Here is a 72,089-nt window from a genome sequence, read left to right as displayed (position 1 = left end):
TGTGTGACCCTCAGGCCTTGAGGCTTTTCTCAGATTTCATCCAGTTTCCGAGCTCCCCTAATTCACAAGCTGCCTCCAGCACATCTTTTAAAGGATTACCTGTCTTATTGATTAATATGGTAATTATCACATGTTTGTAAGCTGGAATAGCAAAGTGAATTATCTTATTTTGCACTGACACAGAGAGTGGCCTGTCTAGCAGACAGTGAGCATCACCCAGAAAAATAGCAGTTTTAATTTCTTCCTCCATAATTCTCTGCATTGCATCTCTTAAGCTATACCAGGGCTTATCATTTTTCTGATTCAGTGGGATACTTATGGTTTACCCCAGGACTGCTAGCTGCAACAGGGTAATCTGCTGGTTTGCCTGATAGCCCCTAAAATGCTCCTGTACAGTGGGATCAGTGCTAAGTTTGAACAACCTAGGAACATCTCCTACATCTAGTATTACTCCAGAGGCTTGTGTGTCAAATAATTACACCATCCATGTAAGTAATGCTTCTCCAGATCTCTGCCTAAATCTTTCTATTATGTCATCAACTTCCTATTGTGTATAATATTCCTCTAAAGAATCCATAGCTACACCCCTGACAGGAAATTGGGGGTCCCTGCTGTAACTTTTGTCTGTGTATGGGCTGCGCTTGAATTATTTTCTGTTTATCTGCCTTGCCTTGAATAACATTACTTATACAAAGCTCCTCACTGGAATCTGAAAAATTGTGGAATCCAAAATATTGCCATCCCAAAATTGAGGATTCCTGTCTAGCCCTGCTTTAGCAATGGTTAAATGAACCTTCCTTTATTTATATTGTGCAACGCGAACGGCTGCCTTCTCTGTGACAGACTCATAAGTATCAACTTTATGATGCAATAATTTACTCTGATAGGACAGCATGGTTACGTTATTTTTTGCTTCAATTAGCTCCCTCTCCAACTGCTGATTTTCTTTTTCTTACTGATCACATTTCACTTGCATTTTTTTATAAGCAGATAACAGGATCCAGCCCAGCCTGCCTAAAATAGATAAATCACGTCCCCTCTCTACTGGTACTTTTTTAAGCAAATGAATACCTTTTGTGGTTCAGCATCAACAAGACATTCACAAAAATTCTCACACAACCCTGCTCTATATGCCCATTCATTCGCATGAACATCACAGGGTAATTTTTCCAACCCTGGTATGTCATTTGGCACCTGGGAAACTGCCTTTGACTTTTGGCCAAACATTTTCACTTTTAAACCTTTTACTTCCTATCCTGAAATGACTACGTCAAATTGTTCTGATTTGCTTCAAACTAAGAGGGAACAAAGCCAAAGAGTGCAGCACTCTTAGTCTGAGAAGCAAATTTATTAAGGCACTTCCCAAGTATAAAATAAAAGCACATGAAAACATGAACATGAGCATTTAACTTGAATGCAGTAAAACATGTGTGAATACCAAACTATTCACAGCAGTTAAACAATGATAGGCAAAAAAAAGTGCAAAACATCAACAATGAATATGTGCAGTGATTATGTATATATGCATAGTCAAGCTAGATAATTAAGAATAAAAATGCATCATCATGGGGAGCAAATCCAACATCATCCTTGCTAACATTAAGCTGAGGAACCCTGAACAGCTGAGACAGGATAAAATTCCCCGATGGGACTTTGTTCTGTCAGTGCATCCACCCCAAAAATGAGTTCCTTTTGCGTCACCATCAAGCCTCCCCACCTTATATACCTTAAACAAATGTAAGAGGAAGGCTCTGGCAACCTAACCCCTGCCTTTGAGTAAGTGATGAAAATTCAAGCGCTGGCTGTACTTGGTCTTTGTTGAAAACATGCAAAGAACTGGCCAAGCCTCAATGCACATTCCCGAGACAGAGCTATACCTTTCTCTGCTGTAAACATTCCTATCCTTGTATATTCTTATCACTTTCGCATCCCCCACAATATGTTCCCTGCTCTGGTGAAAAGAGCAAAAACACGTTCAGTGTAGAAAACAAGCTTGGTGTGGAAAAATACCTGCACCACCGATGTGACGACATCTGAAGCTAAGCACAAAATGGAGTCGGTCAAGATGGAGTCAGTGTTCAAGTACAGATAGCATTACAGGGTGGCAGTGGTTTTGTGGTTCTATGGGTGAATGTGTGAGTGGATGTATGGGTGTGTAATTGGTTGTGTGGGTGCTGGAGTAAGTGTGTGAATGGGTCTGTGGTGGGTGTATGCTTTTTTAATTGTGGTTTAGATCTATGGATCCACAGCAGATTCACACTGGGCAGCACTGAGTGCCATGGAGGATCCATGGATCCTTGTGCATCCCCCAATCAAGTTTTTGCTCATGAGGGGTTCCTCAGAGACCCCTCCATCAGTCCCATAGGCTGGATCCTCTACCCTGACCCCTTCTATCATTTTCACATTTTGTTTTTGCCCCTAGACCGAGTCGGGATACACAAAATGGAAGCCACAAATTTCTTGTCAGGTTGTGGCGAGTCAATCACGGCATTGCTATTGGCGCTCCAAAACTAATTAATAGATTTACATCAAATTACAAAAATTAGATCTCTCTGGACAAGGATCTAGTTTTCTGCCAAATGTAGTGTAATTTTATTCTGTGGTTTGGACTGTAGTTGTGTCTAAAATCTCTATGGAAAATTACATGGGACAAATGCTTTTAGGGCCCCCATCTTTTTCTTGGTCTCCACTTTACGAATCATTCCAAAACTCTTCAGACAGCAGACCTTATTTTAAAAAATCTCACGAAGATTTGTCAAATGGTGCCAAACTTATTGGCAAAACAAGAACCACTTTTCTTATGGAAACTAGCTCCTAATTATAACTACCCCGACTGGTGGCTGCTGTAGGTAACATATATATATATATATATATATATATATATATATATATATATATATATATATATATGTGTGTGTATATGTAGGTAACATATATATATATATATATATATATATATATATATTTTTTTTTTTTGTGTGTGTATATGTGTGTGTGTGTGTGTGTATACATACATATACATATACATATAAATGTGTAGTTATATATATATATATATTTATATATATATATATAGAGAGAGAGAGAGAGAGAGAGAGAGAGAGAGAGAGTGGTTAACAGTTTTTGGTCAAGAAGGTGTAAAGTAAAGGGGGTCGCAAAACAGGCTTCAAATCCAATGCATTTTACATAGATTTTTGTATTTCAAGTAGCGGCAAAATGACAGAACGGATTGTAGTTGAATTTCACAGAAATTTACATTAGGTTATGTAGATTAATATGTTTGCTGTTGCAAGTGATGTTATAAAGTGTCTATGAAGTTATATGGGCCAACAACTTAGGCCCATATTTATACATCTTTAGTGCTGCATTTGTGTCATTTTTTGACGCAAAAGCGTTGCAAACTTACAAAATACTACTATATTTTGTAAGTTTGTGCCGCTTTTGCATCAAAAAATGACGCAAATGGGGTGCTAAAAAAGTATAAATATGGGCCATAGTGTTATATTTTAGCACTACATAAACAACTGAGAGATCCATCTATATTCACATGCTAATGGAAACCTATAAAACCGTACAAAGAAATAGATAATGATTAGAATATATCTTAATCTACATACGTTTTCGTTGCTTGCTCTCTGGCTTACAAAATAAAAATGGCCCAACAATCCAAATGAAAAAACATCTTTTTATGCATCCCTCTGCAAAAAAATGAAAAATTGACCTAGCAGTGAGACATACAAACTAGTATTTGGACAACATGATAAATAGGCACTAGGAAAAAAAAAAAACTCTGTTCCTTCCTATGTAGCACAGTACTACTAAAAGTAGCGAACCAAAAGAATAAACTACATTGCGTATTTAAAGTTTCATATTTACTAAATAAACAACTAAAATATGCATTTATGGTCCATTTATGGTCCATTTATGGTCAGATGCAAGCCTATAAGCAAATACATAACATATAGAATACATAGAGAATACATCTTAATAAACATAACTTTTCTATGCATGTTCTCTGGCTCACGACATTAAAGTGTGCCTAACAAGCCCACCAAAAACCATTGTAACTGTGTACTCCTGTGCAACATAATGGAAAAATAGCCTTGCAGTAAGCAGCACAACCTACTATATTGAGGACATGATAATTTCCTGTTTGGAAAGAAAATAATAATCTTAATTTTTATCACAATGACTGGCTTTCATTCAGCTTGTGCTTCATATGTAACACAAAACTACTTAAAGTAGCAGGAAAATCAAAAACAAAGTAAACTGCATATGTAAAGTTTTGGAATTACTACATGAACAACTAAAAGACACATTCATGGTCACATAATTATGTAAACCAATAAACAAATGTGTAACAAAGCAATAGATGAAAATAAATAAATCACAATATATCTGACTGCCACTCTGTAGGAATAGTTAGTATTCCCAAAGATAGACTTTCTTTGGATATTAGCCCCACAACACATTCCAGGCTTATACAATTTTTACATTTTGAGATGATGTTATTTTTTGGGTGAATCATTAATGGGGTGCAAAGAAAATACACAAAAGGAGTTCTTAAAACACATTTTTCCACCAATGCATTTTCCATAAACTATTTTATTTGAACAAAATGACCTAAGTGGGTTTGCCTGAAACTGGGCAGGATTATACAATATGCTTCTTGCACAGAGATGATGCTTTTTAGGTACTGCAGTCAAGTAAGTATCAAATGGTAGTAGTAGTCAAATATCTTGTTATTTATAAAATGGACATTTTGGACCTTCCACTCATTATTGTGCCAAATCCAACTAGTATCTGTGTGTACTTGAGGAATAGACGTTTGTAGAGTAATATTTGTCCTATCAGTCATTCCCTGCGAGGGTGTATATTGTCTCCAGGGAAAATCTTCAAACCTTAGATATTTTTGTAAACTAGACACACAGGGGAGTACAGGGTGGTATGTGTCTTGTGGATCCTATCAAGTTTTCTTACCCACAATGCATGCAATCCTCAAAGTTTGACTAAAAACACATATTTTCCTTGCATTTGTGTGCACTATTGTTCCAGAATCAGAAGGAAACCAAACAATTCCTACCAATCACCATTTTCCCACTAGACTGAATAAAAATGCTACCCCACTTGTGTGACTGGGCCTAGTGGCTGCGGCAAGAAAAGATCAAACTTACATCAATTGCAGTTTTTGCAGAAGGACCCTCATTAACCTTGGTTTGATTTGTTTTGTTGATAGCATTAGGGCCAGCAACACAAGTGGGATTCCATTTTTATCAGAAGACTTGGGGAAATGCTGGGTGGAAGGAAGTTTATGGCTTCCCACAGATTCCATTACAGAAATATCGAGGAAATGTGTTTTTTAGTCAAAGTTTGAGGTTCGCAAGGGACTCTGGGTAACACAACCTGCTGCGAGCCACACAAGTCACCCCATCCTGGATTTCCATAGGTGTACAGTTTCCCACAATATACAGTTGTTTTAGGTTCCCAAGGTGCTGCCTGACCTAGGCCCCAAAATCCACAGCTAGGCAATTGCAAATAAGAGTCAGTTTTCAGTGGAACAATTTGATATGTTGTGTTTAGGCTGTTTCCTGTCATGGGCACTTGGCCTACCTACAAAAGTAATGTGCCATTTTATCAGAATACTTGGAGGAATGCTGGGTGAAAAGAAGTCTGTGGCTCCCTGCAGATTCCAGAATGTTCCATCAGGGAAATATAAGGCAAATATATTTTGTAGTCAAAGTTTGAGGTTTGCAAGAGATTCTGGGTAATACAACCTGAGGAGCGCAACACAAATCACCCCATCCTCATTTCCTCTAGGTGTCTAATTTTTTAAAATGTACAGGCTTCTAGGTTTTCCTAGGTGGCAGCTAAGCTAGGGTCCAAAATCCAGAGCTAGGCACATTGTAAGAAAAGGGTCAGTTTTCAGTGGAAAAATGTGACATGCCCATGTTGCATTTTGGTCGCTTCCTGTTGCGAGCACTAGACCTACCCACACAAGTGAGGCACCATTTTTATCGAAAATACTTGGGGAGTGCTGGGTGGAAGGACGTTTATCGCTCCCTGTAGATTCCAGAACATTTCATCACAGAAATGTGAGTAAATTATATTTTTAGTAAAATTTTGAGGTTTGCAATGGAATTCTGGGTTACACAATCTGATGAAAGCCATGCAAGTCACCCCATCCTGATTTTCCCTAGGTGCCTAGTTTTAAAAAATGCACAGGTTTGTAGGTTTCCCTAGGTGCCAACTGACCTGGGCCCCCCAAAATCCACAGCTAGACACAATGGAAAAAATGGGAATGCTTTCAGTGGAAAAACGTGATATGTTCATGTCATGTTTTTGGTCGCTAGGTCTACCTACAAAAGTGAGGTACCATTTTTATCAGAAGACTTGGAGGAATGCTGGGTGAAAGGAAATTTGTGCCTCCCAGCAGATTTCAGAACATTCCATCACAGAAACATGAGGGAAATGTGTTTTTAGTCAAATGTTGAGATTGCAAGGGATTCTGGGAAACATAATCTGGTGAAAGCCACACAAATCACCACATCCTGGATGCCTGTAGGTGTCTAGATTTTTTTTTAAATGTACAGGTTTGTAGGTTTCCATTGGTGCCAGCTGAACTAGTCCCCAAAATCCACAGCTATGGACATTGCAAAAAAAGGGTCAGTTTTCAGTGGCAAAATGTGATATGTCCATGTTGCGTTTTGGTCATTTCCTGTCAGGGGCACTAGTCCAACCCACAAACGTGAAGTATCATTTTTATCAGGAGACTTGTGGAGTCATGGAATAGTAGTACATTTGTTATTACCTACTGAATTTCACTTCATTTGTGCATTTCAAATGTAAGCCAGTGTGTAAGAAAGATGCCATTTTAAAAAAATACCCTCCAAATCACACACTACATACACCCATAAATTCAGAGATGTGCAAATAAGCATTGCTTCTAAACTCCATATCTTGTACACATTTCAGAAATCCATTGGTTTCCTTGATACCTTTTTTTCTATTTATATTTGATCATACGAATTTCTGTATACTCGGTACACAATGAAAACCATTACAAGGCGCAGCACAGTTATTGGCTTTGGGTACCTCAAGTTCTTGGAAAACCCACAAACCTTATATATCCCCACAAACAGAAGTGTCTGACAGGTATAATGATATATTGCTTTTGTAAATCGGCCATCGTGATGAGGAGGTACAAATGAAAATATTGTCACAAATGCCTATCTTTTCCTACAAATTTACATTTTTTTTTAAATTTCAACTCTTAAAGGCTTATTTACAAGCATTGGGTGCTGCCAGTGCATCACTTTTTATGACACACTGACGGTGCAGGCCCATATCTACAAGGCCCCACAATGCCACTTTGAGTGGCTTTTCATGGCCTTGTAGATTAGTGTAAGGCAACGCAGTGCAAGTCACTGCGTTGATTTACACTGCATCGGGGAAGCTTTCCAGGGGCCATTCTGTGGGTTTTCCCATGCAACACCCATGGGTATAATGCATTCCCAGATTTTTAAGCATCTGTAAACCTGGTACTGAGTGAAAATCTTACGCCTCCACAGGGAAGCTCAACGAGAAGAAATATCTTTATTTCTTCTTGTTTTTCCTCTTTTCATGTGTGCTGCATTTTGCAGCACACATAGAAAGAGGAAAAAGCCTCCATAGATTGTTTTTGTGCAAAAGGTGTCCCTTCTTGGTGCAAGGATGCCTGCATTGGAGCTAGGCAGCCCACTGTGTGCCAGCTCAGAAATGTGCTGCATCTTGTAGATACAGTGCATTTCTGACCTTTCTCTGTGACGCAGTGCAGTGCATGGAGGTCACTTTCTGAGCTGTCCTGTGCATTAGGGCTAGTAAATAAGCTGCCTAGTTTCTTTGGGAAAACCTTGGATAATCTACACTAGTGTCCCCTTGCTGATTTCAGAATGTTGTCTAGTTTTTAGAAATGTATACCTTTCTGGGATCCACAGTGGGTTTCACACCCATTTTAACCACAAACCGAAAGCACAAAAAATAGAAAAAAATGAGCTATCTCCCAGTAAAATGCCAAAACTGTGGTAAAAAAATTGGTTTTCTTAATCAAGTCTGCCTGTTTCTGGTAGCTGGAATGATGGTTACTTTACAACTCTAAACCTTTCAATAATGTAATTTGCAATAAAAAACAAACTCCTTTTTATGCAGCACTTTTTCCCCAATTTTATCAGAAAAAAGGTTGCTATATAGTAACTAATTTCTTGGTCACCTCCAGGGGAATCCATAAACCCTGGTTACCTTTAGAATCCCCAGATCTTGGAAAAAAAAGTACACTGATTTGACATGGATAGCTTGTGTGGACACAAATATATGAAGGCTTAAGCGCAAATTAACCAAACAGCCAAAAAAGAGGCTTAGCACTGAGGGGATATGGCTTAGCAGTCAAAAAGTAAATCAGACCCCCCCCCCCCAGGATATTACAAAAATGGAAATTTTGCAGCGTTTTTGCTGCACTTTATTTTGACATTCTTTCAGCACCAAATAAAACGATCTAGGGGGTTATTCACAACAATGAACGTTTATGCCAAGGCACTGTGAACAGTACAGTACAGGTCTCTATACTTTAAGTGTCATGTAGTATTTATGTTCACATTACACTGTTCAAAATTACTTATTGACTTGTATATACTTTTTGGAGAATACAATTGTAATTCTTTCCAATGGGAAGGCCTATGTGTATTTTGTTTATTTACAATAGAAACAATGGCCCTCATTACAACCCTGGCAGTCAGAGATAAAGCAGCAGTAATACCGTCAACAGGCCGGCTGTAAAAGAAATTGAATTATGACCTTGGCGGAAACCGCCAACACAGACAGCCACTTTAACACACTGACCGCCACAGCAGTAGCAACAAGCACTGTGGCGGTAACCGCCAACAGCCAGGCGGAAGACAAGGTTCCGCCCACTGCATTATGAGACACAAATCCGCCACCTTTTCCGGGACAGTACCAATGCCATCAAAAGCACGTCGGAAACAGTACACAGAAGGCAAAGGACTCACCTCTGGAGACTCAAGGAAGAACCACGACGCCATGAAGCCTGAACTGCAGGTGTTCCCCATGCTGGTCTACATCCTCCTACACCAGTAATACCAACGCCGGTGATGAGGACCACGGTGAGTACTGGTGCCTAGCATACAGGGGAGGGGGAGGAAAAAGAGAGTGACACACACACACAACATGCAACACCCCCACCCCCAACACAATACTTACAAGCAGATGCAATAACATCACATATTCACTTCCCACCGCTCAGGAATAATGCAAGGACAAAATGTTTTGAAGAAAGTGAATGTAGTAATATAAAAAACTAGAAATACATCTTAAAATCCCAAAAAGTATTTACATATATACAAATTAAGGGAAACTGCCCAGTCCATAATGTCCATGGGCCACATGGCCATATCACATAGGCCAAAGCCCCATCTTACTCCTGCCTCAATACAGGCAATATTGAGCCTCAATACTGCCTCGGAGAGAACACTGCTGGGGCATCAGGTCAAAAATACACAGGCACCCCGGGGGGAAGGGGAAGGGCGGCATCTCAGCCGGAAGATGGTACAACGTCACTGCTCCTGGATGGGGCTACATACCCTCTGCAATGTCCTGGGGAGTGCAAGGCCACAGTCTCTTAAGTGGGTGGTTTGCCCACTGGTTGGTCTTGGGGAGTGCAATGCCATAGTCTCTCTAGTGGGTGGTTTGCCTACTGCTTGGTCCTGGGGAGTGCAAACCCACAATCTCTCTAGTGGGTGGTTTGCCCACTGCTTGGTCCCGGTGAGTGCAAGGCCACAGTCTCTCAAGTGGGTGGTTTTCCCACTGCTTGGTCTCGGGGAGTGCAAAGCTACAGTCTCTTTAGTGGGTGGTTTGCCCACTGCTTGGTCCCAGGGAGTGCAAGGCCACAGTCTCTCAAGTGGGTGGTTTGCTCACTGCTTAGTCCTGGGGAGTGCAAAGCCACAGTCTCTCTAGTGGGTGGTTTGTCCACTGCTTAGTCCTGGGGAGTGCAAAGCCACAGCCTCTCTAGTGGGTAGTTTGCCCACTGCTTGGTCCTGGGGAGAGCAATGCCACAGTCTCTCAAGTGGGTGGTTTGCCACTGCTTGGTCCTGGGGAGTGCAAAGCCACAGTCTCTAAAGTGGGTGGTTTGCCCACATGCTCTGGAGGGGGCAACATGCCCTGTGCTTGTTGCCACTGCTGGTTTGCCACTGCTTGGTCCTGGGGAGTGCAAAGCCACCGGGTCTCTAGTGGATGGCTTCTCCACTGGTTCTGGATGGGGCCTTATGCCCAGTGTGCTTCATCCTGGCAAGGAGGGGGTGAGTGGATGCCTTCTTCCACTGGTTCTGGAGGGGGCCTTCTACCCTTTGTGCTTCATCCCGGCAAGGAGCGGGTGAGTGGATGCCTTCTTCCACTGGTTCTGGAGGGGGCCTTGTGCCCAGTGTGCTTCAACCCGGCAAGAAGGGGGTGAGGAGATGCCTTCTTCCACTGGTTCAGGAGGATGCATTGTGCCCAGTGTGCTTCATTCTGGCAAGGAGGGGGTGAGTGGATGCCTTCTTCCACTGGTTCTGGAGGTGGCCTTGTGCCCAGTGTGCTTCATCCTGGCAAGGAGGGGGTGCGTGGATGCCTTCTTCCACTGGTTCTGGAGGGGGCCTTGTGCCCAGTGTGCTTCATCCTGGCAAGGAGGGGGTGAGTGGATGCCTTCTTCCACTGGTTCTGCAGGGGGCTTTGTGCCAGTGTGCTTCATCCTGGCAAGGAGGGAGTGAGTGGATGCTTTCTTCCACTGGTCCTGGAGGGGGCCTTGTGCCCTGTGATGCAGGGCATGGGAAGTGCAAGGTCACAGTCCCTCACCTGGGTGTCAGATCTATGAGATTTGCTGCGGGCAGGATGCATGACACTACATGCAGACAGGACTATAGTCCATCCGCCGGCAGTGACAGCTGCTCAGTGGTGGCGGTGCCGATGCTGGTGTCAGTGCTGGCAGTGGTGGAGGGAGGCTCCTGCCCTTCCCCTGCAGCCTCGGGTTGCTGCCCACTGGGGCTGCTGCTGCTGGCAGTGGTGCTGGTTGCGGTTCCAGTGTCGCTGCTGCTGGCGGTGCTGCTGGCAGTGCTGCCAGTGGTGGGGGGAGGCTCCAGCCCTTCCCCCACAGCCTTAGATGTCTGCCTACTGGGGCTGCTGCTGCTGGCAGTGGTGCTGGTGGCGGTGCTGGTGGTGGTGCTGCTGGTGGTGCTGCTGGCGGTGCCCAGTGGTGGGTGGAGGCTCCAGCCCTTCCCCTGCAGCCTTGGACGGTTGAAGAGCCAGGGTTGGTGGTTGGGGCTCAGATCCTGTCACAGCACCAGGCCTCCTGTCCTTCCTGCCTGCAGGGGCAGGCCCTTTGCCCTTGGCAGCTGGTGGTGCATCCTTGGCCTTGCCAGCTGGTGGTGCCTTCTTGCCATTGGCAGCTGGTGGTGCCTTCTTGCCTTTGGCAGCTGGTGGTGCCTTCTTGCCCTTGGCAGCTGGTAGTGCATCCTTGGCTTTGGCAGCTGTTGGTTGGTCCTTGACCTTGCCCTTGGCAGCTGGTGGAGGCATACTGCCAGTGTTGATGGGTGTCTCCTTCGAACCGCTCACACCTGCATTAGCAGCCAAAACTACAGTGGCCGTGGACTGGGTGGCTGAGGTGCTGGCCTGGGTTCTGCCCACCCTGGCCTGAAGTGAAGGACAGGGGCAGTGTGGGGTAGGGAAGAGGTCAAGGGTGTAGAGGAAAAGCTTCTTAGGGACACCGGGGCAGAAAGAGTGTGAAGGTTTGGGAGTGGAGGAAGAGGGAGTGGTTGTAGGAGGTGTCTCTCTGCTGTGTTTGGGTGCAGGTGCATGGGCTGAATGCTGTTTTGCGGTGGATGGCTGTTGGGTGTCTGCGTGCCTGCATTTGTGTATTTTGGGAGGTGGGGGCATAGACAAAGTGGGAGAGGACACAGGGAACGTGTGCATGGATGTGGGGGTGGTGACTGCAGTGAGGGGTGTGTAGTGATAGGTGTGATGGTGATAGATGTAGTGGATGAGGATGTAGTGCATGCAGGTATGAGTGGAGACGCAACTGGGAGGGAGGTGGCCGACGAGGAAGAGTGGGACACAGTGGAGGCAGTGGATGTTGGTGTGTCTGCTTCTGGATGGTATTTGTGTGAGTGCCTGTGGGATGATGTGTACTGCTTATGTTTGCCTGAGCACTCCTGTGTGTTTGTCTTGGGTGCATGCTGGTCTGATTGTGTGCTTGGAATAGGTTGGGGTTCAGGGGAATGGGAGTGGGTAGAGGAAGTTGGAGGGGGTAGGCTAGAGACAGGGGTAATGGCTGCCAGTAGGGAGGAGGCCAGAGCCTGGAATGATCTATGTTGGGCCACCACGCCAGAGTGAATGCCCTCCAGGAATGCATTTGTATGTTGCAAATTGCCTGCCAGCCCCTGGATGGAATTCACTATGGTTGACTGCCCAACAGAGATGGATCGCAGGAGGCCAATAGCCTCCTCACTCAGGGCAGCAGGGCTAACTGGGGCAGGGCCTGAGATGCCTGAAGAAAAGGAGATGCCCACCCTCCTGGGTGAGCGAGCACGGGAAACTCGCCGAGGGGCTGCTGGAAGGGCGCTGATACGGGGGTTGGCGGCTGTACCTATACTTGAGATGGCCACAGAGCTGTCCACCACCAGCAGGGAGCTTCCATCGGAGGAGGTATCACTGTCAGAACTGTCCCCTCCTGTCTCCACTGTGGTAATCCCCTTGCCCTCCATCCCACTGGTGCCCTCACGGTCGGTGGTTTCTGCCTCCATAGCCATGTGGAATGCGGCTCCCTCCATCGCCGGTGTCTCTGCTCCTCAACCATATAATGCTAATGCACAGAAGGACAGGATGAAAAACCAAAAGGGGGGGGGAGAGACAGAGGATACACTTGGTCAATGCCAGCAACAACACCACCATTGGTGTACACAACACACAGGGGACAGCCCTACACACTATGCGATGCCCTACCACTCACAATGCTAGTCACCAGGCCATGAACAGTAATACCTAAAGACAACAGCAGCATACCTGAGACCCAAAGATCTCTGCCCAGTAGTAGATGCCCACTAGCATGTTTGGGGGTGGAGTGCATCAGCCCCTGCCCAACATGGAACCTACCCTGCAATGTCCGGCCTGGCCTAAGGGCAACAACAGGCCCACAACCTTGACCCTGAGACCACCCCTCCAGGTGCAAGTAGTATGTTGGGAACTGTACTCACCCCCTTGTGGCTGCTGTGATGCCCTCAAGTGCACATCCAGCTCCGGACAGGCCACTGCCAGTATGTGGAACATAGGGGGGGTCAGGGTTCGACGGGTACCCCTTCCTCGTTGGGAGGCCATCCCCAGCTGGGCTTCCGCTGTCTTCCTTGCCCAGCGTCTCAGGTCCTCCCACCATTGGCAACAGTGGGTGCTCCGCCTTCCATAGACCACCAGCGTCCGCACGTCCTTGGCGATGACATGCCATATACCCTTTTTCTGATCGGTGTTGACCTGCAGAAAAATTAAAGTGGAAAAAGGGATCAGTCATACCGTTCGGCCTGTTATAGTAATGGACCACCATATCCCTCCCATCCCCTTTTGCACATACATTGCCCACCATACATGCTGCACGCTGCCCAGGACCCTTCCACCTCCCCCCTTTACACAAGGCCCTCACACACATCACACCATGCATTCATGCCCCATGCATCGTGCCTATAGTGTACTCACCTGTTGGTCTGGAGGCCCATAAAACAATCGGTACTGGGGTAGTGCCCCATCAACAAGTTTCTCCAGCTCTGCAGCGGTGAAGGCAGGGGCCCTTTCCTCAGTGACCCGAGCCATGGTCGCTTCTAGACACAGGTCACAGCAGCACTTGCAGTATAGGTCCTCTCCTGTTGAGGGTCAGGTATCAAGTGAGTGAACAGATAGAAAATGGCTGTCACGTCTGCAGTGGTGCATACCGTTACCGCCAGCGTACATCACCATTGGCCACTGTAACCCAGAGGGCCCAATGATAACCAAGGAGGAGTTGCACTGCGGTACTCGACCACCTCCCGACACAGCACACAACGTCAGCGGCATTACCTCATTTCCACCTCTCCCTCCACACAGGACAGGTGTCCGCCATTTCTTGGAGGGCAGGCCATGGCACCTAACTGCATCACAGTCAACATAAGCACATTTAGGGAATAAACATAAAGATACTGTTTCTGTCACAACATTCAATGCATTGTACATTCAGGAAATGTTAAGAACTGACCAGATGCTCATCGTTTTCCCCCCTAGAGTACAGCCGCTGAGGATGAATAGGAGATGGAGACATCCCACCATGTACAGGCCCCTGGTGGACGTGGCAACTTTGGAGGACAGGCATATTATCCTCACCTACAGACTTGATAGGGCCACAATCCAAGAGCTGTGTGCCCAGTTGGAGCCAGACCTGATCTCAGCTATCCGTCAGCCTACTAGGATCCCCCCTCTTGAGCAAGTCCTATCTGTGCTCCATTGCTTGGCAAGTGATTCCTTCCAAGTGACAGTGGCCATGGCAGCATGAATGACCCAGACAATGTTTTCAAATGTGCTGACCAGAGTATTGTATGCCCTGATGAAACACGTGCACAGCTACATTGTTTTCCCCTACATGGAGGATTTGACCACAGTGAAAGCTGGGACATATCCCCAACATTGTTGGGGCAATTGATGGTACACATATTGCCTTTGTCCCCCCCCCCCCGGAGAAATGAGCAGGTGTTCAGGAATCGAAAGAGCTTTCACTCTATGAATGTGCAGATAGTGTGCCTGGCGGACCAGTACATATCCCATGTGAAAGCAAAGTATCCTGGGTCTGTGCATGATGCCTATATCCTGAGGAATAGCAGCATCCCATATGTGATGGCTCAATTCCAGAGGCACTGGGTGTGGCTAATAGGTGAGCCGATGGTCCCCACGCAGTGTATGTTGGTATATGGGTGTGGGGTTGGCCCTAAGGGTGAGTGTCTGGCTAACAGGTATCTCTCGATATTTACAGGTGACTCTGGTTACCCCAATCGCTCATGGCTACTGACCCCAGTAAGGAATCCCAGGCCATGGGCAGAGGAACATTACAATGAGGCACATGGGCGAACAAGACGAATTATAGAGCGAACCTTTGGCCTACTGAAGGCCAGGTTTCGGTGCCTCCATCTAACAGGTGGATCCCTGTGCTACTCACCCAAGAAGGTGTGCCAGATCATCGTGGCATGTTGCATGTTGCATGTTGCATGTTGCACAACCTTGCCTTACGTCGCCAGGAGCCTTTTCTGCAGTAGGATCAGGATATGGGCAACAGAACATCTGTCATTCGACAGTACTTCCAATGACACACATGTAAGATACTGTAACTTCATCTTGCATTGCAGTTTTGTGTTGTACATTTTCACTGGCAGGGTGCTGTTCCCAGTACTATGGCCACTTCTTGTACCCTTTGACATATCTATTCACAGATATCTGTGCCCTACTCTGCCTCCTGGTGTATTGAATGCATCAAAATACAGCTAATACCTATGTATACATTACTGTACAGTCTACTTGCAAAGTCTACAGATTGTTAAAGGAATACATACTTAAATCTTTTGACCTACTACATACTTGTATTTTTTAAAGTGGTGTTTATTTACATGCTGAAAATATAATTGGGATGTGCAACGGGGTGGGGTTATGGTGAGGAATGTCCAGGATGGAGTCCATTCTATGTGGATCACAGGTGCATTGTCCAAGGGTGCATAGGAAGTGGAGCAATGGCAGTTCAAGTGACAGGGTGACAGAGTGGGACACAAGGGTGAAATTCAGGAGAGTCTTATTTCCTGGCGGCGGTCTTGGCAATGTTCTCTGGCTTTTGCCTGGATCGCAGGGATCATTTGCATGGTGGTTCTCCTTCTGCAGGGGGAGGGGTGCTGGTGGCCTGTTGTTCCTGTGGCGGGGCCTCCAGTCCACTAGTGTCAGAGGAGGTGGAGGGTTCTTCATCGGTGAGGCTAGTGTCAGGGGCCCGTTGGTGTGCCACTGCCTCCCTCATGGTGTTGCCCATGTCTGCCTGCACCCATGCAATGGTGACCAGGGTGTTGTGGATGTCCCTCAGGTCCTCCCTGATCCCCAGGTATTGTCCCTCCTACAGCCACTGTGTCTCCTGCAACTTGGCTAGTGTCTGGCCCATCATCTCCTGGGAATGGTGGTATGCTCCCAGGATGTTGGTGAGTGCCTCGTGGAGGGTCGGTTCTCTGGGTCTGTCCTCTCCCTGTCGCACAGCAGTCCGCCCAGCTTCCCTGTTGTCCTGTGTCTCTGTCCCCTGAACCGTGTGCCCACTGCCACTGACCCCAGGTCCCTGATCATCCTGTGTTTGTGGGGTTGCCTGGGGTCCCTGTAGTGGTGGACACACTGCAGATTGACGTGTCCTGGAGACAGAGGGATAGGCCCGCTGGGTGGGTGCTGTGCTGGTGTTTCCTGAGGGGGAGGTTCTGTGGTGGTATGGGACTGTGGCTGGGTAACCGACTGTCCGGAGGTCCCTGATGGGCCAGGTTGATCATCCAGATCCAAGCGAGCAGAGCTGCTGTCATAACTGTGGGCCTCTTCTGGGGGGGAGCTGGATGTTGCTGGCACTTCCTCTCTGGTGACATTGGGTGTGGGACCTGTGGGGATGTAAATGCAGTGCTATTGTTTCTGTGTGTGACATTTTGTGCATGGGTGTGTTGCCCTGTATGGTTGTGAGTGCCCTTTGAGCTTTGCCTTGTGTGAGTAGGTATTTTGTGGGCTAGGTGACTCTCTCTAGTGTGCATGCTGTTGTGATGGGTGTCTGTGCAGGGCTGTGAGTGGTGTCCATGCATTCGTATGGCATGCAGGGCTTAGCATTGGGTTGAGTGGGTTGTGATGGTGGGGTGTGTGGGAGCTGGTGGAGTGAGGGTATGGGTGGGGGTATGTGATTGCATGCAGGTGGGGGGTGATAGTAATAGAGAGCTGACTTACCAGAGTCCAGTCCTCCTACTACTCCTGCCAGGCCCTCAGGATGCAGTATTGCCAAGACTTGCTTCTCCCATGTTGTTAGTTGTAGGGGAGAAGGTGGTGGTCCACCGCCAGTCCTCTGTACAGCTATCTGGTGTCTTGCAACCATGGAACGCACCTTCCCCAGTAGGTCATTCCACCTCCTCCTGATGTCATCCCTTTTTCTGCGGTGCTGTCCCACGGCGTTGACCCTGTCCATGATTCTCCACCATAGCTCCATCTTCCTTGCAATGGATGTCTGCTGCACCTGTGATCTGTATAGCTGTGGCTCTAATCTGATGATTTCCTCCATCATGACTCTTAGCTCCTCATCTGAGAACTTACGGTGTCTTTGTGGTGCCATGGGTGTAGTGTGTGTGGTGTGTGTGAGGGTGTGTGAGGTGACGTGTTAGGGTGTGTGCTGTGAGGTGCATGGATGGTGTATGGGTGATGGTGGTCTGTGGCTCTGGTTCTGTGGGTGCTCTTCGTGTGTCTCTCTCTCAGTTGTCAATTTCTTTGAGTCGTAAAGGGATGTGGGTGTGTTTTATAGTGGTGTGGGTGTGGTGAGTGTATGAGTGTCAGGTGTGTGTATTTTGAATTGTCCAATGTGGTGTTGTTTTGTATGTGTATTTTGAGATGCAGCAGTATGTACCGCCAATGGTTTACCACGGTTGAATGTCCACCGCAGTGATTCGTGGGTCTTAATGCTGTGGCCGTAGTTCTGTTGGCATAACGGTGTGGGTTTTGCTACCGCCAGTTTATCAGACCTTTGGGCTGTCAGACTTGTGTTTGTGTCCGTATAGTGATGGATTGCTATGTGTGGGTCATTATATGAGTAGCGGTATACCGCTGCGGTCGCAGTATGTTGGCAGCAGTTGGCATGGCGGTAAGCGGGACTTACCACCAAGGTTATAATGAGGGACAATGTGTTTTTGGTCAAGGTCTACATATATGACATAAAAATGAATAACACCCATGGAACCTGTATGCCTGTTTCTTTAGGTTTTAATCTTGCCCACATATATGCAATTTTTCTGAGCAGCCCAAATCTAGCCCAATATTGGGCTGCTGATTATAATGTCAAAATAGCAATGCCCGGTTGGATTGTTCTGAGAGGGACCAATGTCTGTCTGACAGAATTATTTTGTATATGTTGTCGCTCCTTTCAGCATCTGCAGAACTAGTCACTTAGTCCTTGTACACAGCTGCCAGCTGTGAAAGGACTGGAATTCGGTCAGCGATCCCATGTCAAAAGAGGTTAGTGCCAATCACCCTGAAACTGATGCATGTAGTGTTTATGAGCCCACATGTTCAAAGAAGGGGAGAAGCTCCTGTTCAGGAACTTCACTCAAACCAGGGATAGCTCAATATGCACTCTTGCCCTTGTGTAGGATGAAGAGTCCTGCTGGATTGAAAAGGTGTTCTTGTTTCAAGAATCCAATGCCTAGTCGGGCATCCCCCATGTACTTGCCCACCTTTTCAAGGGAATTTTCAAATGTTTCATTAAGCTGGGCTGTCTTCTGTGCCAGAGTCAATTGAGCTTCTTCAGTAGTCTCTAGGAATGGGCACAGTGACTCAACGGAAAGGACTGAATTGTTTGTGAGGTTCGTTTGGAGGTCCTCTAGATAAACATACACCTTCATTGTCACTGGTGTCTGACTCTGGAGTAAATGCATCCGGCTTATAATATTTGAACATTTTCTTGCCAAAATGTCCAATTGAACTTTAATTACGTTTTTCGGGTCACTGTACAGAATCCTCTGTAGATTTTTGAGGGAATCTGGGGGAGGCTTGCTGAGTTGCATCTCAGACTCTACAAACCCAGCATAGTAATCAAAGTAGCATTGGACAGCAGCAAACCAAGAAGTCCATCGGGTACTGGAAGGATCAGGTGCCACCCATGGTTTCACCGCATGGTTTTCAGCAAGGTGCTGCAGGCAGCTTCGCTTTCTGATACTCGCCATGTAAAAGATTTGGAAGAATTATAAAAAGAAAGAATTTATCTCCACAAAAGGCTGCCAGAAAGACTCTCCAACAAGGTTCATGATGTTTGCCAAGCAAGTGATATATATGGAGTTTGTGTAAAGATTTCCCAGCACAGCGTTGTATGCCTTGAGCATGTATACCGCATTTTCTGTAGTAAAAGAAATTACTTTCTGAAAGGTAATTTATAATCTGTGAGCACCCTCACAACTGCTTGTTCTACAGTGCCATGGTTGCACTGTGAGAGGAACACAGTGTCTGCTAGGTGGGTGTGGATGTGATGGCCACCCTGTGAAGAGACCACTACAAATAAAACATTCAACACACATCGTCCTTTGGCATCAGATGTTTTATCAAATATAACACTGATATTGCAATTTTTTTTCATATCATCCTTAGCTCCTATATATCTCTCTGGGAGAAAATGATCTTGAAGCTGATGACTTCCAAGTATCGCTCTACCATTCCGTACTCGCTCATGGAGAAATTTGAGCAACACAGGGCGATCAGTTTTGCCCAGTGGACTGTTCAGTGCTGTACAGACATTGAAACGCTCACTTTTCATTTTCAGGTTTAAGGCACTGGCAGCTGTACTCTTTGTGAAAAGTGAGTTCACAATCATCTACAGGCATGTGTGTGAGGAGTGAGGGCCTGAAGCTTCTGCACAGTGATTTAAGTGTTTTTGGTATCACACATACATATCCATTGTATGTTTTTGGACATAATCTGCTGCCACATTACACACACAGTAAACACGCACTCTACTGTCAGCATGCATCCTGTCACTATACCTAATGGCCAAATATGCTGCTGTTATCTAGGTAGCCAGATGTGAATGATGCATCACAACCTTCACAGACTGCATAAAGTTCTCCATCCTGCTTTTGGAGGTGGCTTATTGCTCCCTAGGAAGCCAAAATATCATACAGAGAAGTGGTACACTTGTCAGCCTACTAGGCAAGTATAAGTCATCTTTTAGGATTGTGGTGCAGTCACTTGACTCACCTGCAAATCTATTTGGTGTTATTTCATGTAGTCCAAAGGAAAAAAGGCAGCACAGTTGTTGAACAGAAAGTAAGTTAAGAAAGCTTAGGGAAGCAATGATTTAAAAAAGTACTAGAATCTGCTCTGAAGCACTTGCAAATAAAACGAAAACATAAAGGAGAATAAAGAAAAACCCTTTGAAGCTGAAGCACAATGGAAAGTTTCAGTCCTCAAAAGGAGTTGAGCAAACATAGTCCCTCATTTCAACATTGGTAGTAAATGCTGCTTACCGGTGTGTACAAGACCGCCAACACACCGCCACGGCAGCGGAATACCGCCACAGCTATTAAGACACACAGCTCGGAATCTGCCAAAATCCAGACACCCACACAAGTCTGCCACACCAAAGGTCAGTGATAAACTCGCAATAACAAAACCGGCACCATCACGCCAACAGGAATACACCCACACTATCACGACCCACGAATCCACGTGGCGGTCTTTCAACCATGGTATTCCATTGGCGGTACACACCGCTGCGCTCAAAATACACACACACACTTACAAAACAGTACCACATTGGACAACTCGAAATACACACACCTGATACACATACACATACCACTCCCACACACCCAATCCAATATAAAACACACACCCACATCACCCACAAATCCCTACGACCACAATTGCGACAGAAGGCCAGAGAGAGACACCACCATCAAAAAACTAGCATGTACAGGCACTCAACACCCTCACTCACACAACATCCATGCACTTCACACAACACACACAAACACATCCCCTCACACATCACAACACACACAACCTCACACATCACCCACACCACCCCATGGCACCCCAAAGACACCCCAGGTTTTCTGAGGAGGAGCTCAGGGTCATGTTGGAGGAAATAATCCAGGTAGAGCCACAGCTATTCGGATCACAGGTGCAGCACACCACCATAGCTAGGAAGATGGAGCTATTGTGCAGAATCGTGGACAGGGTCAACGCAATGGGACAGCACCCAAGAACTAGGGCTGACATCAGAAAGAGGTAGAACAACCTACAGGGGAAGGTACGTTCCGTGGTCTCAAGACACCACATTGCAGTGCAGAGGACTTGCGGCGGACCCCACCTCCTCCCCCACAACTAACAACATGGGAGGAGCAGGTCTTGGCTATACTGCATCCTGAGGGCCTCGCAGGAGTACCAGGAGGAATGGACTCTGGTAAGGCAAATCTTTCACTACTTCATCCCCCACCCTACCTGCATGCTATCACATACCGCCACCATCGCCCTCACCCCCATCACTCCAACTCCTCACATATGTCCCACTATCACAACCCACCCATCCTAACACAAGCCCTGCATGCAGCAACAAAGCATGGACACCCATCACCAATGCATGGCCACTACGCACACCCACACAGACCGCAAACCAATTATCACACAAGGTCCTACACAAGAATGCAAGCTCTGGGGTACAGGGTCACCCACCCATTGCACAGCATGGCACACACAAATGCAATAATTATGCCTTTACACCCCTGCAGGACCCCTACCCAACGTCACCGGACAGGAGGTTCCAGAAATGTCCACTCCACCCACAGAAGAGGCCCACAGTGATGACAGCAGCTCTGTCCAACTGGATCTAGATGACCAGCCCGGCCCATCTGGGACCTCGGGACAGTCGGTTCCCCTCACACTGGCACAAGCCAAAACAGAGCCTCCCACCAGCACAGCACCTACCCAGCGGGCCCATACCTCTGTCCCCAGGACACGTCAAGCAGCAGTGTGTCCACCACTACAGGGAACCCAGGCTAACCCACCACCCCAACAACAGCAGGTACCTGGGGGCAGTGGGCACATGGTTCAGGGGACAGAGTCCCAGAAACACAGGGGAACTGGGAGGGCTGCTGTGCGACAGGGGGAGGACAGGCCCAGGGAACCCACTCTCCACGAGGCCCTCTCCAACATCATGGGAGCCTACCACCATTCCCAGGAGACGATGGCAACGGTACTGGCCAAGTTTCAGGAGAGCCAGCGGCTGTAGGAGGAACAGTATTTCGGGTTCAAGGAGGAACTCAAAGCCATCAATTCTACACTTGGCACCATTGTAGGGGTGCTGAAGGAACTCGTCAACATTAGGAGGGACATGTAAGCGTCATGCACTGAGCCAGGAAACTTGGTGTTCACATGGGAGATGTACTGGTCTGCCAAACACACCATTTGCACATTAATTGAATGGTAACTCTTCCGGTTTCTGTACACCTGTTCACTCCTGCGGGGGGTACCAAGGCCACATGTGTCCCATCAATGGCACCCATGACGTTGGGGATATGTCCCTGGGCATAGAAGTCACCTTTCACTGTAGGCAAATCCTCCACCTGAGGGAACACGATGTAGCTGCGCATGTGTTTCAGCAGGGCAGACAACACTCTGGACAACACGTTGGAGAACATAGGCTGGGACATCCCTGATGCAATGGCCACTGTTGTTTGAAAAGACCTACTTGCAAGGAAATGGAGTGCTGACAGCACCTGTACTAGAGGGGGGATTCCTGTGGGATGGCGGATAGCTGACATCATGTCAGGATCCAACTGGGCACAGAGTTCCAGGATTGTGGCATGGTCCAGTCTGTAGGTGACAATTACATGTCGCTCTTCCATTATCGACAGGTCCACCAGTGGTCTGTACACTGGAGGATGCCGCCATCTCCTCACCTGCCCCAGCGGACGTGCCCTATGGACAAGAACAGCGAGCAGAGGGTCAGCCAACACTGAGGTACGAAAACACAACTTTATTGCATACATTGTTCAATCCGCTATGTCCCTGTGGTAATGTGTATGCAAGGCCTAGATATGTGTGACACATTTAAAATGAATGCCATGTGGCCCCCTGAAATGGCAGCTGCCTGACCTGTAAGGAGGGACAAGGGGATATGAGATAACTGCGCTGGCGTTGTAAACCGTTGCGGTAGGCGGTCGAAGACCGCAGTATAATCCTGCATTGGTTAACATTGGACCCTATGGGTCCCAGGAGGCAATGACGATGTACGCCTGCGGTGACGGTACACACCGCCACGGACGTGACTGCCATTTTCTGTCTGTTCACTCACTTGATACCTGATCTTCGACAGGAGAGGACCTACACTGCAAGTGCTGCTGTGACCTCAGTCTGGAAGAGACAATGGCTCATGTGTCTGGGGGAAGGGCCCCTGCCTCCACCACAGAGGAGTTGGAGAAACTTGTGGATGGGGTCCTCCCCTAGTACACGCTACTCTACGGTCCTCAAGACAAACAGGTAAGTACACTGTGAGCATGCTGTATGGGCAATGCCTGTGTGGAGTGGTGTGGATGGAAGATAGGGGGGGGATGAGGCGTGCATGAAACGAGGGCGAGTGCATGTGCGTCAGGGCAAGGGTGGGAACGTGGGCTAATGACTGTGGCGGTCTGGACAGTTATATCTCCTCCTTATCCCCTCTACCATTCCTGTAGGTCAGTGCCCACCAGAAGAAGGATATTTGGCGTGCCATCGGGAAGGAAGTCCGGACCCTGGGGGTCCACCACAGACAGTGCACCCACTGCCGTAAAAGATGGGAAGACATTCGCCGCTGGAGCAAGAAGACGGCGGAGGACCAGCTGGGGATGGCCTCCCAAAGTGGGAGGGGTGCCTGTCGCACCATAACCCCCCTGATGTTCCAGATCCTGGCGGTGGCATATCCGGAGTTGGATGGGCGCTTGAGAGCATCACAGCAGCCACAAGGGTGTGAGTACACTCTCATTCAGCTGAATCTGTGCGCATTACGAGGTGTCTGGGTGGGGGAGGTGAGCTGTGGGTTCCCCTAGGCCAGGGCGAGTTTAGTAGGCAAGGTCCCTTCGTAAGGCAGGCCATGTGGCACCCCACTCCACCAGTGTTCAGAGGCAACTGCACCTAGTGAGGCTCGTGTGACATCCATGTGTGCATCAATCGGGCATAGGCCTTGTACCCCATGTCCCTGTGAATAATTAGGGAACTCTAAGTGCACAGCATAGTGCAGAGGTCTGAAGTGTCTGAAGTGTCCGCCAACGGTAGTGGTATTGCATGAACTAAACATGTCTTTGTTCTGTCTTCCCCCCCTTTTTTTGGTCTCTTTGTGCAATAGCATCATCAGGCGGAGGAACAGTGGCACCAAAGCAGGAGGTAGCTGCATCCCACATGGCCCTGGAGGGCAAGACAACGGAGTCTGAAGCCACCAGTCGGACGGAGGGCGAGGGGAGCTCCACGGCGGGGACAGGAACTGAGACCAGCAACACGGACTCCTCCTCTGATGTGAGCTCCCTTGCGGTGACGGGCCCCTCTGTGCCCCCCACATTTACAGGTACAGCCGCCACCCCCCCTACCAGCACCGCCCTCCCAGCAGCCCCTTAGCATGTGCCCCGTGGCCGCTCACCCAGGAGGGTGGGCACCTCCTTCACCCCAGGCACCTCAGCCCCTGACCCTGTCAGCCCTGCTGCCCTCAGTGAGGAGGACATTGACCTCCTCAGATCCCTCACCGTTGGGCAGTCTACCATTCTGAATGCCATCCAGGGTGTAGAGAAGCAGTTGCAACAGACCAATGCAAACCTGGAGGGCATTCATTCTGGTCAGGCAGCCCAACAGCAAGCTTTTCAGACTCTGGCCTCAGCACTGATGGAAGCCATTGTCCCTGTGTCCAGCCCCCCCTCCAACTTCCTCCACCCAGACCCAAACCCTTGTACCTCAGCCTATCCCAAGCACACAATCAGACCAGCATGCACACACCTCAACACACAAGGGAAGCTCTGGAAAACATAAGCACCACACATCCCACAGGCACTCACACAAGAATCATACCAATGCAGACATACCAACAGCCACTGCCTCCACTGTGTCCCCCTCCTCCACGTCCACCTCCTCTCTCCCTGTCTCGCCTCCACTCACACCTGCATGCACTACATCCTCAGCTACTGCCTCCATCACCAGCAGGCCCATCACCACACCCGCTCACATGCACTCACCACCCCCACTACCATTCACACATCCCCTGTGTCCTCTCCCAGTGTGTCTGTGAGCCTACCTCCTAAGGTACACAAATGCAGCCTCACAACCACCCAACAGCCATCCACCTCACGACAGCCTCCAGCCCATGCACCTTCACCCAAAGTCAGCAAACGTACACCTCCTACAACCACTACCTCTTCCTCCACTCCCAAACCCCCTCCATCTACCCGTACCAGTGTGTGTAAAAAACTTTTCCTATCCAACCTTGACCTCTTCCCCTCACCTCCCCCACCCCTTCAGTCACCTAGGGCACACCTTTCCAGGTCCCAACCCAGCACCTCAGCCACCACATCAGCAGGAACAGTGGTGCCAGCAGTAACCGGCTTCTGGAGTTTGCCAAGCAGCAGGGCAGCCAGTGTGCCAAGGAGCCAGACCACGGACAGTCCCCCACCTCAGAAGCATAAGAAGTTGTCCGCTGCCTGGAGGGAGAAGGGTAAAACACCTGCAACCAAGGGCCCTCCCAGGGCTACAGTTAGGAGTGGGAAGAAAGCAGTGCCACCATCCAAGGTGGGGAAGGGGCACAGAAAGAAAGGCAAGTCGCCGCCAACCTGCATGGCGGACAAGACCGCTACCAGCACCGCTGCCCAGGACACCGCCGCCACCAGCACCGCTGCCAAGGACACCACTGCCACCAGCACGGCTGGCAAGGACACCACTGCCACCAGCACCGCTGCCAAGGACACCTCCGCCAGCAGCACCGCTGCCAAGGACACCGCCACCACCGCCGCCAGCAGCACTGCTGCCAAGGACCCCGCCACCAGCAGCACCGCTGCCAAGGACACCGCCACCACCAGCACCGCTGCCCAGGACACCGCCGCCACCAGCACCACTGCCAAGGACACCACCGCCACCAGCACCGCTGCCCAGGACACCGCCGCCACCAGCACCGCTGCCCAGGACACCGCCGCCACCAGCACTGCTGCCAAGGACACCACCGCCAGCAGCACGCTCACTGAGCCACCCACCAGCACCGCAGGCCCATGAGCATCGCAAGCACCGCTGCTACTGAGGCCGCCACGAGCAGGATGAAGCACTCTGAGCACAAAGTCCCCTCCAGAACCAGTGGAGAAAGACATCCACTACCTCTGTCCTTGGCAGGATGAAGCACTCTGGGCACAAAGCCCCCTCCAGAACCAGTGGAGATTCCCATCCACTACCTCTGTCCTTGGCAGGATGAAGCACTCTGGGCACAAAGCCCACTCTAGAACCAGTGGAGATTCACATCCACTACCTCTGTCCTTGGCAGGATGAAGCTCTCTGGGCACAAAGCCCCCTCCAGAACCAGTGGAGAAAGACATCCATTTGAGAGACTGTGGCTTTACACTCCCCAGGAAAAAGCAGTGGGCAACCCACCCACTGGAAAGACTTGAGAGACTGTGGCTTTGCACCCCCCAGGATAAATCAGTGGGCAACCCACCCACTGGAAAGACTTGAGAGATTGTGGCTTTGCACTCACCAGGATAAAGCAGTGGGCAAACCACCCACTGGAAAGACTTGAGAGACTGTGGCTTTGCACTCCCCAGGATACAGCAGTGGGATGGAGCTCCCTCGTGGATCTGGCGTTGTGCACTCATCCTGCTGAGGTGCCCCCCCTTCCCTTCTCCCTGAGGTGCCTGTTGTATTTCTATCTGATGCCCCTGCAGTGTTCTTTCCGTTTTGATCGGATATCTTGTGTGGGCCTCGCCCATGCATTTTGGGCCCAGTGGTCCATGGACTTTTATGGTGCAATACCTTGGACTTGTATTCTTGCTGTATATATTTGTTTATAGTGTATATATATTATTGAGTACTGGATTTAATAGATTACAATGGTTTCAATCATTTCCTTTTGTCTTTGCATTCTTCTGGGGGGATTGGAGGGTGTAACTGTAATGTATCAACATGTATTAGTATGTGTGTTGTGGTGGGTGAGGGTGGGGGTAGGGTGGGGGGGTTCCGTGTGTGTGTCATTCTCTTTTCCCTCCCCCCTCCCCTGTGTCGTAGGTGCAGTACTCACCATGGTCTTCGCCGCCGGCGTTCGTGCTCCTGGTAGAGGAGCATGAAGACAAAGGCAGGGAGAATATGGAGTTCCGGCTCCATAGCGTCCTGGTTCCTCTTGGGGTGTGTAGAGGTGAGCGTTTTCCCTTCCAAGTCCTGTTTCCGCCGTGTTTTTGTTCGCGGTGAATCCGCCCCGGAAAAGGTGGCGGATTTGCCTGTTGTAATACTGTGGGCGGTACATTGTCTTCCGCCTGTCTGTTGGCGGTTACCGCCATGGTGTTTGTTTCTACCGCCATGGCAGTCGGAGTGTTAAAGTGGCTGTCTTTGTTGGCGGTTTCCGCCATGGTCGTGATTCCATTTTTTTTCCCGCAGGTCTGTTGGCGGTTTTACCGCCGCTTTAACACCGACCGCCAGGGTTGTAATGACCACCATAGTGTTAAAACAGCATGGTCAGTTGCAAAGAAAGGAAAGCTTTTTGAAGCAAAGTTGCATACATTGTGTTTAAATACATAAAGGAATGTTAAAGTCCTAGAACCTTTCAAAACTAATTTGTATGATCAGAGTTTAAACATAGGAGCACATAAGCCTGGAATTTGCAGTCAGGTGGAAAAAGGAATAAGATAGGGCAACAGTGCTTAAGGGGAGAATGCAATGCTATGGAGATTAGGGAAAAGTCAGAGTAAAGGTGTGTATGGAAAATCCAAAAGATGCTCCAAACCATCATCAACAAACAAATATAACCACTGAAACCCAGATGCTATGCAATGCCTGTGACTCCAAGGAATGAAAAACATGAAACAGTTTGGAATAGAACCACCAATGAAGATTAAAACAGAACAATCCACTGAGAAGAAAAAAACAAAGCCATGTCAATTCCGGTTATTAAATAAAAAGTTGTAAAAAAATTAGAAACACAGTTTAAATGCAGTAGATGCGTCAGAATTTAAGATGTAAAAAGGATAAAACTTGAATGCATCAGAATTTACGATGTAAAAAGGATGAAACTTGAATCACAACCACCCTCGAAAAAAATAAAATAAATACATAAATAAATTGTATATGGAATGCCTTTTGGCCAAATGCTATAGATCGTATGTACTCAAAAATCCCAAAGTGTGTTAATTTAAAGAAAATAAATTAATTAACAAGCAAATAAATAATTAAAAAATCACGCACAAGAATACACAGAATGCAACAGTACAACTATGAGTTGTCGTTGGGCCACACCTATGAAAAGAGACGCAGCTCCACACTTGCAAGGATTGTCAAGGATAGACATGATGCAAACTGTGTCGGGCGCTTATGTTTCTCCCACACATTGAAAGTAGGACCTTACAAATATGGATCCATATCCAGGTATGATCTGCACTTTAGCAAATATGTTGTGTATCTACCCATAAGTGTAGAAAACCCAAGACTCATCTAAGCTGTGCAGCAGAAAGCATATATTGTAGTTAACAGATAGCCCAATGGCTCTAGAACCACCAGAGTTTCCTTCAAGGCTCTACAAAACAACAAAACAGAGTTAGAGTAGACTTGCCCTTTTCCATGTCACCCTACCCCACAACACTGCCATCTACCTCACCATGCTACCCATAAAAACCACAGACCCCCTCACACTGCCACCTATCCCGAAACACTACCTTGTATGCTTCTGCCAAAACACTGCTCTTTACCCTGCCACCCCCACCCCAACAAACATACCAATATAATACCACCATTCCTTCTGCCAAACACCAACCTCTACCCCCACCACTGTATCCTGAAACAACTGGACCTCACACCCTTGCACAGATACTTGGGCAGAGGGCTCCTAAATTAACATATTGCCCCCTGGACTCTACGCGTGCCCTACTTCATAACAATATACGCCCCATGGGGCCGCCACGTGCCCCGGGATACTCATTTTGCTAAGGTTTAGGGCATGGCACCTATAAGATATGCCGAAGGCCAAGGTGACATTCATTTTGATCAGGTTAGGATCAGATTTTATCAACTTTAAAAATAAAATGCCCCTCTGGTCCCACTACCTGTCCTGTGGGCAGGGACCCTAGTCTGCTAAAAAAATAATTCCCCCCTGTCCCTGCGAGTGCCCTGGACGGCATGCTGTACTTCATGAAAATAAATGCCCCTCAGGCCTTCGTCATGCCGTGTGGGTGGTGGGATCTAATCTGATAAAATTAAATGACCCCTTGGGCCCGCCACATGCCCCTTTGGGCCCAACACATCCACAATAGGCAGCAAGCCTAAACTTCATAAAGTGAACACCACTACGGGCCTGCAGCATTCCCCATGGGTGGCGTATCAAACTAAATTTCCCTCTTGGCCCACCGCATGCCCCTTGGGCCCTAAATTGTAAAATACTTTATGGCCTGCATAGGGGTGCAGCAGGCCCAGGCGGGCATCTTATTTTATCAACCTGATAAATTAAAATGCCCCCCTTGACCTGTTGTGTGCCTTGTGGGTGGTGGGTCCTAATCAGAAATAAATTAATGATCCCCTGGTCTGCCCCATTCCCTTTAGATGGCAGGCCCTAAACTTTATCATAATAATGCTCCCCTCGGCCCACCGCATGCCCCATAGGTAGAGGGCCCTAAACTCCATCAAAATGAATGACCACTGCCCGCAGTGTGCCCCATGGGCAGTGGGCCGTAAACTATTTGACAGTTCAGGTGGGGCACACAGGGGGTGTGGGGGGGGCATGTTATTTTATCAACCTGCTAAAAAGTTCCCTTCCACCTGGGTCCACCGTGTGCCCCATAGGAAGCAGGTCCTAAAATGTATTAAAAAAATGCCCCCCGTATTCCACCTGGTACCCCATGGGCAGCGGGCTCTAAACTGTTAAATAGTTTATGGCCCGCCACCCACAGGGCACCCAGTGGTCTCCAGGGAGGCTTTTTTATTTTATCAACCTGATAAAATGAAAAGACCCCTGAGCCCACCACGTGCCCTGTGGGTGGCGGGCCCTAATCTGATTAAACAATTAATACCCCCTTGACATCCGCCTACCGTGTGTCCTGTAGGTCGCTGGCACGAGCTTTAGCAAAATGAATGCTCCCCTGGACTCACCGCATGCCCCCTGGGTGGCAGGCACTTAACTGTGAAAGGTTCATTGGGCACATGGCAGGCTCAGTGAGTCATTTTATTTTATCAACATGCATGCCTCATAGAAGATGGGCCCTAATCTGATGAACGTAATGTAATGCTCCCTGACACCATTCCATCCTCACACCCTTATAACCCGCCCCCCCATCCCCACTGCCAATAGGTGCCCCAAGTGAGGAAAAGGAAGCACACTGGTACAGGAGGCCAAGACAGGGATATCCTACTTTGGTGTTTGGTGTACCCCCGGTCTTCAAGGCTCTAAGGTGCAGACTCCTCAGTCAAAGATGCATGCTCCTCTGCTGGTCCTGGCAGCAGGTGGTCATCGGGCCCTCCAACAAGCAGAATGGAAAACAGCAGGCAGGTGAGGAGTAAATAAAAAATAACACCTCGCCTGCCTGCTGTGAGACTCTCCTTCTTTTGGCCTAGTCGCGAGCCACTGAACCAATACAAGGAGAGTCAGAGTCTTCAAATTTCACAGGCACTTTTGTAAAAAGTGCAGACTTTTTACTAAAGTGCCAATTTTGTGATTTGGTTTGCATATCGCAAAATTGCAAAAACCTGGAGGTTCTGGGTAATACCCTTAATCGCTGCACCACAATGACTCTCTGTTTCTCTTAATGCACCCTTGTACCTGTCCAACTTAAACCCTTTGGTCCCTCATCCCTGCCCCTGAGTGTATTTTGTGGAGTTAAAGCAATTGTAAAATTATTTGCTAGTGGTTTTTCTTGTGGATGTGACTTTGATATCGAATCCATAGATAACTGAGAACTTGTTTCTTCTTTACTATCCTTCAGAATTTACCTAACTAGCTTTCATCAATAGCCGGTGTCTTTAACAGACGGGGCAGCTCATTTGATATTTCTGCCCTGACAATAATGGCCTTAGTAGCTCCATTTATGTTCCCATAACACTCCTGCCCCTAACTACACAAAACAAGGATGTCTCCATTGGTATCCCACCTCAAAGGTCCAACAACCAACCATCAAGTGTTTCCACAAATTGCTAGAGAAATGGTGAAAACGAGATTCAAGTGGCCTTATTTAATTAAAAGGCAACATGCTTCATAATAAAACCTAACATAGTTCTTGTGGAAAGCGTAGCAAAAGATCTCCCTTCCTGTGTGGGACCTACGATGGAAGTCAGTATCTCATTGACTGTGTCTTGGTGGGCATTCTCCTAACCAACTACAAAAATCTAAGCACCTTCCACATGGTCAAAAGCATTACGTTTTCAACTGGTCTGAGAAATGTCATTCAATCAAGATACATGGAGGTCTAGTTATTATGTGACTCTCTCCTTCTCTTCTGCCCCTGTTAAAAGTAATAAGCTGATTTGCATACAAATGAAACATGGTTATCACTGATTCCTCTCTGTGTTAAAACGCTTTCTCCGAAATCAATGTATTTCATTGACTTAAATTCCCAATTCAATTTTTTAACAGGGAATATGAAAGGTGAAATACTTCCAGCTAGTGGCCTTAAGAAAATCTACATGAAATAAGGCAAAATGGGTCCTTTCATTATTGGGTGACAGAATAAGTGCTTCTGGTATTCCATTCATGTTTTAGTAATCGGTCCTTAATGGTAAAGTATTTGAATGTTATACAGTGGTGTGAAGATTAGAAGTCTGTATCAATGTCTTCAGGTCAGGTTCGAATAAGAACCCTTTTTTTGTTTTTTTCCACAGTGTGAGGAAGGTCAAGTTGTAAAACACGCATTCTTTTGCACTTGGTACGGAATAAAATGTAATCTCGGTTCTATTTCCATCCCTGCCTGGTTTTCACTGAGATTTCATATTCAAAGTGGCGTTTCAATTGGGCTGGCTGTTAACGATGCAAAGCTGCTCCATTTGCTGTGAGCACCCCGAAATTGCTGATAGGAAATTCTGCAGAACATTATATTGAAAATGAACTGCTTTCTAAATGCAAAAAGGTCAAAAATAATGAATGTGAGGTGAATTCAGAGTTCCACAGAGGAACATCCCAATACTTTTAGCAATTATTTGACTGGAAGCAGAGGAGAGAAAGCAGCCCTTTTAACATTTTACAGCTGCGGCAGCCTAATGAACCATAATACCTCCTGTAGTTTCCTCTAAGTTTAGATGTCTGCGTTGAACGGGCTCATTAACAATATCTCCAGACGCAAACTGTCCAACTTTTACATTGACTTCACGAAATCCTTTGCCATAGACAAGTGTATTACCTGATACCGTAAAAAAGACACCACAACCGCGACGGTGTTAGAAATTAAGTGAACACCCGGAGAGAGAGTGCACGAGATTCAATGACAACAGCATGAAAGTATGCTTTTGTTTAGTCTGAGGCAAGATAGATTTCTTAATAGCTCAAAAATATTTTACGCTTTCGTAAAGATTATGGGCCATATTTATACTTTTTGACGCACAACTGCGCCAACGCAGTTGTGCGTCAAAAATGTTAACACCGGCTAACGCCATTCCAAAGCACCATGCGGGCGCCATATTTATGGAATGACGTTAGCCGGCGGAGCTGACTGGTGTGCGTCAAAAAAAATGAACCAAACCAGGCAGCGCCGGCGTAGGGGAAAATGGAGCTTGGGCGTCAAAAAATGGGGCAAGTCGGTCTGAGGCAAAAAAAAACTGCCTCAACCCGATTAACGCCATTCTTTTTGACTCCCACCCTCCATTGACATGACTCCTGTCTTACCACAGACAGGAGTAATGCCCCCTTGCCCAATGGCCATGCCCAGGGGACTTATGTCCCCTGGGCATGGTCATTGGGCATAGTGGCATGTAGGGGGGCACAAATCAGGCCCCCCTATGCCACAAAAACAAACAAAATACTTACCTGAACTTACCTTAAATTCCCTGGGATGGGTCCCTCCATCCTTGGGTGTCCTCCTGGGGTGGGCAAGGGTGGCAGGGGGTTTCCCTGGGGGCATGGGTGGGCACCTCTGGGCTCCTTCCGAGCCCACAGGTCCCTTAACGCCTGCCCTGACCAGGCGTTAAAAAATGACGCAAAAACGGCTGGACGTCATTTTTTCAGGCCCGCCCACTTCCGTGCGTCATTTTTGCACGGGAGTTTAAATAAGGCGCACATGCCTTAGAGTCATTTTTTAGAAGGGAACGCCTACCTTGCATCTCATTAACGCAAAGTAGGTGTCCATGCTAAAAAATGATGCAAACTCCAAGATCTTTGGCGCTAGACGGGTCTAACGCCAAAGTATAAATATGGAGTTAGCTTTGCGTCGGATTTGCGTAAAGGAAAACGACGCAAATCCTGCGCAAACAGAGTATAAATATGCCCCTAGGTCTACTATTAATGTTTTTAAACAAGGGTTTAATTCATTTTGTAAAGAAGCCAGACCGACCCTGGCGGGGAGAGCGGTGAGGGGGTCTCATCATATGGACAAGAAACCCAGATCTGGGCAATATTAGAGAAATGTATGTGGACTCATCTATTCAGCTAAAGCGAGGCTTCCCCTTGTTGTGTGTTAATATTTATAATAGACCAGGTCCTTTTAATCAATTGTCAAAAACTATTCAGGGGTTGAATGCCTTGATGTCAGATTATATAACATTGCATTCTATTTTTGTTGCTGGGGACTTAAATGTGTCACTTGAGCCGAACTCTGTATTTTTCGAGATTACGCGGCTAGAAGACACATCATGGAATATTCCACCTTTCTCCTCTTTGAAGAAACAGTCCAAAACTAGCAGTAGGGCCTTGCAGGTTATAGACTTCTTGATAACATACGGTCTTCGCCCAGGAAATGGGCGTTTTCCTTCGGACTCTCCTGCAAAACCCACGTTTTTCAGAAGGTCTTACAGTAGTATATTAGATTATGTGGTCATTGATATGAGGATATGGCACACTATTAAAAATATTTGCGTAAGACATCAATACAATAGCGATCATGCCCCAATCTTAGTTATACATGATGAGCTTATTTAAAAAAAAAGAGATTTGCAAAATAGCTATGAAACTATTTCGCCCCCTAGTGGTCTCCTCTAACAAGCATGCCCTGAAGTGGGATCGTTTTAAAAGTTCAAGAAAACTGTGGGGCAAAATGCTTGATTTAGTATCAACCCACCAATTAATGGAGGGAACTAATGGAGGGTCCTTACTCATATTCCCCCAATGAGGTTATGGCCCTGCACATAGATCTTTTTTCCACTTTGAAGGATCTTTTTTAAAGAACTGTTAGGGAAAGTAATAATTCAGTAGTTGGACCCCACCATAGGTGGTTTGGCAAAGCATGCAGGGAGTCTAAATGTAGCTTGTTAAAGACAATTAAATCTGAAGATAGACATCTGATAACTAGTGCTAGGCCTGAGTACGCATTTGTGAGAAAGACCTGCAAAAACAATTGGGAAGAGGAGTCATTGCAGGATTTGCTGACAGCAGCTAAGGAAAAGCATCTGAAACATTTTTGGTCCTTGGTAGCTTTTAATGGGCGATATGAAAACTCTAGAACAGGTTGTCATATTTTGCCGGAAAACTGGGTGGGCCACTTTACCAAGCTGTATGACGTTGGAACTGATGCTTTCTCCAATAGCAGTATGGTATTTGGACTAGGCTCCTCTCCCACTGACAGCCTGACTCCTTTTACTCTGAATGAAACTAGGATGGCCAGTAAGGCCCAAAAACCAGGAAAAGCCCCCGGGCTAGATGGTATACCCGCTGACTTGTTTAGATCTGACCTTAACATGTGGGGGCCTTATGTCAACAATGTATCAAATGCTGTCTTGGCCAGTGGAAACTATTCCCGCTCCTGGAAGGGAGCAATTATTCTACCCATTTACAAAAAGTGGGACAGGGCCGCTCCAGCGAATTATAGGCCAATCAGCCTCCTGGATAATCTTCAAAAAATATTTTGTTATCAGGTTCTGTTAAGGGTAAAAGAATGGCTAGAAGAGATTCCAGCCCTCAGTCATCTTCAGGCATGTTTTAGACAGAAAATAAGTGCAGTCCATCAGATATTTAGGTTCCTCACTATCAAATGGAAGACCGTAGACCTGGATGCAGGGAACCTTTTCGTGGCCTTTGTGTATCTCAAATCTGTGTTCAATCTGGTCCTGCGCTGTAAATTGTGGGAGGTACTGGTCAGAGCCGGATTCCCGAGTCCCCTATTAAATTTCATTAAAAGTTTATTTGATGAGAGTTTTGCTAAAATTTGATGGGGATTAAATGGGGAGGTAACAAGTGAGATTCCGATCAAAAGGGGGGTGAGGCAGGGATGTGTGCTGGCGCCCACACTTTTTAAAAATGTTTATCAACGCTTGTAACCCTTACTTACTGGACTGTGACAATGATACACCAAACTTAGGCAGGACAAAGATTCCTTGTTTGCTATTTGCGGATGACACCTTGTTACTATCCCAAACTGCCCTCGGCCTCGCCAATTTACGTATGAAGTTCATGTGCTTCTGCAAGGACCATGGCCTTGAAGTTAACACCTTAAAAACCAAATACATGATCTTTAGTGCTAAAAAACATAAAATAAGGAGGACGATCCTTATGGATAGGGATGCATTAGAGAGATTCACTGATTTTTATTATTTGGGAGTCAGACTAGAGGATACGCACAAATGGCAGGCCCATTTATCAAAGGCATCTATGAGACTGAAACAGAACTCAGGGGTGTCCTGAGATTTGCTAACAGATTGCCCCGATTCGCAATCTCTCCCGCAATAGAAATATATAAAGTATAAACTAGAGGGGGGGCTCTGTATGGAGCAGAGCTATGGGGACATGGCAACTTAAGGGACTTAGAGCTCGCTGAAAATTCATTCATAAAGGCCTTGTTAAAAATACCTGCAAGCTCCCCCACGTTGCCTATTTGGATGGATCTAAATTTAGATTCCATCACTCACATAGCTGCCTTAAAACCAATATTGTATTGGATTAGGATTTGCTCCACAGATATTTTTAGCCCATACAGAATATGGTTGAATGCTCTGCTGAGTACACATATAACAAGAAAATCCCATGGTGTAATCATGTTGAAAATAGTTTGACCAAACTAGGGATGGGCTTGTTCTGGTCAGACCACCATCGTCTCCCAAAAAATGCTGCACAAGTTGTTAAGGATGCATATTGGCTAAATTTAAAAGTAGGAAAGTTAGCTGAGGTGCCTTCGTTCAGCTTGACAGATAGATTTATATCAGTTAAATGCCATTATGAATTTGAAAATTACATGGATTTGATTTTATCCACTCGAGCACGTGCACTTTACATCAGGCCAGCTTTTACTTGTTTATGTTGGTGTATGGTGGAAGTGTTAGTTTCTCTATGCTGTGCATGCTTTAGTGATGAGTGTCATTGCAGGGCTGTGAGAGGTGTCCATGTATTGGTACAGCATGCAGGGCTAGGCATTGGGATTATTGTGATGTGATGTGGAGTGTGTGGGATGGAGTGGAGTTATGGGAGTGATAGTGAGGGTATGTTTGGCATGCAGGTGGGGGGGGTGATAATTGTTGAAAGTTGACTTACCAGAGTCCATTCCTCCTCCAACTCCGGCCAGGCCTTCAGGATGCAGTATTGCCAAGACTTGCTCCTCCCATGCTGTGAGTGGTGGGGGAGGAGTTGGGGGTCCACCGCCAGTTCTCTGGATAGTGAGCTAGTGTGTTGCTGCAATGTAACAGACCTTCCCCCGTATGTCATTCCACCTCTTCTTGATGTTGTCCCTTGTTCTTGGGTGCTGTCCTACAGCGTTAACCCTGTCCACGATTCTCCGCCATAGCTCCATCTTCCTGGCTATTGATATTTGCTGCACCTGTGCTCCAAATAGCTGTGGCTCTACCCTGATGATTTCCTCCACCATGACCCTTAACAGGGGTGCCTTTGTGGTGCCATGGGTATTATGTGATGTGTGTTAGTGAGGGTGTGTTGGGTAATGTGTTCGGGTGTGTGAAGTGGGGTGCGTAATGAATGTATGGGTGTATGTGGTGTGTGTGTTTAGTTTTTGCAGTGGTCTTGGTGTCAGTCTTGTGCCAATGATTTGTATTCGTGAGGGGTTGTGGGAAATGTGTGTGTGATTTTTATAGTGGTGTTGGTGTGTGGGTGTGGTGTGTGTAAGGGTGTCAGGTGTGTATTGTTTAAATTGTCCAATGTGGTGTTGTTTTGTCTGTTGGTGTCCATTGTGAGTGCTGTGGTATGTACCGCCAATGGTTTACCACCATTGAATGTCCACCGTAGTAATTCGTGGGTCATAATGTGATGGGTGTTGTGCTGTTGGCGTAACGATGTGGGTTTTGATACCGCCATGTTAGCAATGGCAGATTTGTGTCTGTGGCAGTATTCTGTCGGATTGGTGTGTGTGTGTGTCATTATATGGTGAACGGATATCCACCACTGCGGCGGTAAGTTGGAGGCCGTCACCGTGGCTGTCAGCGGGTTTTACCACCAGGGTCATAATGATGGCCTAAATGTACCACTAATCAATTTTTTGGATCTTTTTATTTCTTACATCAGCAGCCAAGGGCAAGAAGAGGGGCAGCACAGAGGTGGGTCCAGCAAGAGCTGGGGAGGAGGCATCGACCACTAGCGCCAACGCTGAGGGCGCTGCTCATCCTAGTAAGCCCTATCATTTATCATTATTATTTCGCTAACTTTTATCTCTGACCACTATTATACTACTTTAAATTGTGTAGCTAGTATTATAAATAATATTCACCATGTATGTTTGTTGCGAAGGCTTTTTTTTTCTTGCTCATGCTCTTACAGTTAACAAGAGAGTGGCCCTCGTCATGGACCACCCTCCCCGCTCCCAATGTTGTGCTGTGTAGTTCATTTATACAGCATACCAGTAGTTCCCATGACAGTGCAGCATGATTGGAAAGTATAAGGTCCCATCGCATTTGCCAACCAACAGCATGTGACTTCCATTGACCATTATTATTCCACCCCTCCATTGTGCTTCAATGATTCAGAGTCATGATCATCATCATTATCAATAGTTGTTAGTTGGCTTGACTACCTTGCTTTTCTAACATTGTGAACCAAGAAAATGCCCAGAGAGATATTTTTGCTAGAAGATGCTGCAGTGCTGCTAACCAAACTGTATTGCGGTATTGTGATTGTATTTTTATGATTAAAAAAATTAAGGGTGGTCTTGTGGCATCAAAAAAAAGTATAATTTTTTTTCTAGCTACACCAACCACCAGTGCTGCTGGCTCAAGTGACGTTATAGGAGGAGTGTCAGTTGGAGGGGGAGAAGCAGCGGCAAGGATGGATGGTGCTAAGTTACTTTGCTTACCTATTGACAATTAATATTATACTCAGGAGCTGCAAGGGGTTTGTTGTAACTTGTGATCGTTTACCCCATGCTTTACCAGCTAAAGTGATGGTTGAGTCATGGCCTCTTCTATCTGCAGCACAGCAAAAGCTCACATAATGTAGGCTAAAAATGATGGCTTGAAGGAAACGGGAAAGAATGGAAGGTTAAAAGAAAGGATGGGTGAAATGAGTGAAATGGAAAGGATGCCTGGGTGGGTGAAAAGATGTGTGGGAGAGTATTGAATAAGTGGATGGATGGGTGGAAAGATGATTGGAAGAAACGGTAGATACTGAATGGATGGATTGGAAATGTTGGTGAAAGACTGGTTGAGAGAAAGTAGAGCTAAAACATGGTAGCTATGGGTCAATATAGTAGAAAGAATGAAAGAATGATTGCTTAGATAAATAAACTGGGGAGCTCTTCTGGAGAGAGGCATGCTGTCGTTCTATTCCACCTACTTTGTTTTATGGTTATCAAAGCTATGGTTCAAAGAGGGTGGTATTTAAATTTTTGTTCTGATCCCTTGACTCACTGTATTGGTCAAGTGAGACAGATATGTATGCCACCCATCATCATTCAACAACTCCCTCCCTGCCCATGGCATTTCACCTCCCATGGTCGAAATGCGTTATGGTTCAATTGCTGACTGCAGTGTTGGCTTTGCAGTGCCTTTCTGCTTCAGTTAATGCGGCATTTACAAAGTTTTCAATGCATTGCAAACTGAACACACAAGCTGTGTTTCTATTCATCCACTCAGTCACCTCTTAGTACTTCATTCCTTTATTCCTTCCTGAGTTCTTCCATCCTAGCCTACCAAAAATTTTAAAAATACATTCTTGGCATGTGTCACATTTCCACGGCCAGATGAAGTAATTACAAAATAAATTTCATGGTTTCCCATAAAGGATTATTTCTTGTACCTGTTCAGATTTTTCCCTGTAGACTTTCATCCATTACAGTGACTGAATAGGCCAAACACATAGGCAAATCACAAATTAATGATCAGTGACCCCACTCTACTCTATAGCAAAAGCTCTACTTACCCACCTGATGCCTCTAATTTTCCCTGGAGTAGAGTAAGTCAAGTTTCCTTTACTTACTGACCAGTGAATTAATTTGTTGGAAATAATTTGTGGTGGTGGTCAAAGCCAGTGAGGAAAGTGGGGCTAAGTGTCTGATTTGATTTCAAATTTTGTGTAAGGGATGCTCTCTGATGAATGTGCCAAATACAATTTACACAGCCTATTCCTTTCCCCATAGTGCAGTGCACCATTTTCCCCACCGTCTACTTATGTCAGACAGTATAATAACCTCCACATTTTATGTACTACTACTGTGCCACACAAAACTTAATTTTTAAACAAGTGTTTGCACAGAGCATTTTTTACAATTGTTCTTGTTTATTTTTGTTTTTTTCAATATAGCTACTCCTGCTGGTCCACCAGCACCACCCACCAGGCAGGAGTTAGCAGCCCATTTTTAACGGCAGAAACGGAGACCATCCAGGCCGAATACCAGTGGCTGGTGGTCCTGGAGGATGAAGAGATGGAAATACAAGCTGCCTCTGACCCAGGCAACAGTTCAGCGAGCTGACCCCAGCCATTCCATTGCTTTCTCCACTACCAGCTGTCCTCTCCTGAGCTGACATGCAGAGGTCAGTGCTGCAGCTCACCCTGCAGCAGCTGGACTCTCTAGTGAGGCAGGTGGTGAGAATGGATCAAGTGGAGCCTGGACCAGCTTGTGACCCAAATCAGTAGTGCTGCTTCTGAGACCTTTTTTAAATTTAGTGTTTAGTGGGAGGGACTTGTTGTGAGTATAGAGGGTGGGAGGGGAGCTGGGACACAGTTTTGTACTAAGACGTTTATTGCAGACTTTTGACTTTTAGAAACAAGGCCATTTGTTTGGGGAGAGAGGTGGACCTGCTGTGGGTAGAAAGGGTGGGTGTTCTTTTTGTAAGTTAATTAGTAACTAAACAAGTTCACTTCAATCATTAGTTCTTCTATTACCTGAATGGATAAAGTAAGGGCTAACACCTCAGACTTCTTATAAAACAGTTTCTCGTAAAACTTATAACATCCAACTGCAGGGTTTTTCCCAGGATGGCATCTTAAGGCAGTGGTAATAGTAGTAGCAGGCTAGTGTGCTAACAGCGAAGACACAAGGTCCCACTCTCATTAATGTGACCTCCAACTGTAGGATTATTCAAAGGGTTATCTATCAATGTCAACTAGAAAGAAAACAGTGAGTTAGTGGATCATATACTATACATTTCTGAAGACTGAGACCAGACTAGCACAATGTCAGTATTTGACACATAACAGAAGATAATAAAAACTAGCAGTACCGACTTCTTCTGAGCAACAGGGGACTAGTATTTAAAAATGAAACTTAGGAAATTAAATCTTTGAGTCAGGAGAAGTGGGCTCAAAGTCAGTAGTCCCTGGACAAGGTTAAGCGTAAACACAGCAAACCAGACATGGACTTAATGATGATGTTGATGGGGCCAGTGTGAAATATTGCTCATACATTAGAAAGTGATGTAGTGAATGGTGTAACTTTCACCACATCTGCCCCACCAGGCATATGATCCTTTATGGTATAAAATTAAGTCATACCTCAATAAATCACACAGCCAGGGGAAAGAGTGGTAGGGCCTTGATGAATGGATGGGAAAAGGGATTTGAGGAAAGGTGTGACAAAGACAAAGAGTACACAAACGAAAGTACAAAAATAAAATAATTGGGGTGCTGATCAGCAAACTATCATCAATCTGCTGTGGAAGGAAACAATAAGTATGGCACAGTTCAGGTAAATGCATTGTAAACAGTCTTTCCGACTCAAAGAGACATAAGATAGTGTATCTCTAAATGGTATAACTTCAAATTATGGAGGATTGATGTTAACCTACCCTGTTCTAAAAATTATGATTGTCAAATGGAAAAATATACTGTATTGCCAAATTGGGCAGTGTATCTCTATTCTTCTTGGAATGTCCACCACTCTTGGGTGTTTGGCTGAACGTGTCTGGTAGATAAGCTGGAGTGTTGAGATTTCACCAAGTTTTGTTCATGCAGGAGAGGGCCAGGAGAAGGCCTGTGCATTGTAAAACAGTAACTGTATTATAGAGTAAAGAAGAAAGGACAAACAGAAGCAAGGTAAGCTTCATGAAGAGCAACAACATAAAGAGAATTTTCATGTTTGATTCCGCAATGTAGCAAATACACACTCAGTAGCCATTCTAAAATCAATGTACATCTCTTCACTCCACAGAGTTGAGTGAGTACTATGTTTCATGGTTTCATTTAGAAGTCAATAACTTTCTCCTTCTAGCTGTTGAAGTGGTCCTGTCTCGAGTCCTTCCATCCTCCTCCTCCTTCTCCTGATTCTGAGTAACTCCGACCCAGCCCCTAACTGAGCAAAGTACACCTGTGTAATACACTTCTGTTGAAGAACAAATAGAAAAACAGAATTGGAGTATTTTGTGTACATTTGGGTTTGTTAACTAAAGGGACTAGACCAGTCTCTGAGGAACCAGTAAAACATAGTGGACACCGCAGGTACATTTTGATGAGTTTCAAAGGCCAATCACTTTAAAGAAATAATGATCATCAATCACCACCCAACATTTGCAGATCATTAAAATCAAGTTTACAAATTTGCTGAACTCCCACCCTCACTGTCAATCACCAATAATGGGTGCAATAGTTAGCAGTTACCTCTTCCAATCCAAGAAAAGTGGTTGATACAAAATATATTATCTCCTGTTTGATGGTAGCAACACATTGGAATTTGGCATTGGCACTGGCATCCTTTTAATCCATGATCTTCTAGGACAGCCCGGCTAGATAATGTAAAAATAAAAAAAGGATAGGCAAGTGGCATGTCATGGAGACTCACATTGTTGCTATAAGGAGCATGGGTAAAAGCAAAATCTTGTACTTATGGCTCAAAAGAGAGTGAGCAAACACAAAGTCTTGCACATGCTGGTTAACAGTCCTAGAGCATCGTGGAACTCGCAAGAGAGCACCAAAACCAAATCTTGTGCGTGTGGAAGAACTCCGCTCTGCACTGGATTGAGGAATTGAGGAACTCTGGTCTAATCCACATAGAGCGTAATGCCTGAATACTGTAAACTCCACAGACGGAGCAGAGTTCTAAACCCAAGACTAATGCTGATTCCCTCCCTAACATGAGCTTTCTTTCAGGCTTCATTCCCATGAGAAGACTGGATTTTGGTACCAGGCCCTAGTGTTTAAACACAGAGAGAATATATCATATTGTCCTTAAGAACAGAACCTTGTGGAACATGTACTGCCATTGTATACAATTGTTTCAGACTTATATGGGAAAAGAATATGGAGGTTACAAATTGGAGTCATGAGATCGATTTCTATTGGATGATGTCCGTTCAATGTAAATTGAACTGATACCTTTGGTGAATCAGAATGCTTTATGAACTTTGACATGTTGATGACAGTTGGACTTTGGCCAATTCCCAGATGCTCAACAGATCCAGATGCCTGAAGATGCATTGCTGATTCCCTTCCTTTGATTCCTGAATGCTGTGCTTCTTGGAGTGGTATCAATCTCTCTGCCTATGTCTTTTTGGAATGCCACTTTAAGACTTAGAAATCTATTTTTTAAATCCCCTTGATCAAGCTTCTGACATGCTGATGCTTTCCTTGTCTATCTTTTGTTCACCTTAGCTAGTAGCTTGCATTTAGAGATCATCTTTTCCAAAATAGTTTTGACCTTTTTGTGCTTTTTGTCTTTTTCCCACATGTGTTACACCCCACATATATATTTTCTTGATTTGGTTAGTTGTAGGGTTTCCCCTGTGTCCAGTTAAAAATAAGGCTCTGCTAAATTGAACCAACTGATGATTGCTAATCCTGAGCAATGCTTAAATTCTATGTCATAGTTTTTCTTGCTGATGATATTTAATGTCCTTCTTGAATGTTTAATTTTGTTAATGTTAGTCCACCTGAATTTATTTTGTCACCTTGGTTTTTAAATTAATCCGGATTGTATTAAAATTGTTAGTGGTTCTACCACACAACTTACTGGGTCAAAAGATTCATCAACCCTGAAGGGCATTAATTCCGGTGAAAGATGAAAGTGCTCCAAAAGACTCCTGATCAAGCAATCTTCATTGGTGAATTCTGTGGGAGAAACTTTCAGAGAATGAGATGGCAAAAGTAAACTGAGGAACAGAGACAAGTGACCAACACCTTCGGCTTAGCGCATTTGTGCAAATAACCTCATTGCCCTTAGCTGCAGTCAATATCAAATAGCTGCAAAACAGCTATGGTTAACAGTAGTCATACTACCTAGTCATTACTTATTGTCATCAAAGTTTTTTGCACAGGGCAAAAATTGCATAAGTTTGAATGAATATTGACTGGCAAGAGAACATGGTAAAAATGATCATATACGGAGAATCAACTATGGATTGCTTAAACTAATACATGTGTTTTGATGGATATGCATCCCTTTGCAAAAATTCATAGACTTGATTGCAGGCTCATGCTTGACCGTATTGCCACTCAGTGGAGCAATGATACCTAATAAGTTGGATAGAGAAAATAGTGGATGTGGAGCTTGATTTTTCATGTGAAATATTTATATGCATCTTGATGTTTATTTGAATATCTTTTCAATCTCCACATCATTAGTGATATTTAATGATCATTTTCAATTATTTAGATTCTGAGGCATTTGTCAGATACGTGTTTGGGCTTTTCAGTACAATATAATATGCTGATCTGAGGTTTTTCCTGTTATTTTTGATGCATTCATCTGAGAATATACCAAGTTCTTTTTAAAAGAATGATGTGTTTCTTTCATGTCAATTAAACATTGTTAAATTACAAGAAAAAAAGCAAGTCAAGATGCAAATATTATTTTGTGATTTCTTGTTAAACATGAGTTTCCCTCATTCTGTATGTGTTCTTTACTATATCTCGTCTAGCAAAAGTGGGGAAATGACTTGCGCTCTACCTATTTTTCTGCTGATACAATGATCTCAGGTAACTCTTTCAATTCAGTCCCCCTTTAACACCACATTTGTCTTGAATGTAATTTATATTTAACATTGAAGTCTCAGGAGATTATCTGAAGCCACCCATTCTGGTAAAATCATGACACAATGTTGATTAACTGCACTGTTAAAGTTAGAAGGCATATTTATGATTTATGATTGATATATGAATTACAACACTTTTTCTGTTATGAAAATGATCATGCTGGACTAGAACTTGTGATGAAATATAGCTTGTCCACTTCCAGGGGATGACAAATGACCCCGTGGCAGAATATGATTGTCTCTTATGCTGATGGAAATTAATATATTATGAGAATTATATTAATTGCCCTCTTTGTTTTCTTATGGTTTTTATGTATCATCAAATTCATGACACCATGCCAAGGTGTATCTTCAGTCCCACCAAAAAAAAAACAGGTAGGACCAGTAGAACCATTTTGTTCTAGTAAAGTAGGCTTTTGGGCTAACAATGTCCATTGCCAGTTATAAAGTATATCTTCCATGTCTTTGATGGGTTTTGTTTTGATCTTAAAAGAAGTAGATCCCAATGCTTGTATCATTTGGAAGAAGGTGATACGCTAAAATAAGTATTAACCAGTGGCGGTCGAAACTGGGTAGTTACAGTGAAGATTATTTTTCAATAATGTTTCAATAGGAAATGCCTTTTTAGTGCTTCTAATAACATATTCTCAAAGCATGTTTTTCTTATTAATTTTTCCATAGGAACTTTGGACACAGCTAGAGCCCAGCCCGCTGAACAGATTTACATATAGTTTGCCAGAAAGCTGTATCTTAGTCCAGAAGAATTGCTTTTTGTGTTTGGGTATAGATTGATTCACTAGTTTTCGAGCAATTATTGCTAAAGAAAAATACCTAGGGACAGAGGGCCTCAGTTGATCCAACAGATCTCCTGCTGACAAAATGACAGCTGCAAAGGTCATGGAGATAAAGGGTTCAGGGTAGACGTTCCCAGACCACAGGGGCTTCATATAAATGTGGTAAAATTATGAATAATTAGCTGAAAATGCATAAATACTATTTTTTAATGTGTTCTGAGATCTGTGGATCTGCCTGCGGGGCTCAGCGGACCCCCTGGTGTAAATCTGCAGTTGCATTTGCAGATCTCAGAAAATATTTAAAAGGTTTATATATGCTCACGCACCCACTCAAGCATCCCTAGAGACACTCTAACATTCAACCACAGACACTGTCACACACAGCCTTACAGCCAGATACCCACTCTCACACTAAGGCACGCCCTCTCACGCCCACTCTTACACTCAGACACACACTGTCACACCTCCTCTGACACCCAGACACACCCTCTCTCACCCACTGTCAACAACCACACACACACTTTCAGTCTCACACCCAGGTACACTTTCACATGCCCAAACTGACACCAATACACACCCTCTTACAAGCACCCTCACACTCAGACACACTCTCTCACACCAACTCTCATACCCAGATAGTCTCACACGCACTCTCACAAACAAACACAAACTTACACACTCACTCTCACACCCAGACATGCCCTCTCAGACCCACTCTGATACCCATATTGATACTATCAGACTTACTTTCACACCCAGATGCTCTCACACCCACTCTCACACCCAGACAGGTACTTTTATACCTACATTCACACTCAAACACACCTTCTCACACCCACTCTCACACCCAGATAGATATTCTCACACCCACTCTCACATCCAGATTGATACTCCTACACCCACTGCCACATCCTGGCACACAGTTACACACCCATTCTTGCACGCAGACACACCTACTCTCACACTCAGACACACTTTCTCATACCTCCTTTGACATGCAGACACACCCTCTCACATCCACTCTTACATCCAGACACACACTGGCACACCTACTCTCACATCCAAAAACACCTTCTTACACCCCCTTTTACACTCAGACACACACTCTCACACCCACTCTCACACCCTGCTAGACACTCTCAAACCCTCTCTCACATATAGACACACACTTACGCACCCACTCTCACACTCTTTCTAGATAGATACTCTTACACCCACTCCCACACCCAGACTGAAACTCTCCCACCCACTATCACACCCAGACAGATACTGTCATTTCCACTCTCATACTCAGGCACACAATCTAACACTGACTCCCTCTCACACCTACTCTCACACCCAGGCACATGCTCTCACACCCAGGTACACACTGTCAGACCCACATAGATATCCTCACATCCACTGTCACACTGAGACACACACTCTCACACCCAGTCAGATACTCTCACAGCCACTCTCATACCTAGTTGTACACTTTCACATACACCCTCATATCTACACAGACACTCACATAGTCTTGGCTTGCCGCAACCTGACAGGGAAAGTTGCGGCCATCATTTTGTTGTATTGGGTAGGGGTCCCAGAGCTGAATTTGTGGGTAGCATTACAAATAAAAGTGTCAGGATAGAATTTTCCTGACCCCCAGCGGTTAATATCAAAGTTGCAGAATACTTAATAATGGGTAGAAAATGCTTAAAATTGTTTTATTTTGCCATTTTAGAGATCTGCAGATGGGTCCACAGATCCAACTGATATTTAACAAAAAATAGGAATAAAGGCCCATATTTATACTATTTAGCGCCGCATTTGCATCATTTTTTGACGCAGAAACGGCACATACAATTGTATTTTGTAAGTTTGCGCAGTTTTTGCGTCAAAAAGCGGTGCAAATGCGGCACTAAAAAAATATAAATGTGGGCCTAAGAGTTTTAAAATTAAATATATGGTAAAAAGGCTTGGCTCTGAAAAGACCCTTTGGGCCAGATGTACTAAGCAGTTTGCACGTCACAAACAGTGAATTTCACTTTTGCGACATGCAAAATGCACTTTGTAATGCACAAACACCGTTTTGCGATTCGGTAACCTGGTTACCGAATTGCAAAATGGGTTTGCGAGACGCAATTAGGAAGGGGTGTTCCCTTCCTAATTGCGAGTTGCAGTGCAATGCAGGATTGCTTAGTGACTGCGAACGAGGTTGCAAAAAATTTGCAGTTTGCACCCTTTTGTCATGGGTGGCGACCCATTAGCAAAAGGGAAGGGGTCCCAATGGGACCCCTTCCCCTTGGTGAATGGCACTGCAAACATAGGACCACTCCCTGCTCTGAAAAAATGAAACGAAAACATTAAATTTTTCATTTTTGTAATGCATCTCGTTTTCCTTTAAGGAAAACGGGCTGCATTACAACAAAAAAAAAAAAGAAATGCTTTATTAAAAAGCAGTCACAGACATGGTGGTCTGCTGTCCGCAGCAGGCCACCATCCCTGTGAGGGCCGGCAATCACAAGGGGGTCGTAATTTGCAACCCACCTCATGAATACTCATGAGGTGGCCTTTTGCGACCCCTTAGTGATTCACAGATGGTGTCAGGGACGCCATCCAACATTCCGAATTGCGACTCGCAAATTGCGAGTTGGTCTGACTCGCAATTTGCGGGTCGCAATTCGGATTCTACCTACATCTGGCCCTAAGTGTTTATTGTATGTAGCTGATCCATATCAAATCACAAATTACTGTGGTATATATGTTTCTAGTCCCGCGCCACTCACATTGATGTGCTGATTCGCGGAATGTCGAACGTGGCTGATGGACCGACGGACGGAGAGCGTAGCGTGGCGCAGTGTGGCGTAGGAGAAGGAGGCACCAGCTACTTGTGGATCGCAGCTCGGGGTTCACGGCTTGGGGCAGGCCGTATACCATTTAGCGATCCAGCCCGCCTCCATCAGCACTTTCAGCGTCCTCTCCACTATCCCTTTTCCTGTTTGCCTGGAGATACAGCAGCACCGCTCCGACAGGAAGAAGGAGGACGGGGGAAAAACAGGACGAACACATGGACGAATGAGTGAGTCACAGCGGCCGTGGCTGCAGCGGTACTGACCCCGCACTGATTGCCCTGAGCAGGAAGAGACTGCCTCCCAACCCTACTGGTACTGGCATTGGTTGTGCCAGTGTTGGTGCTTGTGTCTGTTGCTTGGTGTTTGGGACTTGGCGTTGCTCACCTCACCGGACTCCAGCTGAACCCAACTTACCCCAGCAGCTTCTGCTGCCAACACTCACTGTCCTCCTGCCTCCTTCCTCAAAAAGAAAAACAATGAACTTAACCCAACTTGCTTTTAACTCTTCTAGCTGTAAGTCCCACACAGGCGGGTTGAACACTGAACCTTGGCTTTGATTCTGTCTGATTAAGCTGTGAGAGTACTGCTCCAATAACATGCTCTGAGGCGTCTGTTTGCACAACAAACTCCTTGGAGTAGTCAGGTGCCTTCAGCACAGGTGCTGTGCACATGGCAGCCTTCAGGGCATTAAAAGCGTTCTGGCAAGCTTCCGTCCAGATCACTTTCCTGGGTTGCTTATTCGAAGTCAACTCAGTCAAGGTGGTAACAATGGTTACATAACCCTTGATAAACCTCCTGTAGTATCCTGTGAGACCTAAAAAGGCTCTCACTTCAGTCTGGGTCTTGGGAGGCTCCCAAGCCAGGATTGTGTCAATCTTAGGCTGTAGGGGTGCCACCTGGCCACTCCCCACCTGGTGTCCTAAGTACACCACAGAACCCTTCCCTGTTTGGCACTTGTTCACCTTATTAGTGAGGCCTGCCTTCTGCAGGGCCTCTAACACTCTCCAAAGGTGTTGCAGGTGTTCCTCCCATGTGCAACTGAAAACAGCAATGTCATCCAGGTAGGCGGCACTGAACTCATCCAGCCCAGCCAACACCTGGTTGACCAACCTCTGAAAGTTGGCAGGGGAATTCTTCATCCCAAATGGCATCACTTTGAATTGAAAGTGTTCATCTGGGATAGAGAATGCTGAACTCTCCTTGCCCCCCTCAGTTAAGGTAATCTGCCAGTACCCAGATGTTAAGTCAACCGTACTGAGGTACTTTGCAGCTCCTAACTGGTCAATGAGCTCATCAGCTCGGGGGATGGGGTGTGCGTCAGTCTTGCTGACCACTTTGAGTCCCCAGTAGTCCACAGAGAACCTGAGTTGTGGAGTGGCACCAGGTGCAGCAGCTTTTGGGAAGCATTTTGGATGCTTCATCCTTAACGCATGCCCTGACCGTGTCAGTCACCCTGTAAACATTTTGTTTAATAGGTGTACTGTCCCAAGGGTCCACATCATGTGTGCACAAGTGTGTGACTCCTGGGATCAGGGAAAACAGTGAAGCAAACTGTCCCAACACGTGGTGACAGTCACCTTGCTGCTCCTCAGTAAGGGAGGGGGAGAGGATCACTCTCTCCACTGACCCTTCTTTTTCTCCTGCAGACAGGAGGTCAGGAAGAGGCTCACTCTCCTCCTCCACCCCATCATCTGTCACAAGGAGCATAGACAGTACGCTAAAAGTGAGGTTTGAGGTGGTTGACATGCAGGACCCTTAAAGGGTTCCTTGGAGACTGAAAGTCCACCAGGAAAGTGACTTTGCTCTTGTGCTCCACCACCTCAAATGGCCCAGTCCACTTATCCTGGAGCGCCCTAGACTCCACTGGTGCCATCACCCATACTTTCTGACCAGGTTGAAACTCGACCAGAGTGGCATTCCGGTCATCCCACCGTTTCATATCCTCCTGGATTGCTTCCAGGTTCTCCTGAGCAAGACTCCTGAAGCGGGCAGTCTGGTTTCTCGAAGCTAGCATGTAGCTAAATACATCCTGGGTGGGGGGATTTCTCCAAAGCCTCCTTCACCAGGCTCAAGGGTACCCTCACAGGGTGGCCATAGATGAGCTCAAAGGGACTAAACCCAAGTCCCTTTTGAGACACCTCCCTGTAAGCGAACAGAAGGCAGGCAAGAGGATGTCCCACTTTCGCCTCAAGGGCTCTGACAGGCCCTGTATCATGCCTTTCAAGGTGCGGTTGAATCTCTCAACCAGACCATTACTTTGGGGGTGGTAAGGTGTGGTGCACTTGTAGGTCACCCCACACACTTTCCACAGAGACTTCATATATGTGGATATGAAGTTGGTACCTCTGTCAGATACCACTTCCTTGGGGAACCCCACGTGGTTAAAAATCCCCATCAGTGCACTACCCACCACAGGGGAACTGACTCACCACAAAGGAATGGCTTCTGGGTACTGGGTGGCATGGTCCACCAAGACCAGGATGAACCTGTTGCCCAAGGCTGTCTTGGGGTCCAGAGGTCCCACAGTGTCAATACCTACCCTCTCAAAGGGAGTACTAACCACAGATAAAGGTTGAAGGGAAACCTCACATTTCTCCCCACGTTTGCCACTTGCTTGGCAAAGTCTGACAAGACCTGCAATGTGCATCTGAGTGCCTGTGCATTAGGGGCCATTAAAAGTGGGTGACAAGCCTCTCAAAGGTCCTGCCCTTCCCCAAATATCCAGCTAAAGGCACATCATGAGCCAACCCCAGTAGGAAGGCCCTGAAGCACTAGGGTACACCAGCACACCGGCTGACCCAGGCTCAGGGACCTTAGGCTCACTATACAGGAGGTCATCTTCCCAATAAATCAGATGTGATCCTGGCTCCTTGCCTGCCGCATGGTCTGCAGCCTGCTGCCTCAAACCCTCCAGAGTAGGGCATGTTTTCTGTGCTGCACAGAATGCTTCCCCGGTGGGCCCCCCTTCCTGGTGCCACTGCGACAGGTCAGGGACCTCTGCCAGTTCAGCCACCTGTTCCCCTTGTAGGTTCCAGGGTGTCACCCTCAGGCTCCCCCCTCCTCCCGGACCGTGGGAACTTCTGGGGCTGGTTTCCCGTGCCCCCTGCCCTTCCTCTTCTTGGCGGTCCCCTGGGCCACTTTTCAGGCTCCAGGAGATCTTGACTACCCTGACGGGCTGCCATTAACTGGGTGGATACGCATACCCACCCAGGCAGACCCAACACCTCCAAGTGAGACCTGTGTTCCACCTCCTTCCAAGGGGAATCCTCCAGGTCATTGCCTAGCAAACAGTCAACAGGCATGGTTGGACTCAAAGCTACCTTCAAGGAACCTGAGACTCCCCCCATTCAAAGTGAACCTGCACCACTCTGGACAAGTGCTCTGAGTTGTCCACTGCAACTACTTGGTGAAGTACCAGGGGATCAATCTGCTCTTCAGACACCATCTGACTCACTGTAGTCACGCTGGCTCCTGTGTCTCTAAGAGCCTCCACCCTCTGTCTATTGATGGTCACCCACTGCCTGTACTCCTAAGTGTTCTCAGGCACAAGGGTTCTCTGGACCATTTCACTGTTCCCTAGTGAGACAAGGGTCATCTCAGGTAGCTCTCACCCACCAACTCCTCCCCAAGCGCTACACTGGCCAAAACATGGGACAGCGCACCAGTGGGTGCTGGTGTACATTTGGGGCATTTGGGGTCTCCCCTCACATGACCCACCTGGTCACATGCATAGCATTTACGTGGGGGACCACCTGTCACTGGTTTCCCTTTGGAGAGCCATGGCTTCTTCTCACAGGGGGGTTGAGAATCCTTACCCTGGGAATCAGTCTGGGGCCCTTTTGAGAACTTCCCCTTGTTTACCCTTACCCCCCTTTCTTCTGAGAGGGACCCTACCTACCCTTGGTGTGGTCTCCCCATACCTCTTCTGGACCCTGGAACTCTCCCAGCGGTCCGCTTCCTGCGCAAGCTTTCTGGGATCAGTCAGCTTGCTGTCAATCAGGTGCTGGTGCATCTCTGGAAAACATAAACTGTACAAGTGCTCCCAAGCAATCAGATTGTAAAGCCCCTCATACGTAGTTACCTTACTGCCCTTCACCAAACCATCCAGTGACCTGCAATAAGAATCAACACTTTCCAACCATGTTTGTGATTCCTCCTTCTTGTAGGATCTAAACTTATCCTTATACTGCTAAGGGGTGAGACCATACCTTGTGAGTAGGGCAGCCTTCATGCTAGAGTAGGTGAGATTCTGAGCATCCTCTAGGGCTGTCAATGTATCCGTCCCCTCTACCTCAAAGTGCTTCCACAGACCCGCCCCCCAATGAGCTTTACGGACCAGATTCATATGGAGATCAGACTCAAACCCCTTAAACCACAAGTATTTGTTGTCCTCCCTTTTATAATCCTTAACAAGATCTTTAGGAATGTGCACCATCCTTTCAGGCTGCACTGTGATGTGGCTGCCACCATCCCTACTAGACTGGCTCCTCTGATCCAGCTCCCTCAAGCTGAGCTCATGAGCCAACAATAACTTTTTATCTTCAACGGCCATCCTCATTTTCTCCAACTCCCTCTGGTGCTCCCTCTCTGCCTGTCTGTCCTGCAATTCCTCAGGGGTCAGACCCTTAAATGAGGCACTGCTACCTGCCCTGGAGACCCTCTCCCTGGACATAACAGGCCCACCCACAATGCCATTGTGTATGGACTGCCATTCCCCATTCTCATCCTTCTCATCCTTCTCATCCTTTGTGTGCCCTTCAGTGCTCCTGGCTGTCACCCAGGCCCTCAGCGCCTTTTGCAGCTCCTCCTTCTTGGATGAGCTCTTAATGGGACAGTAAAACGTTTTACAGAACTGCTTTAACTGAGCCTTGGTATAGCTTTCCAATTTCTCCAGGTCAAAAGCAGCTCCAACTGATGCATCTCCAGATTGGGACATGATGAAAAGTCAACAAAAGTGGCAAGTTCCAAAAAGCAGAAAACAAGTTCCCAATGAAGTTCAGAAGTCAATCAACGATTACCACAAAAATGAATGTAGGGAAAAATCCAAGCAAAAGAGAAAAATCAAAGATCACAAGACAAGCAGTATGTGGTCATGTAGTGGTCTGTACTCAAAACAGTAGTGTACACTTAATCTCTGTATGTCAAGTACAAATACAAGTCCAATCCCAACCGCTGATCACCAATGTTAGAAATGGGGCCTTTGGTTGGCAGTTAGGTTATTCCCTGTCTAAGCAAGGACCCTCACTCTAGTCAGGGTAAAAGGCAATCACCCTCAGCTAACCCCTGTTTACCCCCTTGGTAGCTTGGCAAGAGCAGAAGGCTTAATTTCAGAGTGCTAGGTGTAAAGTATTTGTACCAACACACACAGTAAATTAATGAAAACACTACAAAATGACACAACACAGGTTTAGAAAAATAGGAAATATTTATCTAAACAAAACAAGACCAAAACAACAAAACTCCACAAAACACAAGTCAAGTTACCACTGAAAATGCAAACAGAGTCTTCATGTATCTTTAAACACACAACAACACTGTTAGCGTGAAAATGTACCTTGGGTGTGTCAAAAATAACCTTGCACGGGCGAGTGTGTGTCAAAAAGGGTTAGCGATGCGTCAATTTCACTCACGCGCAAGACCTTGCGTCTTTTCTCCTTTTGTCAGGGTGCGTTGTTTCTTCTCTCCGCAGGAGAGCGATGTGTCGATCCGGTCAGCACTCTCGGGTCTGGACAGGCCTTGCGTTGTTCTTATATGCCCTGCGGTACTTGCGTCGGAAATCCAGCCGCACAATGATCCGAAAACCATACCGCACGGGTTGCAATCTTACCAGCCTCCATCAGCGATGCTGCGCATCATTTCTCCAGCTCTGTGCGTCGATTCTTCGGGTGCGTTGTAGGCGATCGTCGATTTTCAGCCGTGAAGCCAGCAGCACATTGATTTTTCAGCTGCAGATTGGAGTTGCGTCGATCTTTTCCCTGCACGGCGTTCTGTGCATGGATATCCTCCTCTTAGGCTGCCAGCTTCTCCTTTAGGGGTCCCAGGAACTGGATGGGCACCACTTGGCAGGATAGGAGTATCTGGCAGAGAGAAGTCTTTGCTGTCCCTGAGACTTCAAACAACAGGAGGCAAGCTCTAAATCAAGCCCTTGGAGATTCACAAGATGGAAGGCACACAAAGTCCAGTCTTTGCCCTCTTACTCTGGCAGAAGCAGCAAATGCAGGATATCTCCAAAAAGCACAGTCACAGGCAGGGCAGCTCTTCTTCCTCAGCTCTTCAGCTCTTCTCCAGGCAGATGTTCGTCTTGGTTTCCAGAAGTTTTCTAAAGTCTATTGTTTTGGGTGCCCTTCTTATACTCAGTTTCTCCTTTGAAATAGGCCTACTTCAAAGCAAAGTCTCTCTTGAATGTGAAATCCTGCCTTGCCCAGGCCAGGCCCCAGACACTCACCAGGGGGTTGGAGGCTACATTGTGTGAGGACAGGCACAGCCCTTTCAGGTGTAAGTGACCACTCCTCCCCTCCCTCCTAGCACAGACGGCTCATCAGGAAATGCAGACTACACCCCAGCTCCCTTTGTGTCACTGTCTAGTGTGAGGTGCAACCAGCCCAACTGTCAAACTGACCCAGACAGGTAATCCACAAACAGGCAGAGTCACAGAAATGGCATAGGCAAAAACAATTCACTTTCTAAAAGTGGCATTTTCAAACACACAATCTCAAAATCAACTTTATTAAAAGATGTATGTTTAAATTGTGAGCTTAGAGACCCCAAACTCCACATGTCCACCTGCTCCCAAAGGGAATCTACACTTTAATCAGATTTAAAGGTAGCCCCCATGTTCACCTATGAGAGGGACAGGCCTTGCAACAGTGAAAAACAAATATAGTAATATTTCACTGTTAGGACATGTAAAACACATTACCATGGCCCTCATTACAACATTGGCTTACCGCCGTGCAGAAGACCACCAACACACCGCTGTGGTGGCGGAATCCCGCTATAGCTATTATGACCCACAGCTCGGAATCCGCCAAAATCTAGACACCCACAAAAGTCCACCACACCAAAGGTCAGTGATAAACTGGCGATAACAAAACTGACACCGTCACGCCAACAGGAATACGCCCACACTATCACAACCCACGAATCCACGCAGCGGTCTTTCAACTGCGGTATTCCATTGGTGGTACACACCGCCGCGCTCAAAATACACACACATTTACAAAACACAACCACATTGGACAATTCCAAATACACACAACTGATACACTTACACACACCACTCCCACACACTCAATCCAATATAAAACACACACCCACATCACCCACAAACCCCTTGCGACCAGAATTGCTAAAGAAGGCCAGAGAGAGACACCACCATCAACAAACTAGCATCCACAGGCACACAACTCCATCACTCACACAACATCCACGCACCTCACACAAGACACACAAACACATCCCCTCACACATCACAACACACACCACCTCACACATCACCCACACCACCCCACTGTACCGCAAAGACACCCCAGGTTCTCTGAGGAGGAGCTCAGGGTCATGGTGGAGGAAATCATCCGGGTAGAGCCACAGCTATTCTGATCACAGGTGCAGCACACCTCCATAGCTAGGAAAATAGAGCAATGGCACAGAATCGTAGACAGGGTCAACGCAGTGGGACAGCATCCAAGAACACAGGATGACACGGGGGAAGGTGCGTCCTGAGGACTGGCGGTGGACCCCCACCTCCTCCCCCACAACTAACAACATGGGAGGAGCAGGTCTTGCCTATACTGCATCCTGAGGGCCTTGCAGGAGTAGCAGGAGGAATGGACTCTGGTAAGTCAACTCTTTACTACCATATCCCACACCCTACCTGCATGCTATCACATGCCCCCACCCTCACCCTCACCCCCATCACTCCAACACCTCACATATGTCCCACTATCACAAACCACCCATCCCAACATCAAGCCCTGCATGCAACAACAAAGCATGGACACCCATCACCAAAGCATGTCCACTACAGATACCCACCCAGACCCCAAAACAATTATCACACAAGTTCCTACACAAGAATGTAAGCACTGGGGTACAGGGTCACCCACCCATTGCACACCATGGCACGCACAGATAAAATAATCATGCCTTTACACCCCTGCAGGACCCCTTCCCAACGTCACTGGACAGGAGGTTCCAGACATGTCCACCCCCCCACAGAAGAGGCCCACAGTGATGACAGCAGCTCTGTCCAACTGGATCAAGATGACCAGCCCGGCCCATCTGGGACCTTGGTAAAGTTGGTTCCCCACACACTGGCACATGCCACCACAGAGCCTGCCCCCTCAGGAAACACCAGCACAGCACCCACCCGGCTGGCCCATCCCTCTGACCCCAGGACACGTCAAGCAGCAGTGTGTCCACCACTTCAGGCAAACCCACAAACCTAAGAACAGCAGGGACCTGGGGGCAATGGCAGTGGGCACATGGTTCAGGGGACAGAGGAACAGGAAATCCGGGGAACTGGGAGGACTGCTGTGCGACAGGGGGAGGACAGGCCCAGGGAACCCACTCTCCACAAGGCCCTCTCCAACATCATGGGAGCGTACCATCATTCCCAGGAGACAATGGCAACGGTACTGGCCAAGTTTCAGGAGACCCAGCGGCTGCAGGAGGAACAGTATTTGGGGATCAGGGAGGAACTCAAATCCACCAATACCACCCTGGTCACCATTGTCCTGAAGGACCTTGTGAACACCAGGAGGGACACTGTGGCACAACAAGGGGCCCCTGACACTAGCCTGGACGATGAACTGCCCACCACCTCCGCTGGTGCTAGTGGACAGGAGGCACCACCACAGGACCACAACACCAGCACCCCACCTCCTGCAAATGGAGAACCACCCCTCAAACGGTCCCTGAGATCCAGGACAAAGACAGAGAACAATGCCAAGACCCCCGCCAAGAAATGCAACCACCCTGAATGTCATCCTTCTGTCCCACTTCGTCACCCTGTCCATCCTTAAACTGCCCTAGATCCACTTCCTATGCCCCTTTGGACAATGCACCTGTGAGACAAATAACTGGACTCTGCCATGGACATTCCTCCACCATCACCCCTGACCATTTTACAACCCCCTCCACTATCTGCACTTAAATAAACAATCTGGAGTCAGTCTGTGCTTTTACAAATGTGTATCTGCTATAACTGAGGAAAATAGCAATGTCCATTGTATTGTCAACATACCTATGTCACACAGCTCTAGTCCATGAGGTAACATAGCAGAGGTCACACAGTGGGACCCACATCTGTGAAATGGAAAAGCAAAGTGACGGGTCAGGGTCCATACACTGGGCGAAAGTGACAGACATATGATAGGTCTAACAATTGTATGAGATGTAGGAGGCAGTGATGTCTTCTTACCTGTGTCTCACTGGAAGTATTGCTGGATCACATCGTTTCTGTTGTCGATATCCTCTTCTTCTGCCTCCTCATCTTCACTGTCCACAGGCTCCACAGCTGCCATAAGACCTCCTTCTGGACCATCCTCCTGCAGAAAAGGCACCTGTCATCGCAAAGCCAAATTGTGCAGCATACAGCAGGCCACGATGATCTGGCACACCTTCTTTGGTTAGTAGTACAGCGAACCACCTGTCATATGGAGGCACCGGAACCTGGCCTACAGGAGGCCGAAGGTTCTTTCTTTAATCCTCCTAGTTCGCCCATGTGCCTCATTGTAGTGTTCCTCTGCCCTTGTCCTGGGATTTCTCACTGGGGTCAGTAGCCATGACAGGTTGGGGTACCCAGAGTCACCTGCAAATGTCAAGGGACAACTGTTAGACACACACTAACTCTTAGGGACAACCCCAGACAACTATTCACAGGGTATAGGGTCCTTGTCCTCACCTATTAGCCACACACGGTGCCTCTGGAGTTGCCCCATCACATAAGGGATCCTGCTGTTCCTCAGAATGTAAGCATCATGCACTGAGCCAGGAAATGTGGCATTCACATAGGAGATGTACTGGTCGGCCAAACATACCATCTGCACATTCATTGAATGATAGCTCTTCCGGTTTCTTTACACCTGTTCACTCCTGCGGGGGGTACCAAGGCGACATGTGTCCCATCAATGGCACCTATGATGTTGGGGATATGTCCCAGGGCTTAGAAGTCACCTTTCACTGTAGGCAAATCCTCCACCTGAGGGAAAATGATGTAGCTGCGCATGTGTTTAAGCAGGGCAGACAACACTCTGGACAACACGTTTATGCTGGGACATCCCTGATGCTATGGCCACTGTAGTTTAAAAAGACCCACTTGCCAGGAAATGGAGTACTGACAGGACCTGCACTAGAGGGGGGATTCCTGTGGGAAGGCGGATAGCTGAAATCAGATCTGGCTCCAACTGGGCACACAGTTCATGGATTGTTGCACGATCAAGTCTGTAGGGGACTATTACATGTCTCTCTTCCATTGTTGACAGGTCCACCAGCGGTCTGTACACTCGAGGATGCCACCATCTCCTCACCTGCCCTAGTGGACGTGCCCTATGGATGAGAACAGCGAGCACAGAGTCAGCCAACACTAAGGTAGTAAAAAAATAATTTATTGCACACATTTGTCAATCCGCTATGTGCCTGTCTCTGTGTGTATGCAAGACCTAGATATGTGTGACATATTAAAAATAATGCCATGTGGCCCCCTGAAATGGCGGCTGCCTGACCTGTAATGTGGGACAAGGGGATATGAGGTAACTGCGCTGGCATTGTACACCGTTGCAGTAGGCGGTCGAAGACCGCAGTATAATCCTGCATTGGTTGACATAGGACCCAATGGGTCCCAGGAGCCAATGACGATGTACGCCGGCGGTGACGGTACGCACCGCTTCGGACGTGACCGCCATTTTCACTCTGTTCACTCACTTGTTACATGACCTTCGACAGGAGAGGACCTACACTGCAAGTGCTGCTGTGACCTCAGTCTGGAAGTGACGATGGCTCATGTGTCTTGGGAAAGAGCCCCTGCCTTCACTTCGACAAGTTAGTGGATGGGGTCCTCCCCCAGTACACGCTACTCTACGGTCCTCCAGACAAACAGGTGAGTACACTGTGAGCATGCTGTATGGGCAATGCCTGTTTGGAGTGGTGTGGATAGAAGATACATGGAGGGGGAGTGAGGCCTGCATGAGTGGACGGTGAGTGTATGTGCGTCAGGGCAAGGGTGGGAACGTGTGCCAATGACTGTGACGGTCCGGACGGTTAAAGTTTTTCCTTTTCCACTGTACTTTTCCTCTAGGTCAGCGCCCACCAGAAAGAAAGATATTTGGCATGCCATCGCCAAGGATGTCCGGACCCTGGCGGTCCACCACAGACGGAGCACCCACAACTGGAAACGATGGGAGGACATTTGCCGCTGGAGCAAGAAGACGGTGGAGGCCCAGCTGGGGATGGCCTCCCAGTGTGGGAGGGGTGCCCATCGCACCATGACCCCCCTGCTGTTCCAGATCCTGGCGGTGGCATATCCGGAGTTGGATGGGCGCTTGAGGGCAGCACAGCAGCCACAAGAAGGTGAGTACACTCTCATTCAGCTGACTCTGCACGCATTAGGAGGTTTCTGGTTGGGGAGGTGGGCAGTGGGTTCCCCTAGGCCAGGGTGAGCTTTGCAGGCAAGGACCCTTTTGAGGCAGGCTATGTGGCACCCCAACCCCACCAGTGATAAGAGCCATCTACACCTAGTCAGGCTTCTGTGACCTCCATGTGTGCAGCCATCGGGCATAGGCCTTGTACCCCATGTCCCTGTGATTAATTAGGGAACTCTAAGTGCATGGCGTAGTACAGTGGGCTACTGTGTCTGTAGTGTCCGCCAACGGTAGCGGTATTGCATGCACTGAACATGTCTTTCTTCTTTCTTCCCCATCCTTTTTGTGGTCTCCCTGTTCTTGTGTGCATTAGCAAGATCAGGCGGAGAAGCAGTGCCACCGGAGCAGGAAGGAGCTGCATCCCACATGGCCCTGGAGGGCGAGACAACGGAGTCCGAAGTCACCAGTGGGACAGAGGGTGAGGGGAGCTCCACGGTGGGGACAGGAGCAGAGACCAGCAACACCGAATCCTCCTCTGATGGGAGCTCACTTGCGGTGGCGGGCCCCTCTGTGCCCACCGCATCAACAGGTACAGCCGCCACCCCACCTACCAGCACTGCCCTCCCAGCAGCCCCTCAGCGTGTGTCCCGTGGCCACTCACCCAGGAGGGTGGGCATCTCCTTCGCCCCAGGCACCTCAGGCCCTGCCCCAGTCAGCCCTGCTGCCCTCAGTGAGGAGGCCATTGACCTCCTGAGATCCCTCACTGTTGGGCAGTCTACCATTCTGAATGCCATCCAGGGTGTAGAGAGGCAGTTGCAGCAAACAAATGCATGTGTCCAGCCTCCCCCCTTCAACATCCTCCACCCAGACCCAATCTCTTGTACCTCAGCCTATCCCAAGCACACCATCAGACGAGCATGCACACACCTCAACACACAAGGGTGGCTCAGGCAAACATCAGCATCACACATCCCACAGGCACTCACAAAAGCATCATACCCATGCACACATATGAACATCCACTGCCTCCACTGTGTCCCCCTCCTCCACGTCTCCCTCCTCCCTCCTAGTCTCATCTCTACTCACACCTGCATGCACTACATCCTCAGCCACCACTTCCATCACCAGCATGCCCATCACCACACACCGCTCACATGCACTCACCACCCCCACTACCATTCACACATCCCCTGTGTCCTCTCCCAGTGTGTCTGTGAGCACTCCTCCCAAAGTACACAATCGCAGTCACACACCCACCCAACAGCCATCCACCTCACAACAGCCTACAGCCCATGCACCTTCACCCAAAGTCACCAAACGAACACCTCCTACAACCACTACCTCTTCCTCCACTCTCATACCCCCTCCATCTACCCGTCCCAGTATCTCTAAAAAAAAAACTTTTCCTATCAAATGTTGACCTCTTCCCTACACCTCCCCCCACCGTCCGTCCCCTAGGGCCCGCCTTTCCAGGTCCCAACCCAGCACCTCAGCCACCACATCATCAGGCACAGTGGTGCCAGCAATAACAGGATTTTGGAGTGCGCCAAGCAACAGGGATGCCAGTGTCCCAAGGAGCGAGGGCAAGGACATTCCGCCACCTCCAAAACAGAAAAAGTTGCCCACATCCCGGAGGGAGAAGGCCAAAACACCTGCTACCAAGGGCTCTGTCAAGACAAAAATTGAAAGTGGCAAGACAGCTGCGCCACCATTCAAGGTGGGGAAGGGCCTGAAAATCAAAGGCAGGTCCACATCGACGCCAACCTGCACGGCGGACAAGACCGGCACCGGCACCGCCACCTGCACCGCCACCACAGACACTGCTGCCAGCACCGCAGTCAGTGAGCCCGCCACCAGCACCGCCGCTACTGACACCGCCACCAGCACCCCAGACACTGAGCCCTTCACCAGCACTGCCGCTACTGACACTGCCACCAGCACTGCCAGCGGCCTGCAACATCCTGAGCCAGTGGCACTTCCGCAAACATGGCTGCCATCCCCAGTGGTCAGTCGTATGAGGCTGGTTGTCAGTTCGAGGAGCATGGGCAGCTTGCATGTTGCTCCACCGTCAGTGGAGTGTCACATCCACTACCTGAGTCCTTGGCAGGATGAAGAACTCTGGGCAAAAAGCCCCCACCAGAACCAGTGGAAAAACGCATCCACTACCTCAGTCCTTGATAGGATGAAGCACTCTGGGCACAAAGCCCCCTCCAGAACCAGTGGAGTATCACATCCACTACCTCAGTCCTTGGCAGGATGAAGCACTCTGGGCACAAAGCCCCTCCAGAACCAGTGGAGAAAGGCATCCACTACCTCAGTCCTTGGCAGGATGAAGCACTCTGCGCACAAAGCCCCCTCCAGAACCAGTGGAGAAAGGCATTCACTTGTGATACTGTGGCTTTGCACTCCCCAGGATAAAGCAGTGGGCAACCCACCCACTGGAGAGACTTGAGAGACTGTGGCTTTGCACCCCCCAGGATAAAGCAGTGGGCAAGCCACCCACTGGAGAGACTTGAGAGATTGTGGCTTTGCACTCCCCAGGACACATCAGTGGGCATGGAGCCCCCTCGTGGAGCTGGCGTCGTGCACTCATCCGGCTGAGGTGCCCCCCTTCCATTCCCCCTGATGTGCCTGTTTCATTTTGATCTGATGCCCCAGCAGTGTTCTCTCCGTTTCGAGTCTAGTATCTAGTGTGGGCCTCGCCCATGCATTTTGGGCTCAGTGGTCCACGGACTATGAATGGTGCACTACCTGGACTTGATTGGTTGGTGTACATAATTGTCTATACTGTATATAAAGTTTTGACTAATGGATCTTTATTGATTACAATCATTCAACTCATTTCCTTTTGTCCTTGCATTCTTCCAGGGGGGTGGAGAGGTGTAAATGTAATGTTACAGCATGTATTGGTGTGTGTGTTGTTGTCGGAGAGGGTGGTTGTGGGGGTGTTGCGTGTTGCGTATGTGTGTCACTCTCTTTTCCCTCCCCCCTCCCCTGTGTTGTAGGTGCAGTACTCACCGTGGTCGTCGCCGCCGTCTTTCGTGCTCCTGGTAGAAGAGCAGGAATACTATTGCAAGGAGTATTTGGAGTTCTGGCTCCATGGCGTCCTGGTTCCTCGTGGGTTGTGTAGAGGTGAGTGTTTTCCCTTCCAAGTCCTGTTTCTGCCATGTTTTTATTTGCATTGTATCCGCCCTGGAAAAGGTGGTGGATTGGCCTGTCATAATAGTGTGGGTGGTACATTGTCTTCCGCCTGTCTGTTGGTGGTGACCGCCGCTGTGTTTGTTTGTACCGCAGTGGCGGTCGGAGTGTTAAAGTGGCTGTCTATGTTGGTGGTTTCCACCATAGTCGTGATTCCATTTTTTTACCGCCGGCCTGTTGGCGGTCTTACCGCCGCTTTAACACCGACCGTCAGGTTTGTAATGAGGGCCTATATGTCCTACCTTAACCATGCACTGCACTCTGCCCTTGGGGCTACCTAGGGCCTACCTTAGGGGTGTCTTACATGTAAGAAAAGGGAAGGTTTGGGCCTGGCAAGTGGGTGCACTTGCTAAGTCGAATTTACAGTTAAAATTGCACACACAGACACTGCAGTGGCAGGTCTGAGAAATGATTGCAGAGCTACTTATGTGGGTGGCGCAACTAGTGCTGCAGGCCCACAAGTAGCATTTGATTTACAGGCCCTGGGCACCTCTAGTGCACTGTACTAGGGACTTACTAATAAATCAAATATGCCAATCATGGATAAGCCAATTACATACACATTTTGTTAAGGAGCACTTGCATTTTAGCACTGGTAAGCAGCGCTAAAGTGCCTTGAGTAACAAAAAACAGCAAAATCAGAGTCCAGCACACATCAACAACCCGGGAAACAGAGGCAAAAAGTAAGGTAGACCACACCAAGGATGAAAAGTCTAACAATGGGAATCAAAGTCGTTATTTCAAGGCCCAGCAAAACCAGACAGGGCACTCATCTTGGAGGGTCCCACTCTTCATCCACGCACTCATGTGCACCACAAAATACCAAGTACGGTACTTGCACATAATGCATCTACTCGGTAATCACTGCCATTAATGCACAAGGGATTCAACCACACTACACCTCTCGGGGGAACCACGACATCCTGAATAGATGGAACATCGTGAGGCTCCTAAAAGCAATTTCTGTGCTTACTGCACTGTCCTCTGCAGATTTAACAACTGTAGCATTTCAACCAGCCAAGGACAACAACTACCTAGAAGCCACCGTAACAAACTGGGAATCAGCAGAAATAGTTATCACATTCTGGTATTTGCTTTACGCTTTGAGATCTGCGGGATCTTGATAACCAGGCCAGACCAGGACAAATATCCTTATCTGCTCTTAAGCTCTAACGCCCCCACAGTAGCAGATGGAAAACCCACAACGAACTTGAGGTTTGCCCTAGGTGTATTCCCCCCACTGAAGAAATCACCTGACTCAAATCCAAACAGCACTTGCTGAATCCAGATTGGAGTGGCTGCCGGTAGCCCTAAATGCATTGCGCCTTGCATCAAAACCACTGCCACTATGGGCTTGCTCAGACCAAAAACATCTAAGGCTTCGATCCTGGAACATAGCATGTGCTCAATCATTGTTGGAAACAGGCTCCCCACCTAAAACCTGGCACAACATGGATATAATTGCACTCCAGGAAACCTGGTCACAACAGGTTTTTCCACTGTCAGGTTTCATGTCCTTTCAAATAAATGCAGTCAAGCACAAGCATCAAGGAAGGTCAATTGGGGGTCTAGCAGTTTACTTCTCATTAACCCTAAAAATGGATATAGAAGAGCTGCCACAAGAAGACAAATACTGTCAAGTGCTCAAACTTCGCAACTGGAACTCCACCAATAGGACACCGGTGCTGCTGGTCAACACCTATGTACACCCCGGCTCTTCTCACAAAATGAGGCGCAATAAAAAGGCTAAAAGCAATTATTAAATTCTTCCATCAGACCATCCCAGACTGGGACATCATTCTGAGAGGAGACTTCAACTCAATTAAGGCACAAGACGAAGCTGAAATACTAAGCGCCGACAACTCCTACTGGAATTGCCTGACACATGCGTCATCGACCTTTACTCATCATGATCAACAGGGAGCACTGCATGTGAATTTATATGAATAACTAAAATTACAGGTACTAAATGGAAGATTTGTCAGTGACTCCCCCCCAGGCTACACCTTCCAAGGGCCTAATTCATGATCTATTTTATATTTCACCCCAGTCACATTGCCTCTGATCCCTTTGATATAACAATTTCAAATAAAATATACCACTTCCAGTGAACATTCCTACCAAATACTGATCTTAAAGTCCTCCTTGCTCTGCATGAACCTTCCCCGTCACAAATGGGCTCTACAGATCTAACGAGCCTGAAGAGACTACGCTGGTCATCTGCCACATTAGGAGCCATATCTTTGTCGGCAAAACTGCTGATGCTGGAGATCCTTAAAACCCACAAACAGATAATGGATGCCTGGGAAGACTTCCAAGTGAAAATACTGTACCAGCATTCTCCTAACAACCAATCACTCCCAATTTGTCAAATACCCCAGATGCCTGAAGGCTTGACCAGGCAACCAGCTGCTCTGGGAACAACTGAAGAACTCAAAGAAAGAGTATAAAAGACAAATACGCAAAGACAAGGCCGAAGATAAGAACTCCTTTTGGCTAAAATTAATACAAGCCGCAAAAGGGAAAAATCCCGGGGAACTCTGGGGCATCAGCAACAACATAAACACCTGAGGGACCCCATTCAACAACTGGAATATCCCTGAAAAGACATGGGTGAGTCATTTCAAGACAGTTTTCACAGGAAAGTGTCACCCCTGTGGAAACACCTCGCAATTCCCAGCATGGACACCAGTGACGGGAAACACCTCTTCACCGGAGAAGGGGGAGATGATCGAATTCACCTTGTCGACTGACAAGACACACCGAGCACTCCTAAATGTCATCAGCTATCTTGAGGGAAGAAGCTGTTTTCTGGTCAGAAGTGCTTACCTCCTTATACCAGGAAGTAAGTCTAGGAGGAGGAATCCCTGAGAGCCGGCGTGGCTCTCTAATTAATCCAATCTTTAAGAGAGGTAACAGAGACAACCTGGGTGATTATAGGTTAATCGCTCTTATCGATGTTGAGGCACAAAACTACGCCTCCCTACACCTTGTTGAAAAACACAACATTGTTCCAACTAACCAAACAGGCTTTAGGAAAGGAGTGGGTACCATGACGAATATTTTAATAACCTCATTTTTGATAGAGCAGATGCTGGCACAGGAAACTTTACCTTGGATTTATCGATTTTAAAGCCGCCTTTGACCGCGTAAATAGACACCTGCTCTGGAGCAAGCGGAAGCAATTGGGCCTCCGGGCCCCCCTCCTTAATGCTATATTCGACTTATACTCAGATACATGGGTATGTAAAAAGATCGGTGATGGCGTGAGGCTCTCCAGGAAAATCCCCACAACCCGCGGCATAAAACAAGGCTGTGTACTCGCCCCACATCTGTTCAACTTATTTATGGCAGACCTGACCCCAGCGCTGGACGCTGGACGCTGGAAATGGTCTCCCTCCTCACTTAGGAAGGCTCTCACTGACTCACCTAATATACGGGGATGATCTGGTACTACTCAGCTGCACCAAGGTTGGGCTACAAGGATCCCGAAACATTCTTGCAGATTATGTTCAATCTAACCAGCTAGAAATCAATATGTCAAAATCAAAAACAATGTGTGTAGGCTGCAAGAACACTCTTAGATCAAGGATGGCCTTAAGCAACGTTTCACTAGGGGCCATATGTAAACCAACACATTTTCCCATAGACACAGAATGGGTAAATCCCCTTGGTACATCTGGCCCTAGAGGTGGTACCGTATTATAAATATCTTGGAGTAATTTTAAATACCCAGGGCTCCGTTCGTCAACAGAAGAGATACATCGCACAAAGACCTACAGCACTAATTTACGCTTTCTCTCTCTTGGCCAAACGGTTACACTGCCCATCACTTTGTCCTCTGTTAATAGTCATCTCCTCCAAACTGCTTCCCTCACAAGAGTTGCAATGCACGGTCAGGGCGAGCTCCTGACAGACAAAACACACCTCAAAGTATTCAGACGACTCTACAAATGACCAAACACTGCCTCGCTGGTGCAGGTACGCCTTGAATTTGGACTTGAACGGCAAGACTTGGCCGCAAGAGAAGAGGCGGTTCAAATTTGGTACAAAATCAATCACTCAGCTGACAAATTGAAGAAGGCTCTCTGTCAGGCACTAGAACAAGATCAAACTCAGCCTACAACAAGTACCTTCAATCATCAATTGTCCAACTACGACTTAAGGACTTGGGGAAGCAGTCCCGACATACAAATCATTCTCCAGAGGGGCTGCTAATGCCACTAAACTGCTTTCCTTCATAGAAGATAAAGCCAAATTTAGTACACATGAGTGGATGACCATAAAATGCTACATTAAACTTGAACCAGCTCCCTATCTCTTCACAATGTTTGCACTACACATGAAACATAATCTCATGACAAAGTAGGTCGAAAACACACAGGAACCTCAGGGGGACGGGGTGGGTGGTTCGCCCACTGCTTGGTCCTAGGGAGTGCAAAGCCACAGTCTCTCTAGTGGGTGGGTTGCCCACTGCTTGGTCCTGGGGAGTGCAAAGCCACAGTCTCTCTAGTGGGTGGGTTGTCCATTGCTTGGTCCTTGGGAGTGTAAAGCCACAGTCTCTCTAGTGGGTGGTTTGCCCACTGCTTTGTCCTGGGGAGTGCAAAGCCACGGTCTCTCAAGTGGGTGGTTTACCCACTGCTTGGTCCTGGGGAGTGCAAAGCCACAGTCTCTCTAGTGGGTGGTTTGCCCGCTGATTGGTCCTGGGGAGTGCAAAGCCACAGTCTCTCAAGTGGATGCCTTCTTCCACTGGTTCTGGAGGAGGCCTTGAATCCAGTGTGCATCATCCTGGCAAGGAGGGGCTGAGTGGATGCCTTCTTCCACTGGTTCTGGAGGGGGCCTAGTGTGCTTCATCCTGGATGGGGCAAGGTCACAGTCTCTCACCTGTGTGCCACACCGACAGGTGTTGCAGGGGCCAGGATGCACTGCAGCCCATCTAGTCACAACTACACACTGCTCTCCGGCGGTCACGGCTGCTCAGTGGATGCCAGTTGTGCTGCAGGTGGCAGTGCTGTCAATGGTGGTGGTAGCCTCTAGGCCTTCACCTGCAGCCTCGGACAGCTGCCCACTGGGGCTGCTTCTGCTGGCAGTGGTGCTGCTGGTGGCGGTGCAAGTGGCGGTGCTGGGCACAGGTGGCATTGCTGGTCGCGGTGCAGGTGGCGATGCTGTCAGTGGTGGTAGTAGCCTTCAGGCCTTCACCTGCAGCCTCAGATGGCTGCCCACTGGGGCTGCTGCTGCTGGCAGTGGTGCTGCTGGCTGGGGTGCAGTTGGCAATGCTGTCAGTGGTGGTGGTAGCCTCCAGGCCTTCACCTGCAGCCTCAGATGGCTGAAGTGCCATGGCTGGTGTTGTGTGCCCCTTCCTGCCCTTGGCAGATGATGGTGCCTCCTTGCTTCTGCTAGCTGTTGTCTTTTTCCTGCCCTTGCTGGCTGGTGGTGCCTCCTTCCCCTTGCTGGCTGGTGTCCCATTCTTGCCCTTACTTAGTGGCGGACCCTTCTTGGCCTTGGCAGGTGGCGCTGGCACACTGGTTAGGCTGACTGGTGCGTCCTTAGAGCCTCTCACACCTGCAATTGCTGCAGAAACCACAGTGGCCGTGGACTGGGTGGCTGAGGTGCTGGGCTGGCTTCTGGCCACCCTGGCCCAAGGTGAAGGATGTGGGGAGGGGTAGGGAAGAGGTCAATGTTGGTGAGGAAAAGCTTCTTAGGGACACTGGGGGAAAGAGGGTGAAGGTTTGGGTGTGGAGGAAGGGGGAGTAGTTGTAGGAGGTGTCAGTCTGCTGTGTTTGGGTGCAGGTGCATGGGCTGGATGCTGTTGTGAGGTGGATGGCTGTTGGGTGTCTGAGTGCTTGCGTTTGTGTACTTTGGGAGGAGGGGTCACAGAGACAGTGGGAGAGGACACAGGGAACGTGTGCATGGATGTGGGGTTGGTGACTGCCAGTGAGGGGCGTGTAGTGATAGGCGCGTTGGTGATGGAGGTAGTAGATGAGGATGTAGTGCATGCAGGTGTGAGTGGAGACGCTACTGGGAGGTAGGTAGACGAGGAGGAGGGGGACACAGTGGATGCAGTGGAAGTTGGTGTGTCTGTATGTGGAAGGTGCTTGTGTGAGTGCCTGTGAGATGAAGTGTGGTGCTTGTGTTTGCCTGAGCCGCTTCTGTGTGTTGATTTGGGTCAGTGCTGGTCTGAAGGTGTGCTTGGAATAGGCTTGGGTTGAGGGGATTGGGACTGGGCAAAAGAAGTTGGAGGGGGGAGGCTGGAGACAGGGACAATGGCTGCCATCAGTGAGTTGGCCAGAGCCTGCAATGCTCTCTGTTGGGCTGCCATGCTAGAGTGAATGCCCTCCAGGTATGCATTTGTTTGTTGCAAATTCTCTGCTACACCCTGGATGGCATTCGGTATGGTTTACTGCCCAACAGAGAGGGATCTCAGGAGGTCAATAGCCTCCTCACTGAGGGCAGCAGGGCTGACTGGGGCAGGCCTGAGGTGCCTGGGCGAGGGAGATGCCCACCCTCCTGGGTGAGCGGGCACGGGAAACACAATGAGGGGCTGCAGGGAGTACGGTGCTGGTACGGGGGTAGTGGCTGTACCTGTAGTTGGGGTGGGCTCTCTACCACCACCAGGGAGCTGCCATCGAAGGAGGTGTTGCTGTCGGTACTGTCCCCTCCTCTCTTCGTTGTGGTGCTTCCCTTGCCCTCCATACCACTGGTGGCCTCACCATCGGTGGATTCAGCCTCCAGGCCCATGAGGGATGCAGCTCCCTCCATCGCCGGTGCCTCAGCTCCTCCTCCAGATGATGCTAATGCACACAAGGACAGTGTGACAAAACAAAAAGGGGGGAGAGACAGAGGATACACTTGGTCAATGCCAGCAACAACACTATCGTTGGCGTACACAACACACATGGAACAGCCCTATGCACTAGGCCACACACTACCAGTTACAATGCTAGTCACCAGCCCATGGGGTACAATGCCTAACGCCATTAGCTGCACACCTGAAACACACAGGACCCTGTCCGGTAGTAGATGCCCACTAACATTATTAGGGTTGGAGTACATCTGAGCTTGCCCATCATTGACCATACCCTGCCATGTTCGCCCTGGCCTAAGGCAGTGGGTGTTCCACCTGGGTCGGAGATCCCCAGGGTACGCACCTCTTTCGCGATGGTACACCAAATACCCTTTTTCTAATGGGTGCTGACCTGCAGAAAAAAAATAGCAGAAATGGTATAAGTCATACGGTCCGAACTGTTTTACGCATGGCCCACCATTTCCGCTCTATTCACTTACGCACATACATTGACTACCATACATGCAGCACTCTGCCCAGGATCCCTCAGGCCCCGCCCACATGGGCCTTAAGCACACAGCATTCCATAAATTCATGCCCCACGCATCATGCTCACAGTATACTCACCTGTTTGCCTGTAGAACCATAGAGTAAAGGGTACTGGGGTAGGACCCCATCCACCAGTCTCTCCAACTTCTCCGAAGTAAAGGCAGGGGCCCTTTCCGCAGACACTCGAGCCATTGTCGCTTCCAGACACAGGTCCCAGCAGCACTTGCAGTGTAGGTCCTTTCCTGTTGAAGGTCAGGTATTAAGTGAGTGAACAGATAGAAAATGGTGGTCACGTCCGCGGCGGTGTGTACCGTCACCGCCAGCATACATTGCCATTGGCTCCTGGAACCCATTGGCCCCAATGATAACCAATGCGGTGTTGCACGGCGGTCATTGCCCGCCAACCGGAACGGCGCACAACGCCAGCAAAATTACCTAATTTCCACTTGTCACTCCTCACAGGTCAGGCAGCCCCCATTTCAGGGGGGCACACGCCACGGCACCTAACTGCGTCACGGCAGACATTGGCACATCAACTGACTTACGAGTTCACATACTGTTTCTGTAAAGCAAAAATTGCATATTAATGTGGAAATATGTTTGAATATGACCTTCTGCTCACCGTTTTTCACCCTAGAGTTCAACCACTAAGGATGAATAGGAGATGAAGACTTCCCCCCGGTGTACAGACCCCTGTTGGACCTGGCGACAATGGAGGACAGGCACATTATCCTGACCTACAGACTTGATAGGGCCACAATCCAAGAACTGTGTGCCCAATTGGAGCCAGACCTGATATCAGCTATCCACCACCCCACAGGTATCTCCCCTCTAGAGCAGGTCCTGTCTGTGCACCATTTCCTGGCAAGTGGTTCCTTCCAAGCGACAGTGGCCATGGCATCAGGGATGTCACAGTCTATGTTCTCAAACGTGCTGACCAGAGTGTTGTCTGCCCTGATGAAACACATTTGCAGCACATACATGAGCAGCTACATCGTATTCCCCCAGGTGGAGGATTTGGCGACAGTGAAGGCTGACTTCTATGCACTGGGACATATCCCCAACATCATTGGTGCCATTGATGGTACACATATAGCATTTGTCCCTCCCCCCCCGAAGAAATGAACAAGTGTTCAGAAATAGAAAAAGCTTTCACTCTCTGAAAGTGCAGATGGTGTGTTTGGTGTACCAGTACATCTACCATGTCAATGCAAAGTATCCTGGCTCTGTACATGATGCCTTTATCTTGAGGAATAGCAGCATTCCATATGTGATCTCTCAACTCCAGAGGCAGAGGGTGTGGCTAATGGGTGAGCCCATGGTCCCCACCCAGTTGATATAGGTATATGGATGTGGGTTTGGCCCTCAGGGTGAGTGTGTGGCTAACAGGTATCCCTCGATATTTGCAGGTGACTCTGGTTACCCCAACCTCTCATGACTACTGACCCCAGTGAGGAATGCCAGGACAAGGGCAGAGGAATGTTACAATGAGGCACATAAGCGAACAAGGAGGATCATTGAGTGACCTTTGGCCTCCTGAAGGCCAGATTCTGGTGCCTCCATCTGACATGTGGATCCCTGTACTACTCACCCAAGAAGGTGTGCCAGATCATAGTTGCATGTTGCATGTTGCCCAACCTGGCCTTGAGACGCCAGGTGCCTTTTCTGCAGAAGGATGAGCTTGGGGGTGGTCGTGTGGTAATGGTGGAGCCTGTGGATAGTGATGAAGAGGAGGCAGAGGAAGAGGATGTGGACAACAGAACTACACTAATTCAACAGTACTTCCAGTGCCACACAGGTAAGAGACTGTAACTTCACCTTCCATTGCAGTTCTGTGTTTGACATTGGACATGGCAGC

This window comes from Pleurodeles waltl, chromosome 4_2 (genome assembly GCF_031143425.1).
Source record: "Pleurodeles waltl isolate 20211129_DDA chromosome 4_2, aPleWal1.hap1.20221129, whole genome shotgun sequence".
Lineage (NCBI taxonomy): Eukaryota > Metazoa > Chordata > Amphibia > Caudata > Salamandridae > Pleurodeles > Pleurodeles waltl.
This window is presented reverse-complemented; position numbering follows the sequence as displayed.